Source organism: Kogia breviceps, chromosome 5, assembly GCF_026419965.1.
Source record: "Kogia breviceps isolate mKogBre1 chromosome 5, mKogBre1 haplotype 1, whole genome shotgun sequence".
NCBI classification, from domain to species: Eukaryota; Metazoa; Chordata; class Mammalia; order Artiodactyla; family Physeteridae; genus Kogia; species Kogia breviceps.
In genome coordinates, this window is record NC_081314.1 from 44,223,732 (window position 1) to 44,295,820 (window position 72,089).

The 72,089-nt window shown below is 40.5% G+C and overlaps 1 protein-coding gene across 3 annotated transcripts; it reads left to right on the plus strand.

Moving 5' to 3' along the window:
• The first annotated feature begins 17,590 nt into the window (after window positions 1-17,590).
• On the plus strand, window positions 17,591-47,918 carry MFSD1 (major facilitator superfamily domain containing 1). Of its 3 annotated transcripts, XM_059065520.2 has the most exons (16): window positions 17,591-18,165; window positions 20,323-20,375; window positions 21,561-21,673; window positions 23,445-23,487; window positions 23,800-23,867; window positions 25,350-25,458; window positions 29,363-29,465; window positions 38,430-38,528; window positions 39,044-39,155; window positions 40,079-40,135; window positions 40,494-40,650; window positions 41,938-42,035; window positions 42,645-42,757; window positions 44,665-44,712; window positions 45,981-46,038; window positions 47,197-47,918. In XM_059065520.2, the coding sequence occupies exons 1-16, from the start codon at window positions 17,892-17,894 to the stop codon at window positions 47,198-47,200; spliced, it is 1,509 nt and encodes a 502-aa protein (XP_058921503.2). In that variant the 5' UTR covers window positions 17,591-17,891; the 3' UTR covers window positions 47,201-47,918. The 3 variants fall into 3 exon arrangements, with proteins under 3 accessions (XP_058921503.2, XP_058921504.2, XP_058921505.2); XM_059065521.2 differs by lacking the exon at window positions 42,645-42,757 and having other exon boundaries at window positions 17,880-18,165; XM_059065522.2 differs by lacking the exon at window positions 47,197-47,918 and having other exon boundaries at window positions 17,882-18,165; window positions 45,981-46,042.
• The last annotated feature ends 24,171 nt before the right edge of the window (window positions 47,919-72,089 follow it).

The window sequence follows — 72,089 nt, forward strand, 5'->3', positions numbered from 1 at the left end:
CACGAACCCGTGTCCCTTGCATTGGCAGGCGGATTCTCAACCACTGCACCACCAGGGAAGCCCTAAGAGATGTTTTAAACATCTAAAAGAACTTATGAAAAATGTGGAGAAGATTCCATTTTCATTTGCAGAATGCATATTTTTAGTATGTAAGCATTTATTGAGTTCAGCCTATGTGTATATAGTAAGGCCAAAAGTAAGGGAAAAAGAAAATTTGCATGGGCCAAAGGCACAGATTTGTATTGCTTTCCTTTGACTAGCTTGTGTGTTCCTTGCTATTGTTCTTAAGACACTGTATGTGGCTTATTTTTGCTTTCATAAATAAATTGAAAGTTTGACAAAGGCTTTTTCTTTTCAAATACTTCAACAAAGAGAGGTGTACAATTTCATTTCAGGGAGTGTTAGCAGGACATGTCATGAGGTGCCAGGTTTAATGATTTTCTAGGAGGACTCACAGGATGCAAGATAAGTTGTAGTCGTGATTTATTATAGAGAAAAGACACAAAGCAAAATCAGCAAAAGGAAAAGGTGGATGAGGTGAAGTCTTGCATAAGCTTCTAAGAGTCCCCTCTCCCAGAGGAGTCACAGAGGACACTGAATTCCTCCAGCAGCAAGCTGTGACAATACATATGGAATGTTGCCAACCAGGAAAGTCCATTAGAAATGCAGTGCCTAGAGGTTTCCTTGGAGACTGATCACACAGCACTCTATCTAGCACATATCCCAATTCCAGGCTCCCAGAAGGAAAGCACATGTTTACCATAAACCACACTATTTGTACAAAAGGTTTGGCACAGTTAGCCTCATTTATCAGTTAATGTGTGGGAACCCTCCTGAAATCTAAGTTCCCAGATGCCAGCCAACGGCCAACCTTGCAAGCGTCTTCAAGTTAAGCAGCCTAGGCCTGCTATGTTAACTCTTCTCTGTACATAAGGCCATTTAGTGTAACACCTATCAATTTGATCTCCATCTCTCTGACTACTGTGTCTTGGAACACATATGGGCAACAGATAAGGGTTATTTGTTGACTCTCAGCTAAATAACAAGGCAGGGACAAATGAAGAAGAAAGTGACCAGCAGACATGCCTCTTTCTCCTAGCAGGAGAAAAAAGAAAACAGAGCTACAACAAACTTAACAATAAAAATCAACACACAAAACTTTAAAATTAAAAATACTATAAAAAAATGGATTCACATTCACTATCCTTATTGACAAAGTCTATACTGTGGTTTGAGATAGTGATAATGATATATAGAGCATCCTAGTTAACAAAATATCTAAAATATTATTTCATTTTAAAATCTCATATTTTAAAATTTGTGTGTGTGTTCATAACTATAAGGTACTAGTACTGTGATACATGCATACATTTTGAAACTAAATAAATATGCATATGTGAGGGTTGTACACTCAAACTATTTTACTAACAGGCTGTTAGCAACTACAGTTGTCCCTCAGTATCCACAGAGGATTGGTTCCAGGACCAGCCATGAATACCAAAATCCATGGATGCTCAAGACCTGCAGTTGGCCCTTCATACCTGTGGATATGGAACTCACAGATATGGAGGGCTGACTGTACTGCCTTTGGGTCATAAAATTTTAAAACTGGAAAAAATCACATAGACTCAGCCAAATTTCCTCATTTTATATTGCAGCATTACTCACAGTAGAAAGATATGGAACAAGTGTTGACAGATGAATGGACAACAAAATGTGAGGTATATAAAATGGAATATTATTCAGCCATAAAATGAAGGAAATCCTGCCATTTACAACAACACGGATAAGGCTGGAGGATGTTATGTTAAGTGAAATAGCCAGACACAGAAAGACAAATGTCACATGATCTCACTTATATGTGGAATTTTTTAAAAAGTGGAACTTATAGTAGCAGAGAGTAGAAAGGTGGTCAGGTACCAGAGGCAGGGGTGGGAGTGGAAGAAAATGGGAGCTATTGACCAAAGGGGGTAAACTTTCAGTTACAAGATGAGTAATTTCTGAAGACCTAATGTACAGCATAGTGACTACAGTTAATAACAAAGTACTAATAGAAATTTGCTAAAAAGGTAGATCTCAAGTATTTTAACTACACACAAAAAAAATGATAACTATGTGAGTTGATGGATATAATAATTAGCTTGATTGTAGTAATAATTTCACAGTGGATACATATATCAAAACATCACATTGTATACCTTAAATATAATTTTAATTTGTCAATCATATCACTATTAAGCTAGGGGGGGTGGGAAAAAAATAAGAAAATTGAAGCCCAGGGGGGTGAAGTGGACTTGTCCAAGGTGATAGAGAAGTTAGTGGTAGGGCCAGGCTAGAACCTGGATCATCCTTGAGCCAAGCAGGAATGTTTGACAAGATCCAGAATCTTTTGGAGGAAGGAATGAACAAGCTACCTTTCTCCTTGTCCCTGTTTCCCCTGTGTCATCTTGCCTTGGCATCTTCTTTTCCATATTATTCTTTCTCAGGGGGACTGGGCTGCCATAGCTTGCCTCATCTGGGGAGAGGGGAGGGGGATTTACGCCCAGTTCCTTCTCTGATAGGTGACTTCACCTTAGAGTATACATGAGACATTGCTGGTTAGACGTTGGCCAGGATTACAATTGCTCAGAACTGTGCCATTATTACGTTATTAGACATTATTTTACTCCTTTTCAAGTTAGTTGGCTGGAATTGGTGAGAACTTAAGTTAGCCTGGAGCATCAGTAGTAATAATCCCTTATGTTTTCACAAGGCTTCCCCAGCTATAAAGTATTTTCCTCCATGTAGTATCAATTGGTTATTGCTTAAACCACTAAATTTTGGGTAGTCTATATAACCAGAAAAGAATGGATAGAACTATTCATTCTGTCCAATAATAAGACAATCTAATTAAAAATGGGCAAAGCATCTGAATAGGTATTTCTCTAGAGAAGATCTATGAAGTCTAATCAGCACGAGAAGATTCCCAATATCATTAGCCATCAGGAAATGCAAAGCAAAGAAATATGACTTCACACCCACTAGGATGGCTATAATTAAAAAGACAAGACAATAACAAGTATTGACAAGGATGTGGAGAAGCTGAAACCCCTATACATTACTAGTGAGAACTGAAACATATATCCACAAAACTTGTATAAGAATGTTCATAGCAGCTTCATTCAATATAGCCAAAAAGTGGAAACAATTCAAATGTCTCTCAAGTGATGCACAAAGAAAATGTTGTATATTCACACAATGGACTAATATTTGGCAATTACAAGGAATGAAGTACTGATATATGCTACAACACAGATGAAACTTGAAAACATTTTATAAGATGAAAGGAGCGAATCATGATATACCACACGTATGACTCCATTTGTATGAAATGTTCCAAATAGGAAAACCTATAGAGACAGAAAACATATTAATGGTTCCTGAGGCCTGGGTGGGTAGGGGACAGTAAGGGGAAATGGAGAGTGAATGCTAATGGGTAAAGGGTTTCCTTCTGGAGTGTGGAAATGTTATAAAATTAGATTGTGGTGATGGCTGCACAACTCTGTAGGGATACTAAAATCGATTGAATTGCACACATTAAATGGTTGAATTGTATGGTATGTTAGTGGTATCTCAATAAAGTTATTTTAAAAGACCTCATTAACAAAATAAAAATGCAAGCCACAGACTGGGAAACATTATTTACAAAATATAACCTGATTAGAGAACTTACATCCCAAATATATAAAGAAACTTTTACAACTAAATATTGGGAACACAATTTTTTAAAAATGGGGGAGAGATTTGAATAGACAATTAACCAAAAAAGATATATAAATGCTAAATAAACACATGAAAAGTTGTTCGATCAACATCATTAGTCATCAGGGAAATACAAAGTAAAACTACCAAGGGCTATTACCACATATCCTTTAGAATGGCTAAAATCAAAGAAAAAAACCTTACAATACATAGTGTGCATGAGCATGTGGTGTTACTGGATCTCTCATACATTTCCGCTGGGGATGCTAAAAGGCATACCCAGTTTGCATAGTAGTTTGACAGTTTCTTAAAAACTTAAGTATATGCTTACCATTCAACTGACCAATCCTACTCACAGGTATTCACTCAAGAGAAATAAAAACCTATGTTTTTACAAAGACTTATGCATGATTGTCCTTAACAATTTTATTCATAATAGCTTAAACTGGAAGCAACTCAAGATTTCATCAAAGGTGGTTGGATAGACAAACCATTCTATATCCCTTCAAAGGAATAAAAGGAATAAACTACTGGTACACAACAATATGGATGAATGGCAAATGGCTTATGTTAAGTGAAAGAAGACAGACAGCAACGACTACATGTTCTGATTCTGCTTATATAAAAATCTAGAAAAGGCAAAAACCGTAATGAAGGGAACCAGATCAGTGGATGTATAGGGACAGGAGTAGAGGAAAGGATCAACTGTAATGGGCCGTGAAGGACTTTTGGGGGGTGATGTTTTGATGTGGGTGGTGGTTACATAATGGAATACATTTGTCATGAGTCATTGACTTGCACAGTGACAAGGTATACATTTTACTGAATGTAAATTATACTTTAATAAAAGTGATTAAAATTTTTAGACAAAAATCAAAGAAATGTGGGGTTTATGGAGGTAGTGAATTACTACGGACTGAAGGTTTGTTCTCCCCGTAAAATTCAATGTTAAACCCTAATCCCCAACGTGATGGTATTAGAAGGCAGTGTCTTTGGGAGGTGGGATTAGTGCCCTTTTAACAAAGAAGCCAGAGAGCTTCCTTGCCCCTTCTGCCATGTAAGCATGCAGTGAAAAGAACCAGGAAGCAGGCTCTCACCAGGTACTGTCCCTGCCGGCACCCTGATCCTGGACTTGCCAGCCTCCAGAACTGTGAGAAATAAATTTCTGTCATTCATAAGCTACTCAGTCTATGGCATTCTGTTTTATTCAACAGTAGCCTGAAGGGACTAAAACAGGAATTAACAAGGGATTATTGGTGGTAGCAAACTGCAATTCACCGATTTGAGCCAGTCCTTATGTGAGGTACGTAAGGATGAGAAGTTAAGAGCCCTGACTCCCAGAGCAGGGGTCTGGCCACTATACCGCATGTTCAGTTCTTTTGGGTTTGTATAGTATCACTTTATACAAATCCAAAGCATTGTGAAAACGAGTGAAACATGAAGTTTTAAAAGAAATATGTTGAGTTATGATACAGTTACTGGACAGTACCCTCAGAGGTGGGGCATGCTCCAGGATTAGCCTGGGTTAAGTGAACCCTGAGACAGGGACCTGAGAGGTAGAGAAAAGCATTAACATGCAGGCCTGAGACTGCTATCCTGAGGCCCTTGGTGGTCATCTGAGAACATGGATTTGGGGAGGGATCCCAAAACCCTTATAAGAATGACTCACCGTGCCCAAACTGTGCAAATAATGTGGTTTGTGCTAAACACATGCTTTCCTTTTGGGAGCCTGGGATTTGGGCACAGGCCAGGCAGAGGGTGTCTATGTGACCACCTCTCACGAAAGACACTGGACAGTGAGCTTCTCAAGAGCTTCCCTGGCAGACAGCATTTCACACACAGCATGTTACAACTTGTTGCTGGGGAAATGAAGCACATCCTGTGTGATTTAATGGGAGAGAAGTCTTGGAAGCTTGTTCCTGGTCCTCTGGACTTCACCCCATGCACCTTTTCCCTTTGCTGAGTTTGCTGTGTGTCCTCTAGCTGTAATCTATCAAAACCACGAGTACGAATATATTCTGAGTTGTGTGAGTCCTTCTACAGAATCATTGAACCTAGGGGTGATCTTGGAGACCGCAACACAGCAGGTGATCCCAGGAGACACTAAGAAGGGAAGGGATGATGGCCTTAAAGGGATATATTGTCAAATAAGTTACCAGAGTGGGCAAATGGAACAAAATTCTTCTGGGGAATTTGGAACGACTGCAGAACATGCATTTATGTGGCAAAGGGGGATGTAATATTTATCCACCAACTCCTGAGTTGGTATTAATTATCTGGAACTTCCAGCCTACCCTATGCATGGGCCCAGTGGGCTCTGGTGGCCACAGCCAGCCCTGAAGCCAAGAGTTGCAGCTGGAAGCTGGGCTTGCACGTGTAGAAATGCTATGTACCTGTACAGGATGTGGTGGGGCACTTCTGCTACAGCCCCTAAAAGGCATGAAATGAAACATGAAGTAGGACCATTGCCCAGTCTTTCCCAAGGTGCTCATCACCTGCCTTAGCAACACAGGGAAGATGGATTACTTGTGCTTCAATCCCACCAGAGAGCCCCTTCCTCCCAGGAGAGGACGCTGTAAGCTGCAGCCTCGCCCGGGGCACCATGAGCACAAGGGAGAGGCTGCCTTATCTATTCGAGACAGAGATGTGGTCCTTCTTCTTCCCTCTCTACCCTCAAGTCCTGGGCACAGGAAGCCCTGCTTTGGTTTAGTGTTTCTTGTTTCACCTCTTTACAAGCTCAGTCTAATGAGCAGGTCAATGGGAGGCTTCCTCTCCCACAGAAGGGGCACCTAGATGGACGGAGCCTCCTCCATCAGGCTACACACTGAGGGACAGTCTCCCTGTCTGGGTATTGTGTGGGTCCACTGGGGCTGATCCACCTTGTCTGCTCTTGGTAGAGTTCCCACACTCCCCAGAACTCTCTGGCTTACTTACAGTTTCCTCATTCTGCACTTTCCTACTTACATAGCTAGAAATTCATCATCCATCACATGGGGATATTAAGAGTACCTACCTCAGAGAGCTGCCATGAAGATTATGTCAGATAATACAAGTCAAGTGCCTAAAACAGTTCTTGGTACACAGTAAGCACTCAATAGAGTTAACTATTATTATTAGGTATTTATAACTAGTTGGCAGATGTGTATTTATTAGAAGAAACAGAATGCCCAGATTGCTTCAACTTGCTCCTTGCAATGCATCAGCAGACTAGCATGGCAATGGACTCTTCAAGAACTCTCAGCCAATTTCCAATTTCAGCTTTTTCAAAATTGTCAGAAGTTCTAGGTAAAATACTATTCCTCTCAAACAGCTGTGAGTGATTTACATGTTCAACTCCTAAAATCAAGGTTGCTAGGCAGACTTAGTGAAATTCTTGCTCAAGGAATGGAAGGTAAGAAAGTGGTAACTCACCTAAGTTCACTGTCACCCTCTACTATCCATACAGTTTAATCTTCTCCTTTTTAAAGAAAAGTCCAATATTTACAGAACAGATTTGAAAACTCCTCCCCCTCCATAACCACCTGTGGGGAGAACAGAGAGGCCACCGCCAAAAAATTCAGAATGATCAAATGAGAAACACACAGAAGCCACAGGGCCTCATGGGCACAGTGAGACAGCCAGTCCTGTGGTCACACGTGATGAACAACAAACGCTTAGCAAGCACAGCTGAAGGAACAGGGTGCTCCCGAGAACTCCCTCGTGAAGATTGCACTCAGGTGATCTTGGAACAAGAGCACAAAAGCAAGAAGCTCAGGTGGCCTGGCAACTGGAACAAAGGCCCAACAGGACTGAGCCAGCAGGTGACAATGTGTGGCAGGACTTCCCCAGTGTGGAGGGAGAGATTCAGAATGGAGATGACCTCTCGGCCACACCTGGCTGAGGGCTGTCATCCAGAGGGATTTGCCTGTTGATATCAGAACTCAGTGTGTATCATTGTTGTCAGTTTTACTAATCATGGTTATGTTTACTGAATGTTGAGCTTATACCAGAATGGGGAGTTGGGCTATCCCAACTAATGTTTTGTGGTCTTTAAGATTCTTAGAACCTTTTTTGATGTATCCTAATTTGAATATGCTATCATTTTTCTGCTGGGAGTCTCCTGATAAAATATCTATTTAAAAATAACAACTATATTTAATTAATTTTGATAACAAATATGCCAGATTGATGACAAATAACACAGCTCTAATCCCTGAATTTAAACTTTTCTTTCTCTCGGATTTGAAAATTACCTGCTTTTTGAAGTAAACAATAATGAATCCTAAAGAGCAACAATAATGAATATTTAAATGCCCTAGATTGGCTAAGATTTCTCTTTCCCTTTAATGCACAAAGTAACTAATTCAAGGATTCCCCAGTCCTTAAAATCGACCTTGCCAATTTTAAAAAAATGTATAAATGCTTCAGGAATTCATTTAAAGATCAATTTTACGAAGGTAGTGTTAGGAGAGGGACTGCAAGAGCTAAGCTAAAAGATTTGCATTTCGTGTTTGTATGCTGTCCTAAGTGAAAAAGCCATTGCCCTCGGCTGGAGAGGGGTCTGTAGAAGTGCAGGTAAACCCTCTCCATCTAGTTCCCTGAACCTGTACAGGACATTTCATCAAGAACAAAAATGCCAAGCTCTTAATACTTACATACATCAAAGAGCCACATGATCATGGTTTAGTTCTCACTGCTTATGAAGTTTGTTCTTAATTTAGCTGATTTTAGGTATCAGCTCAAACCTACTACACAGCTTAAATCAGAACATGCTGAATTTAGCCCTTCAAAAAGCTCCCTCCTCAACTAAGCCCGTGAGCCATGGCCGCTAGGCCTGCGTGTCCGGAGCCTGTGCTCCGCAACGGGAGAGGCCACAACAGTGAGAGGCCCGCATACCGCAAAAAAAAAAAAAAAAAAAAAAAAAAAGCTCCCTCCTGTTAAGCATAATAGTCAGAAGTTCTAGGTAAAATACTATTCCTCTCAAACAGCTGTGAGTGATTTACATGTTCAACTCCTAAAATCAAGGTTGCTAGGCAGACTTAGTGAAATTCTTGCTCAAGGAATGGAAGGTAAGAAAGTGGTAACTCTCCTAAATTCACTGTCACCCTCTACTATCCGTACAGTTTAATCTTCTCTTTTTAAAAAAAAAAAGTCCAATATTTACAGAACAGATTTGAAAACCCCTCCCCCTCCATAACCACCTGTGGGGAGAACAGAGAGGCCACGGCCAAAAAAATCAGAATGCTCAAATGAGAAACACACACTGAATATTTTTCAAAAAAAAAAAAAAAAAGAAAGAAACTCTTGCCTAGTTTATCTAATGAACACATGGGGTGGATTTTTAAAGAGTCATTGTCCTAAAATATACGAACTGAGAAGGTTGTACTAGAATCTATCCCTTAAAGTAGCACAAGAGTGACATCCACTGGCCAAACAGCTTTCATGACCATGGGGGAGAGAGCTTACCTCTGAGGAGTGACAAATAAAGAGAACATTCGAAGACAGATGCTCTACATAGATGAATACATCTATCCAAAAGCAAATGATTTCTACCTTTAAAAATTTATATCCACTATTGCATACACTTCTTCACATTATTTTTACAAATCTGTGCGGCATATGCCAATCCATACTGGCAAAAATTCAAAGGCTTGACAATATACTCTCTTGGTCAGGCTGTAGGAAAATAGGTATTTTCACAACACAAAATGTTACAAACCCTCTAAAACGAAATTTTGCGATATTCAACAAAACCACATATGCATTTATTCTTTGACCCAGCAATCGCACTTTAGCCTGAGAAAATTCCAACAATATAAAAATACACATGCACAAAATTATTTATTACAACTTGATTTATAATTGCAAAATACTGAAAACTTAATAAATGCCTCAATATAGGAGAGTGGTTGAATAAACTATGGTACATACATACAATACAGTACTATGCAGGTAAGAAAAAGAAAAGAAAGAGTAAGATCTATATGAACTGATATGGAGGGCTTTTCAGGATAGATCATTAGGCAGAGAGAAACCATTTTTAATGACTGACATTGGTAACAACACTTTTTTTTTTTTTTTTTACCTAATCCAGGAGATAAGTTAAATTTTTAGTGCTAGAAATTTGTGGTGAATCAGGCATGGTAAAGATGGATGTGAAAAGCATTTCAAGCCAGGTGTGATACCTGTGATACTTTTGTGTTTCATGGGCCAGCCCTCTTGATACACTCACTAATGCAATCTATCAGGGGTAGTCATTCTATAGATAGATACATACATACATACATAAATACATAGGTAGATAGATACATACATACCTACATATCTGCTTCAGATAGATATCTGAAGATATCTGAAGCAGATAATAAAAATGTCTGGGTTTCAGTATATGAATTGAATCACACATTGACTCTGCCATTTGCCGTATTTACAGACAAATCACACTTGAACAGATGACAGCAGGTGGACCAGAGTCTAATTAGATTGTTTACTACAAGATTTTACACTGATCTGTTTGACATGGGTGTGTGTTGACTCAAATTTCAAGCTTAGAGTAGGGAAGACATTACTGCTTCCCAGATTGTAAAATCTGCCATGCTTCTGTAGAGGTATGCTCATATTTCCCTTTCTATCACTGTTCTTCCAGCAAGCTGGTCATTTAAATTAAATTATATTTAATTTAATCTAATTTAATGTAATTTCTCCTCATCCTTTTTTCTCACTTAGAATTTCAGAGGTATCTTTATTGTATAGTTTTGTAACAGTACTAATTTTATAGTACTGTATTTCTTTCTTCTATTAAGCTGTGGTTTTCTTAATATTTTTCCTTAAAAAAATAAAATAAAACAAACACCTGTGCTGCAGAAACTGGGTGCTGGTGAGCCTGTGCACTCAGAAGCCCAAGAACGAGCACAGGAGAGCTGGGGGCGAAACCCTTTCCGTCTGAGAGGTCTCTCCTGCGCCATCTACTGACAAAGCTCAACTGGTACCAGTTGGCGAAGGAAGCATATTTAAATTATCACAGAATAGGTGAAAAGGATGAGCTGGAGCTCAGACAGTAAAACCATAACCTGCATAAGGAGTGTCCATATATACTTCCTATGGCTGTTCCTCTAACAGCTTAATTCTTTCTTAAAATATTTGCTCATCTTTTGTCTTTCTCTTCCTCAATATGTAATTCATAAGCATGTGCACATTTTTTATTGCTTGTATTCATATATACACATACATATGTATATGTGTATATATTTTTTTATTTTACCAAGAGGGAGAGTTCCTTTAGATTTTTCCAATTAGAAAGTGTAATATTACCTATTCTTTCCTGACTCCCTTCACCTGTTATGAAGGAGGAAAAATATGGTGAGTTTACTTTTGCAATTAGATTGTAAAACAGACTTCCACAACTATAGCAGACAAATAGGCAGATAAATGTATAGGCATATGAATGAATGCATAGCTGGACACATACAGAAAGAGAAAAACAGAAATAGTTTGAAAGAAGAATGCATACATAGATAACGCTCATAGTAAGAGAGGCATAACTTTATTAAAAATTGAAGTCTGTAGGACATAAATTTACACATTGGTGTTAGAAATCTGGGGCAATTTTGGATGGCATTTTATCATAGGCATTGTACCTATCTTTGTGCCCCATAAGCCAGACTTTTCTCCTCTTCATCCTGACATATTCACCAACTTAGTATTTTTGGGAGCAGGTCCCTTAGTTTTTAATTAGTTTTCAAAACAGATAATAATGTGCCCATCTGTATAAATGGAAACACATGTATGTATTAACTCTTAGACTTCACACTCATGTACTTACAGCTCTAACATTCATGCTGGCATCTGAGGGTCAGAAGCTCTGAGCTCTGAGGTGTAAGCGTTTTCCCCTTCCCAATTTTTATTCTTCCCAGTGGGAAACCTCACATGCTGCTGTCCCAGCACACTCATATTTACCTCCTAAGGCTGCTTTTACAAGGTGCTGGTTTTGGTGTTAATTTTTTCTTATCTTTTCTTCTTCATTTTGTAATTTTGTATTATATATCTCTTTATTATTGTTTGGTCATATTGCTTCACATATTTCCAATACTTCCATAGATTTTTGCATTTTTAATGAATTTTTTCATTCAGTGAACTAGTCATATATATATAAATAAATAATGTAATATCTTTTGCAATCCCTTTCCTTCTTTTAACCAGTGGTTTGAAGTAAGTTATACAGTACTTTACTTTTAATCTTCGTTCACTCACTAATTTGTATTGCAACAAATTCTGCTCCTTCAGGACTCGAGTTTGCCATAAACAAATGAGGAAAACAGAATTATTCCATGGGAAGTGTATAAAATAGATCTAAATGATTCTTATGTATTTTGCTATATAATAAAAAGCATTATTTACTGAGCATGCAAACATTCTTTCAGAACTTTAAAAAAAAAGTTTGGCTGCAGAGGGTGTGATCCATAAAGACAGCTCTTTGGATTTAATTATTTTAGATTCACGACTTTGTACCCAAAAGACATTAAGATTAGTGTTTATTGTTCATATTTTTCCATATGAGGACATGGACATGCTTAAAAATCCTACTGTCACTTTGGCATCTCAGTGAATTATGCAGGTCACAAATATGATTCTTACTGATAGGAAAATTGAAATCTGAAATGAGCCCCAATCATACAGTGAATATCTTTTTTATTGAAAAAAAGCACTTCTATTTCAAGAAACTTTTAAAATTATGCTTTATGAGGACATCATTTCAATTTTATGTTATTGTTCCTTATAAAGACTGAATTTTCTATTCTGGACAAAGGAAGTAGATATTCAGAGTGGACTTCCTTGCAAATGTATTGCTGAGAAAAATGGTAATGAATGAACAGGAACATTACCTGAGTCCCAGAGCTGAGAGGTGAAGGAAGAGCTTTCTCCATACCAGGGACAGTCAAAGGCAAGGTAACAGGCAAAATGTGTGAAAGACACAGGTTCTCAGGTCACGGACGGTAATGCCAAAAAAGAAAAGAAAAGAAAACGAAGGCAGTTAAAGAATGATTAGTAGGTGAATTAGCTAAGGCTCCCCAGACCTCCTAGTGGATGCCTTTTCATGATCTGGTCCACGAGTTTTGCCAATTAAACTCTAAAATATAAAGGCAATCTTATACTACTAAACCACATATTTTTCTTTTAAAAATTGGTACCTCATTCAAATAAGAATCTACAAAATTTTCATTCTGATTGTATAAACTTGACTAGAGACCTATAAAATATTTGTTATGAGTTGAAAAATGGAAAAACCAGACTGAAATTCTAGTTCTCCTCCTCCTCCTCCCTCAGTCTTCTCTGTTCTTTGAGATCAAGCTCACTTATTATTGCTTGTCCCTCGTTAGAAACTCACACTGCTGGTGGAGAGAGGTGGGTTTGGGGCAGACCCAGGAGGGAAAGAAGACACTGACGAGGACTATATGGTTTCCAGTTTGGCTTCCAAATAGGATGGGTTTAGGGGAATGTTTTGACCCACGCAGCCCTCAGGATGAGTGGTAGGAAGCAAAGGCAGGTTAAGGCTGAATCTAGAACTCAGATTTTTGAGAGAACCCTACCCTCTTCTCTGCCTGTGGGGCTAACTTTGCTCCAGAGGCTACAGCCATCCCCACACCAATGAAACCAGCTGGTTTCATTCTAATGGCCTTGTGTCCTGGCCAGATGATAAAATCTACACCTATACCCTCCATCACTCGGTAATTTTAAGTGTGATTTGCTTGACTCATAAAAGGTCGATACAGGTAGAATAAGCATGCTTATTGTATAGGCAGGAATGGGCTTTCCCATGGCAGTATGCTTTCCTTATTACACCGTGAGCTGGTGCAACTCTCCCCGGATTTAAGGGCCTCATCCATCCTTCAGCATTTTTTCAAGCTGGGCCCTGTGCAAGGTGTTTGAGATACAAAGATGCACAAGGCTCTCATGTGGTTAAAGTCTGGTGGACATAATTTCAGACGTACATAAAAGTTGTAAGACTAGTACAAAGAATTCCCATATATCCTGTACCCAGATCCCTTAAATGTTAACATTTTACCACATTTGACTTCTTTCCCTCCCTCTGCACACATATAAATATATACGTACATGTATGCATACACACACACATTTTTTGGAACTGCTTGAAAGTAAGCTTCAGGTAAGTTGGTACTAAATATCTCAGTGTGTGTTTTCTAAAAGGAAGTATTCTCTCTTTCATAACCACAGTGTGATAGTCAAAATAAGGAAATGACATTGATAGAGTATAAATTATCTAATCATAGGCCTTATTCGGATTTTGTCAACTGAATGCTGCTTACAACTAAAGAAATTCTGGATCACATGTTGTAGTCAGTGGTCATGCCCCTTTAGTCTGCTTTAATCAGGAACAGTTCCTTAGTCTTTTATGACATTGACTTTTTTAAGGAGTACGGGGCAGTTATTTTGTAGAATATGCCTCGATTTGGGTTTGTCTGATGTTTCCTCATGATTAGATTTAGGCATGAACTTTTGGTAGGTCTACTACAGAGGGCTGTGTCCATTTCAGTGCATAGTATCAGGAGGCACATGATGTCAGTTTATCTCAGTACTGGTCATACTAACTTTGATCACCTGGTTCAGGTGGCGTGTGCCAGGGTTTTCCATTATTTTTTTCTTTTTATAATTAATAAGTCTCTTGTGAAGAGACACTTTGAGACTATATATGTATCTTACCCCTCCTCAAAATTTCACCCACTAATTTCAGCAAACATTGATGATTCTTGCCTGAATCAGTACTATGATGGTTGCTAAACTGTGATGTTTTACCTCCATTGTGCCTTCTACATTTGTTAGTTGGGTCTCCACTGTAAGGAAGAGCTTTCTCTTCTCCCCCCTTTTATGTTTGTTTAGTATTTACCCAGGTCCAAGGTAAGAATATGCACTATTTCCACTGCTATCTAACGCTGAACTGGAGGTATTAGCCAGTGCAGTTAGACAGATGACGCCCAACCCTTTGCCTCCTAAATATACCTGTCTCTGAACTCCATACTTCCTGTAAGTCCTATACAGGATCCACAGCCTGCTCTGCTTGGTGAGACTGTGCATACCCACACAGCTCTCCCTTACAAGAGTACGCAGTAACTCCAGTTTTGTCTTTTTTAGTTCACATATTGGATGGTTGTCTCATTATCCTTTGACAAACCAAACCGCAAAACTAACCAAAAAGATCATTCTGATTTGCTGTGTGGGCAACATATCATAGAAATGCAACAGGGGAAGTAGGAAACCCAATTAACGCTGCTGAAAATCTTGTGTGGGAAGCAAATACCTGGAGTTCTGGGGAAAAAAAAACATTTACACTAAAAAACTATATGGAAAAATATACCATAAACATAGTCAAAAGAAATTACCTCACATCACTGACAAAGCCTATTTCATCAGTAAGAGAAAGCGAATGACTCATCTGAAAACATAAGCAAAAGATATGAAGAGAATTACTAGAAAATAAAAGTGGCTATTAATCATATAAAGAGGTTCAACCTGCACTCTAACAGAAATGCAAATTGAGACAACACTACGATAGTCATTTTTCACTTATTAGATTTGCAAAGACCAAACATCTGGTAACAAGCTTGATTAGGGATGGTGTGGGAAATAGGCTCTTTCCAGCATTGCTGGTGGGAGTGTAAACTGGTATGACTTTTAATGAGAACAACTTGACACTATGTAACAATTTAAAAGTACACCTATTTGACCTGGCAATTCTACTTTTAAGAATTTATCCTACATGTAAATGTGAAATGAGTATTTTCCAGGCAATTCACTGCAGGACTGTGTACAGTAGTTTGGAAACAACTTCAATGTCCATCAATAGGGGACTTGCTATGTAAAGTATAACACATCCACATAACAGAATCCTTTGCGTCTGTTACAAAAAATGAAGTCAATCTCTGCTATATTGTTGGGTTGAGAGAAAAAAGAAACTGTGTGGGATATCTCTGGAAAGATACAAAGGAATCTAATAAAGGTGACTGCTTCCCAAGAGAACTGGCAGAAAAGACTTGCCTTGAGCTCTGCTCTCTTTGGTACTGTTTGAATGTCATACTAAGTGTATGCATTTCTCCTTAAAAATAAGCAAAATAAAAAAATTTAAATGTCTGTTGCAGTTGTGCAGGTGATATCAGTCTTTTAAGAACAGTAGTGGTGGAGATCATGCACCAATTCAGGATACGTTTTGGAGGAAAGCTAACAACTCCAAAGGTGGAGTGGTTGTGGGTGATGAGGTAAGTAAGCCACCAAGGATGACTACTAGGCTCATGGCTAGCAACTGGTGGAGAGACGTGCCATTTACTTTCCTGGGAAGCAATTAGGGAGAAACAGGTATAACATGTGAGAGAGCTCAAGGATTCTGTTTTGGATGTGTAAGCCTTGAGATGCCTATTAGTCATCCATGCATTGCTGTTAAATAGGCAGTTGGTATAGGAGTGTTACCACTTAAGAAAGGAGTCTGGAATGGAGGTATTTAGGAGGCATCAGCATATAAATCTACACCAATAAACAGAAATATAATGTAAGCCACACACGTAATTTAAAGTTTTCTAGCAGCCACATTAAAAAGTAAAAGCAGGTGAAATTAATTTTAATATATTCTATTTGACCCAATATGTGTAAATATTATTATTTTAACGCTTAATCAATATAAAAATTAATGAGATTTTTTTTTGCGGGTGAGCCGCACCGAGTGGCATGCGAGATCTTAGTTCCCCAATCAGGGATCGAACCCGTGTCCCCTGTAGTGGAAGCTCAGAGTCCTAACGGTTGGACCGCCAGGGAATTCCCAATGAGATATTCTATAAACTTTTTCATACTAACTCTTTGAAATCTGGTGTGTATTTTATACTTACAGCACACCTCAAATAGGACTAGCCACATTTCAAGTGTCAACTTGTCACATGTGGTGATGGCTATCTATTGGACAGTACAGAACAGTGATGATATTTAAAGCTATGGGGCTGGATGAGTGGAAGAGAGCCCAGGACTGGATTTTGGAGCCCTTGAACAATTAGAGTTCAGGTAGAAGAGGAGGAGCTGACAAAGGGGACAGCAAATGAGAGCCCAGTAAACTAGGAATAAAACAAGGCAAGTGTAGTGTCAAGGAGGCCATGAGAAGGGGGCTGTCAACTGCATCAACTGATGCTGAAAAGTGGAGGAAGATGAGGACACAGAAGTGACCACTGATTGGGAAGATGGAGTTGTTAGTCATCTAACAAAAGTCAGCTTTATTACACCGAAGGCTCCTCCTTTGGAGCTGAAGAGACCATGGGAGGTGGAAAGTGGAGTCCTCTTGTGCACACATCTCAAAGGCAACACATTCCAAACTGATCTATCTTCTCTGGCATCCCCCCCCACTCTCTTCTCTTCCTATATTCTGATCTCCATTGGGAAGCCCACGCTAGAAATCTGGGAGACGTTCTCAAATCCTGCCTTTCTCTCAGACCTCATAAGCTATTACTCACAACGTCATCCATTTCACCTGCGAAATACTTAATTGTTTCCACTCCTCACCCACTCCGCCGCCAAGTTACCCCCAAAGCCAGTTAAACTGTACACGTACCCTCCCTTTCTCAAACGCCTTTCCCAGGCATTCTTATAGAATTCAGTGCTCATTGCAGCCGCTGTTCTCACTACATTCATCCATTCACCAAACTGGTCTTTAAAGTATCAGTTTCTGTCGATCTCTCCAACTAAACCGTGAGCTCTTTGAGGTCCAAGAGCTTGTCACACCCCATTTTGTATTCCCAGTACCTGGCACGTAACTTGATACATCATAAGGTGCTCAATCAACTGTGTGTTATTAAGAATAGCCAAACACGCTGAGGAGAGCAATGCTGCGAGAAGGGCGGCGGGCGTTTTCGCTTCCTTCGCACAGGTGGGATCACGCCTGGCGTCGGGATCGAGGGGAGGCCCGTACTTTCTCGGAAGGAGCGGCGCAGGGGCGGCAACGAGAGCAAGGCAAGAAACAAGAGGACAGCGCGGTCGACAGTGGAAGGCCCGGGCTTCGCGCCTAGACAGCTCCTAATGAAAACGAACGTCGCCACTTCCCCTCTTTCCCTGCCGGCCCTGCCCACCACGTGATCACGCCCACTCACGTGAGCGTAACCCTGCTTGACCTGCCGCGGCGTCACATGAGCAACTGCGGTCACGTGAGCACTGTTTTCGCTGGGCTCTGGCAGCCGCTTTTTCCCGGAGTTGTAGTCACTGTCGTCTCTCGGTCTCCCGTCGGCCCGATGGAGGAGGAGGAGGAGGAAGCGAGGGCGCTGCTGCCTGGCGGCCCCAACGAGGCCGGCAGAGGCGTCCCCGTTACACCCCCTGCTCCCGGGGCGCTGCCGGCCCTCTGCGACCCCAGTCGCCTGGCGCACCGGCTTTTGGTGCTGTTGCTGATGTGCTTCCTTGGTTTCGGTGAGCCGGCTGGCCTGGTGGGGTGGGGTTGATAATAAGGAATTCCCGACTTTCTCGGAGCTGCACTGAGCTCCTAGGTGCCACGCGGCCTCAGGGAAGCTTCTTGCTTCAGCTCCTGGGCTTCCCTTCTTTTCCTTTCGCGACCCCATCCAACCCTGTGGACGTTGCTAGCTATTCAGCGTCCCGAAGGTGGGGGTCAGGGGACTGAGCTGGGCGAGTTTTGTCCCACTCCTTTGCTTCCAAGAAGTCCCAAAGTCTAGCAACTTGGGCCCTGGGGCCACAGATACGAAGAAATTCCTAGATCGTCAAGGTTCCTCTCATGACACTTTTTTAAAATCCTTTTTTTAAAAAAAATTTATTGGAGTGGAGTTGCTTTACGATGTTGTATTCGTTTCTGCCATACAGAGAAGTGAATCAGTTATACGTATGCATATATCCACTCTTTTTAAGATTTCCTTCCCATTTAGGTCACGACAGATCATTGAGTAGAGTTCCCTGTGCTATACAGTAGGTTCTCATTAGTTATCTCTTTTATTCATAGTAGTGTATATGTGTCAATCCCAATCTCCCAGTTCGTCCCACTTCCTCCTTCCCCCCTTGGTAACACTCTCATGACACTTTGTTCAGAAGGAATTCAGAAAGATTTAACTGGCCCCCTCCCCCCAAAGAAACTCCACACATACTTTAAAATTTTTGATTGAATAATTCATTGGCAGTTATTTATATGTTTCTTGCCCTCTTTGGTAAAACGTATGAGTGTGTCTTGATAGCTTCAGTTGAGTAGGTGTGTTCTTGTACTCTTCCGCTCTGCCAATGTGAAGCAATCATAACTGGATTGGACTTGTGGTGTTTGGTTTCAGTCATGAAATTTGGTGACTCGGAAAGCAGTTTCTGGAGATAATTTTAAAAATATCTCCTTATTATATTCCAGCAACTAATTTATTCAGCAACATTCTAATGTCAATATCAGTTTGGTGTGAAAGTAGTAATGTGTTTTTCATGAGCTGGCTGGACTTGGTGGAATCAACAGATTTAGGAACATGATGGTGGATTACTTTATGCTATTGCTGGAATATATAAGTAGGCATGGAGGATGCTTTGGGCTTTAGTTTCTTTGCATCTCTTTTTGTTCCCCCTCTTCTCACTTTGTGGAAAGATGGTGCCCATTCATTAGCTTTAAAGCCTGGGATTGGTATCCCTGACAGTGATTAAAGCAGGAATCATAAATTGCTGAGTTGAGGAACAAAAAACAAGAACAACACGAAACACTTAAAATACCACGTACTTAAGCAATTTATTTTTAGTAAATTATGGTTACCTGGGTGGGTTTCAGAAGCCAGAGTCATACCTTTCTAATGACAGTTTTCTTTTTTTTGAACTGGTGGCTTCTAATGTATACTTCTAGACAGAGTTCGTGGAGAAATGGAGGCAGCATTATCCTGTGCTTATAAAAAAAATCTGTCGATTTTGTTACTGTAAAAATAACTCTGAGTGCATGAATGTCCAGCCTCTCTCCATTTCTCTTTCTTACCCTCCAAAAAGACGTTATTATTATGTTTTAATTTAACCCTTTAGAATTCTTGTTTTATTTTTCTTCATTCCTGGCACTGCATTTGCTAAATTATTTGATCTTGGGTATGCTGTTTGTAGAATTAAGAGTTCTTGTTTTAAAAGCAGGTTTAGTCAGAATAGTTAAACTCCATTCCTCTGCTCTCAAGATAAGTGGTGGCTTTAGGTAACATTACTAGGAAACTGCTGAGGATGTTTTTGAAGTTTGTAATATATGTGTTTTGGTAGCTTTAAGGAAAACACAGCTGTTTCATGAAGGTGCTAATAAAACAATAGACATACAAAACATGATGAAAGTAAGGTGGAAGAGCAATTAGTTGTTGATTAACTTCTTAATCCAGGTTCCCAGTATTTGCTGTGTATGCAGACTCATAATTTGTAAATAACTTGGCATGTTTTCTGTGCATTATTTGGCTGCAATTTAGAGAATATTGGTGGACAAGGAAGTGGTCCAAAAAAGGTTCCACTGTCAGTCTTTGAGCCCCTAGTATAGACATTTAAAATCAGCATTAGAGTAGTAATTGCAGCTTGAAACTTTTACATGGAAAGTATTATTACTTAAAAGAAACTTGCTTTTCCTTTTTCTAGGCAGCTATTTTTGCTATGATAATCCTGCTGCCCTTCAGACTCAGGTTAAACGGGTAAGTTGACTTCACCTTTGTTTCTTTTGTTGGCTCTGGAACAGGTATACTGTGGAGGCATCATCAGCTCTCAGGTTGCCCGGTCTGAAACATTGTCGCATGAATCCATTTTAACATCCATTGTCACCAAATTTGTGTGGGCAAGGAGTATTCTTGAGTTGGAATGAATGGCCACAAAACATTCATTCATAGCACTTGTGACTTGATATCGTTTCACATCTTAGATAAGTAATTGCTATTTCTACAGTATTGCCAAAAAGTCTTTTGACAGATTTTTGTTTGCATTTCTCATTGTGTAATCATTGGAATGACAAATGATTTGGTAGGATAGCATTTTGCTTTCTTAAATATGTTTCTGTTGTTATTTCATTTTTAAAATGCGGCTACTGATTCCAGAGGATTGTCCGTGTCAGTATTTTTAGTTTGGCTTTATAAAAATATATGATATTTACAGTTTCTTATGTATTTAGATAGTTTTTTGGTTTTTTTTTTTTTTTTTTTTTTTTTTTTTTGCGGTACGCGGGCCTCTCATTGTTGTGGCCTCTCCCGTTGCGGAGCACAGGCTCCGGACGCGCAGGTTCAGCAGCCATGGCTCATGGGCCCAGCCGCTCTGCGGCATGTGGGATCTTCCCGGACTGGGGCACGAACCCGTGTCCCCTGCATTGGCAGGTGGACTCTCAACCACTGCGCCACCAGGGAAGCCCTAGATTGTTGTTTTTTTTTTTTTTTTTTCCTTTGTAAGTTTTTTCACCTTTGGATAGGAAGAAATACATAGATTGGCCTTTCACATTCTAGAATGAAAGGGAAGGAAGATAGGAATTAGTGGAGGGGAGGGAAGGGATAAGCTAAGATTGCCTTTTTTCATGTGGGTGTAGAACCCCACAGCAGGTTGTACATGGGGAATAAAATGTAGAAGATACAGGCAGATGCAGACAGGAGTGGTCCCAGTAGTGGAAGAGCTGATTGATTCTGAACTCCATGAAGCCTCTGAAATGACTGCACACTCAGGAAGTTCCTCGGTGTCACCATTTTTCTGGGGTAGCAGCCATAGCTGTCATGAGAGTCTCAAAGCACTTAGCAACTGAAAATGATTAAGAAACGCCTGCCCTTCCAGAAAGAATGTTTTGATTTGTTAGTTGCTAAACTTAACTGGAAAAAAAATAGTTTTGTTTTCTTTCCATATAGGATATGCAGGTGAATACCACGAAATTCATGCTGCTGTATGCCTGGTATTCTTGGCCCAATGTAGTTTTGTGTTTCTTTGGTGGCTTTTTGGTAGACCGCGTATTTGGAATACGGTAAGCTTGGGAAAAATCTCACTTATGGGTAAATACGATTATTAAGAAAACACAGAACTAGATTAAGTATTTCTAGAAAGAACTGAATAAACTTGTGTTTTGACTGTGATAATCTGCATTAGTTTTTTTTGTGTGTGATTTTTATATCTATGGGATTTAAAAAAAAATAAATTTATTTATTTTTGGCTGTGTTAGGTCTTTGTTGCTGCGTGGGCTTTCTAGTTGTGGTGAGCAGGGGCTACTCTTCGTTGTGGTACACGGGCTTCTCATTGCGGTGGCTTCTCTTGTTGCTGAGCATGGGCTCTAGGCACGTGGGCTTCAGTAGTTGTGGCGCATGGGCTTAGCTGCTCCGCGGCATGTGGGATCTTCCCCAACCATGGATCAAACCCACGTTCCCTGCATTGGCAGGCAGATTCTTAACCACTGCGCCACCAGGGAAGCCCCGGGAATTGGTTTTCGAAGCTTCAGTTAAGGTAAATGCTGCTCAGGGAATATGGTAGCTCAGTTATCTCAAGGTAAATTATGCCCTCACTTGGAATCAGCAGACCAGGGTCTGAATCCTTTTGCTGCCACTTGCTCAACTTCCTAGCTCTTTTGAACTGTTCCTAGCTTCCTGATCTTCAGTTTCCTCATTGGTAAAATATGGATAGTAATTCCTGCCTTGCAAGGTGGTGATAAGGATTGAGAGAGATGGAAGGACAGTATTTGGCGCGTAGTTAATGTTTACCTCTCCCAGCCCTGATGAGATTTTCTCTTTTGCCTTTCTTTAGGCATCAAACTTTTTGTGACCACTCCTCTTAGCTGAGGAAGGCATCCATTATAAGCTCTGTCAGTTTTCATCCTAATGATTGATTGTTTGTGTGCTGTTAGTGGAGACTTTAGGAGGGATATAGTCTGGGAATATTTTTGGAAGGCAGAGGGCAAAATGACCAGGGATTTTCCAACCATGTTTGGTGGAAAAGAACTGAAGAAACTATAAGTGTTTAAATTTGGGGACTAACTTTTAAACATTTTGAAGAGCGTATAAAGGAGGACTTAAATTTAATTTGCTTGGTCTAAAGGGGTAGAATAAGTTTGAAATTCAGGGAGCCAGATTCCACTTAGTATGATGGAAACTTTGCTTGATCAGGGTGACAGGTGGGGCTGTGAGTTGCCTTGGGACCACAGTGAGTTTTCCAGTGCTAGAGAACATTCAGGAGACTCTGGTATGACCATTTCACAAGGATCTTTGGAGGGATTTGAGTTTCAGAAGAATGGTTTACTCATATGATCTTTAAGAACTCTCCTGATACTGGTATTTTATTACTCTGGGGAAACATTAATGAGCTATTCAGAGTGTGGGATACTAGAGTAGGCAGATTTATAAGTGTATTAGCATGGTTGCTATTTTTCCTTTTAAAGATAGTTTTTAGTTATCAAGAATTATAACCACTTAAAATTACTTAATCTAGAATTCCTTGGAGTCAATCCTAAACTCAATAAAAATTTTATAAAGAATGTCCATTTTTAAATGGGAACCCTGGGAACTTCTTGAAGACTATTTAATAAGTTGTGTTTAAGATATGATAATAGCTTAAACAAGCATATGCCATCACTAAAGCCTCTGGAATCTCCTTGGAAGTCAAGACTTCTGTAGGTCACCATGCAGCCTAGGAAGGATGCTGACTTCAGAGGCTGACCCCTTTCTCTGGAGGGAATGCAGAGGGGTCAGAGAAACCCAAGAAGGACTCGGTGATATACTCTTCCTTCATTCTCTCTCTTTCTCTAACAGATGGGGCACCATTATTTTTAGTTGCTTTGTTTGCGTTGGACAGGTAAGAAAAGACAAAATGTTCATTGATTCATTGTGACAGTGACTCTTGAATTCTTGTCTCATTTCACCAGCAAAGATGTGTTTAGTGAATGCTTGACTTAATTAAGCAGGGCTCACAAATGCTCGTGTGATGTAATGCATAGTCCATTTTAAGCCTTGAGACAGGTGAACCTTGATACTTAAATTTCACAGATTTACTAAGAAGGAATACTAAAATCATTCTAGAGGTTGTGTTTCATCATAAGTCACTTATTTTTTTTAGATTCCTTGAATTTACTTTTTCTTTGATCTTACGTTATATTCTACATTACAGGTTGTTTTTGCTCTGGGTGGAATATTTCGTGCTTTTTGGCTGATGGAATTTGGAAGGTTTGTGTTTGGGTAAGTTATGCATGATTTCACTTATCCCAACATATTAGTATTTTAGTGTTCATCTGTCAATTTATTAAAGATTTACAAAAAAATATATTATTGTGTCTTCTGGAAAATTACTTCAAATCCTTGAAATCTAGCTATATTTGTAAGATTGTTCAATGGTTGTCTTAATTTTCCTTTAAAGTAAGCAACAATTTTGAGGGGTCATAGTTAACTCTGTGTAGGGTTTGAATATTAAATAGTTCTCCAGAAATGATATTTTTCTTAAGTGTTTTACTTTTCTGTAGTATGAAGACTGTGATTTAAACCTCATTTAGAAAAGCATAGACCATCATTTTCTAGGTTGGTGATTAATGGACATTTTGCTGCTTCTTAGTGGGTATGTGTAGGTCCTTTTGAACCTTGTTGAAGAGGCTTGAAGGAGTAAGTTACCAGAAGACTAACTGCTCTTAATGAATTTCAGTGTCTATTCAGTAAGCCCATTCTGAGTTAAGCCTTGGGCTTCCTGCCCAGAGGGATGCAGATGAAATAACTTACTCATGCTTTTTACAGGTACCAGGGACATGTAGACATAGGTGACAAACCCCCAAAAGTGCTCTAAGTGAGAGAGAAGGAAAAAAAAAAGTATATAAACATATGAAAGGGATTCAGAGATGGAAATGTGGTCAGAAATGGCCTTGTGGATGAAGTGGGCCTTGACATCAGTATAGGATTTGGATTAGTAGAAGAGGGGAAATATTTTTGGACAAGGACGGTGATGAGGAGGTCTCGGTGTTAGGATATAGGGGAGAGGAAGCTGCATAAAGGTCAATGTGTAGAACTTACAGAAAGAAAATTAAAATCCGGGAAGTAGGAGAATGTCGAATATGGAAGATACTGGCCTGAAAAGTGTGAATTTTTGTGTTATCACAAGTACGGACCGCTCTCCCCACATGACCATTTTATATAGCATAGATGGTGATGTGGTAGCTCAAACTCCTGTTATTGCTGGTCTTGGTTGTCATTGCAGTATATTAAATTACCCACAGTTAGCAGTATAAAACAACCCTTACATTGTGGACTTTGTGGGTCAGGAATCTGGACAGGGTACAGCGTGCACAGTGTGTCTGTGCACCTGATGTCTGGAGCCTGAGCTGGGATGACTTGAAGGCTGGCACTGCTGGCTGGAGCACCTAAACAGGGCCTCTCTTGGCTTTCTCGTAGTGTGGCGAACTCAGGGTAGTTGGACTTCTTACAAGGTGGCTCAGGGTTCTAGCTGTGAATGTTTGAATGAAAAGGCAGATCTCACCTTTTATAACCCAGCCTTGGGATCACACAACCCTGCCTCCACCACATTCTACTGGTTGAAGCAGTCACAAGCCCACTTAGATTCAGTGGAGGGGACATAGACCCTACCTCTTGATGGGAGGGGTGTCAAAATTTTATACCTGCTGCTTTGCCAACTGGGGTATTTCTTTAAAAACTATGACTTTTCTTTCCTTATTTTAGGATTGGTGGGGAGTCCTTAGCAGTTGCCCAGAATACATATGCTGTGAGTTGGTTTAAAGGCAAAGAATTAAACTTGGTGTTTGGACTCCAGCTTAGCATGGCTAGAATTGTAAGTATGACACAGATAATGAAGCCAAATGGGAAACAAAAGATTGAATGTTGTAGTTATCTCTTAAAGATTACAGGATGAAATATGTTTGTGTATAAGTTAGGTATTGATTTTTAATATATTTTTCTAGACCACAGTATACCATTTACCTGACTTTAATTAAGGCCTTTCTAACCTTATTTCACTTAGGAAACAGTCTAAAATGGCTAACTGAGCATTTGTTAGTTCAGAGAACCTGAGCATTGGGATGGATCATATAGATTTTGGTGTCTGATTTCTTTACCCATTTTTGGCGTTCCTGCAATGAAAGTCTTTACATATGGTCATCCAGGTTCTGCTTGCACATTTCTAGTGATTAGAAGCTCGCTGTGTGATGGGACAGCTCATCTACTACAATGAACTCTGTGAAGCTCAATCTCCCATAGAGATGAGGTCTGCCTGTACAAGTAGCTTTTAGTGATTGTTCTGACTTTTGCCCTCTAGTGAGTGTTTATTTTCTCTGTTGTGCAGCAGCACTTTGCTTATGAAGACAACTCTGAAGGTCTTGGTCAGACATGCTCATTTCCTGTGCTTGTCTGAGCCACGTGGCATGGGTTTCAGCTCCCTGACCGTGGTGCTCCCATCTCTCTGGATTTCATCACAGGTGGTCAGTACTCCTCAGCAGCATTTGGAACCTGGAAGTGATCGTGGTGTTTCATGATAGGGGATCTGGTAGAGGGTACCCAGGGGAACAACATTATGCTATTATAAATGCAACCTGGAAGGTGTTTTGGCCATCCCAAACCCTGTTAGGTTTTTTCCTTCATGAACTCCTGTGAATAGAGGTTTTTAAAAAGATCCTTGCCATTAAAAATCAGGGTTTTAAAGACTGTAAATGGCATGAAAATGCTTGGAACATAGTCTTAAGGGAAGAAATCCAATACAAAAAAAAATCCAGTACAAATGAAATATTTTTAATGTAATATTTCATCTTATGAAATATATGACACATATACATATGTCATATACCATTTCTATATTTTTGTACATGTAGGCTCTTGCTAATTTTCCAGTATTATAAATAGAGCTGTTGTGCAACACTCCAAAACTTGTCTGCATCTCTGATTATTTCCTGAGACTAGGTTGCTAGGAATGGAATTATCACTGAGTCAGGGGGTTTGTTAGGGTTTCTTAGGACTGTTGAGACATATTTCCACTTTTTCCTCTCAGAGATGTTTACATCTCCATCTGTGAGATATGAGAGGATCCTTTTTATTGAAGCTTTCATAGTACTTTAAAAAAGTCATTTTATCAATTTGATAGGAAACACCTAAACATTATTTTAATTTGTACTTCTTTGATAACTAGTGTGGTTTCCCACATTTTCTAAATTTTATCCACAAGGACATTCCTGGTACTTCCTTATGTATCTTGTGCAAGTCAAGACACGTCTGTGGCAGCTGGTGGATCTCATCGTTTAATAACTTCTAAAAGAAGGAAATAGGAGCAGTTGAGCAAGACTCATTCTCAGTGACGCCATTGTGGTTACTAGTGATCTTCACGTTCTTTTCTGTGTGGTCACAAACTAGTTATAATCCATTCACCCGCGTCCCGAGGAGCCCTACATTTCTAGAAAGGAATCTCAGGGGCTTCTAGGATGCGGGGTGGAGGTTATGGGAATGGTGGGGGGACCTGAGGAGGAGGTGGAGGGAGCCAGATCTCAGGCAGCCACCTCTCCGTCAGCCAGGGTGGCTCGGCTCTGATCTGGTTGGTGTATTGAGGGTCCTTGTGAGATGCACGCAGGAGACCAAAGGACTGCATTACAGAGTTGCTGGGGTAGATGGAGGTTCAGTCTTTTTTGTGCTTCTCTTGGCCCTGCACATAACTCAGAATGATCATAGAGGTTTCGGCTTTACCTCACCGTGATTTTTTTGTTGGCTGAGCTGTGAGTTTGTCTGATTTTAGACCCTTGGACTGTTATCATTCAGGCAGTGGACTTTTCACTTTTCTTATTATTCCTGTCTTAGCTGGAGGTTGGAAGTCCAGCACTCTTTTGATTTTCCTTTGTAATTTGTTACTTTTAAAAACTCCTTATTTCAACACATATTTATTGAGTACTTGCTAAGCCAGGTGATGTTAGGCATTTTAGAATTAAAGGGTTATTAAGACAATATGTCTTTGAGGGGCTTGTATTTTTGCTGATATTGAGGAAAGTTTCCAGTAGGTCTCCATTTATACCTTATTTAGATGAGCATCTGAATAATGCCACTGGCTAACATTTTGTGAGAAATAGCCATGTGCGATTTGCTGCTGTGTTTGCCGTGGGAATATGGTTGAGGACATGTTCATTTCTCAGTCTCCTTATCAGTAGCGTTTAGCACAGTTGACACTCCCCTTTCCTTGATTTCTTCTCTTGGGTTCTAGGACTCCACAGTCTCATAGTTTTCTTCTTGCCCTTCTGTGTGTTCCTTCTACCTCTTTTGCTGGTTCTACCTCAGTCTTCTCAACCTGTAAATGTGGGTTTGATCGTTGGACACCCTCTCATTTCTTTTGACACTCACTTCCTTGGTAATCTTATCTAGTTTGGAAGTTTTAAATGGTGTGTCTTTGCTCCTGAGGTTATATTGTCCAGGCCTTTCCCCTGAATTCCACACCCGTACGTGCAGCTTCCTCCTTGACATTTCCACTTGGATGTCTAGTAGGTGTATCAAACTCAACACAGCCAAAGCCCAGCTCTTAATGTTTCACCTGCTGTCCTCCAAACCAGCTCATGCTGAAGTTTTCTCATCTTTAGTTATGAGCAACTCTGTTCTTCCAGGTGCTCAGGCAAAAACTTTGATGTCACCCCGAACCACTCCTTAGCCCCCATTCCAAGGCCTATCGTTTCTGTTCTGCATTATTGCAGCCGCCCCCAGCCGATGGCCTTGCTTCTGCACCGTCCTCACTTACAGTCTGCTTTGGATGTAACAGCCAGAATGAGCCTCTTAAAACGTAAGGAGTTGTGCCACTTCTCTGCTCAGAACCCCAATGGCTTCCCATCTCACGCAGAGTAAAAGCCAGAAGTTCTTATTACTAATAGCTCACCTTTCTCCCAGTTCCTCTCTGGGGACCTCGTCTCATCCTCTCCCTTCTTCATTGACACTGTTCTAGTCTCTACACTCCTTGCCTTGGGGCCTGTGCACTGGCTATTCCTGGAGTGCTGTGCTGTTCTTCCGGGTAGCCTCCCAGCTTCCTTCAGGTTCTTAACCCATAGCCACATTCTCAGCAAGGTCTCTACCCCTTTTTAATTCTCCTTCTATGCTTTATTTTTTTCCTTTATTTTTTAGAAGCACTCATTGCTGTTTCATATACTGTATACTTTACCCTTTCTACCCCACTAAAATGGGGTTGCTCTCTATGAGAGCTGGAAATTTTTCTGTTTTGTTCTTTATTTTATTCCCAGTAACTAGAACAGTGAAGGGCATGTAATCAGGGTTCGATAACTGCTAAATGAAAGAATAAATGAATGAGGGTAGTACTATTACTGTCTTCTAAAGGACTATCAGAGGATGAATTTTTTTTTCAGATGTCAGGATCAGGAAAAGCTGTGTTTTTTCTGAGCCAAAGTTTATTTGTGTCTTGGGTACCCTGTGAATTTTATAACTTGTGTTTCATTTTTGTTTAGGCTCCTAGGAAGATCTAGATGTGCTGTGCTGTTTTGAATGCTAGCATTTTCTATAAATTGGCATTTTTGTGTGGCAATCTATCTGTGGCTTTATCCTAGGTCGTTAGCTCTTTCCTTGTAGTGTTTTTTTAAAAAAATTATCTGTTGTTTAATCTGAACCCTATTATACCTGTTTCTCTAAGCTAACTGACATCCTTTTTTTCTGAGCAAGACAGATAGAAATGAAAATTATGTTAATTTTTTTTTTTCCTTCTCTTTCAGGGAAGTACAGTAAACATGAACCTCATGGGATGGCTGTATTCTAAGGTTGAAGCTTCATTAGGTTCTGCTGGTCACACAACCCTTGGGGTCACACTTATGATCGGTTAGTGAATCCTGAAGTCCCACCGTTTATCTGTCCTGAAAGCTTCTCATAGGAAATGGTATGATGGAGAGGAAAGAACACGGAAATTGGGCTTAGACCACTTGGTTATAGTTTTGCCTGTACAGTTCACTAGTTCTTGGACCTAATTAGAAACAGTGAACATAGTGGCAATCATTCACCCCATTTGTGTTTTTATTTCCACTTTCTTTTTCTTTTCTTTTTTTTTGACATCTTTATTGGAGTATGATTGCTTTACAATGGTGTGTTAGTTTCTGCTTTATAACAAAGTGAATCAGTTATACATATACATATGTTCCCATATCTCTTCCCTCTTGCGTCTCCCTCCCTCCCACCCTCCCTACCCCACCCCTCTAGGTGGTCACAAAGCACCGAGCTGATCTCCCTGTGCTATGCGGCTGCTTCCCATTAGCCATCTATTTTACGTTTGGTAGTGTGTGTATGTTCGTGCCACTCTCTCACTTTGTCACAGCTTACCCTTCCCCCTCCCCATATCCTCAAGGCCATGCTCTAGTAGGTCTGTGTTTTATTCCCATCCTACCACAAGGCTCTTCATGACAATTTTTTTTCTTAGATACCATATATATGTGTTAGCATATGGTATTTGTTTTTATCTTTCTGACTTACTTCACTCTGTATGACAGACTCCAGGTCCATCCACCTCACTACAAATAACTCAATTTCGTTTCTTTTTATGGCTGAGTAATATTCCATTGTATATATGTGCCACATCTTCTTTATCCGTTCATCTGTCGATGGACACTTAGGTTGCTTCCATGTCCTGGCTATTGTAAATAGAGCTGCAATGAACATTTTGGTAAATGACTCCTTTTGAATTATGCTTTTCTCAGGGTATATGCCCAGCAGTGGGATTGCTGGGTCGTATAGTAGTTCTATTTGTAGTTTTTTAAGGAACCTCCATACTGTTCTCCATAGTGGCTGTATCAATGTACATTCCCACCAACAGTGCAAGAGGGTTCCCTTCTCTCCATACCCTCTCCAGCATTTATTGTTTCTAGATTTTTTGATGATGGCCATTCTGACCAGTGTGAGATGATATCTCATTGTAGTTTTGATTTGCATTTCTCTAATGATTAATGATGTTGAGCATTCTTTCATGTGTTTGTTGGCAATCTGTATATCTTCTTTGGAGAAATGTCTATTTAGTTCTTCTGCCCATTTTTGGATTGGGTCGTTTGTTTTTTTGTTATTGAGCTGCATGAGTTGCTTATAAATTTTGGATATTAATCCTTTGTCAGTTGCTTCATTTGCAACCATATTCTCCTATTCTGAAGGTTGTCTTTTGGTCTTGTTTATGGTATCCTTTTCTTTGCAAAAGCTTTTAAGTTTCATTAGGTGCCATTTGTTTATTTTTGTTTGTATTTCCATTTCTCTAGGAGGTGGGTCAAAAAGGATCTTGCTGTGATTTATGTCATAGAGTGTTTTGCCTATGTTTTCCTCTAAAAGTTTTATAGTGTCTGGCCTTACATTTAGGTCTTTAACCCATTTTGAGTTTATTTTTGTGTATGGTATTAGGGAGTGTTCTAATTTCATACTTTTACATGTAGCTTTCCAGTTTTCCCAGCACCACTTATTGAAGAGGCTGTCTTTTCTCCACTATATATTCTTGCCTCCTTTATCAAAGATAAGGTGACCCTATGTGTGTGGGTTTATCTCTGGGCTTTCTATCCTGTTCCATTGATCTATATTTCTGTTTTTGTGCCAGTACCATACTGTCTTGATTACTGTAGCTTTGTAGTGTAGTCTGAAGTCAGGGAGCCTGATTCCTCCAGCTCCATTTTTAGTTCTCAAGATTGCTTTGGCTATTCGGGTCTTTTGTGTTTCCATACAAATTGTGAAATTTTTTGTTCTAGTTCTGTGAAAAATGCCAGTGGCTGTTTGATAGGGATTGCACTGAATCTGTAGATTGCTTTGGGTAGTCTAGTCATTTTCACAATGTTGATTCTTCCAATCCAAGAAAATGGTATATCTCTCAATCTATTTGTATCACCTTTAATTTCTTTCATCAGTGTCTTATAATTTTCTGCATACAGGTCTTTTGTCTCCTTAGGTAGGTTTGGTTTATTCCTAGGTATTTTATTCTTTTTGTTGCAATGGTAAATGGGAGTGTTTTCTTAATTTCACTTTCAGATTTTTCATCATTAGGGTATAGGAATGCCAGAGATTTCTGTGCATTAATTTTGTATGCTGCTGCTTTACCAAATTCATTGATTAGCTCTAGTAGTTTTCTGGTAGCATCTTTAGGATTCTCTATGTATAGTATCATGTCATCTGCAAACAGTGACAGCTTTACTTCTTTTCCGATTTGGATTTGTTTTATTTCTTTTTCTTCTCTGATTGCTGTGGCTAGAACTTCCAAAACTAGGTTGAATAAGAGTCGTGAGAGTGGGCAGTTTGTCTTGTTCCTGATTTTAGTGGAAATGGTTTCAGTTTTTCACCACTGAGGATGATGTTGCCTGTGGGTTTGTCATATATGGCCTTTACTATGTTGAGGAAAGTTCCCTCAATGCCTACTTACTGCAGGGTTTTTATCATAAATGGGTGTTGAATTTTGTCAAAAGCTTTCTCTGCATCTATTGAGATGATCATATCGTTTTTCTCCTTCAGTTTGTTAATATGGTGTATCACGTTGATTGATTTGCATATATTGAAGAATCCTTGCATTCCTGGAATAAACCCCACTTGATCATGATGTATGATCCTTTTAATGTGTTGGCTGGATTCTGTTTGCTAGTATTTTGTTGAGGAATTTTGCATCTATGTTCATCAGTGATATTGGCCTGTAGTTTTCTTTTTTTTTGTCATCTTGGTCTGGTTTTGGTATCAGGGTGATGGTGGCCTTGTAGAATGAGTTTGGGGGTGTTCCCCCCTCTGCTATATTTTGGAAGAGTTTGAGAAGGATAGGTGTTAGCTCTTCTCTAAATGTTTGATAGAATTCACCTGTGAAGCCATCTGGTCTTTGGCTTTTGTTTGTTGGAAGAGTTTTAATCACAGTTTCAATTTCAGTGCTTGTGATGCGTCTGTTCATATATTCTAATTTCTTCCTGGTTCAGTCTTGGCAGGTTGTGCATTTCTAAGAATTTGTGTACTTCTTCCAGGTTATCAATTTTATTGGCATAGAGTTGCTTGTAGTAATCTCTCATGATCTTTTGTATTTCTGCAGTGTCAGTTGTTACTTCTCCTTTTTCATTTCTAATTCTGTTGATTTGAGTCTCCCTTTTTTTCTTGATGAGTCTGGCTAATGGTTTATCAATTTTATTTATCTTCTCAAAGAACCAGCTTTTACTTTTATTGATCTTTGCTATCGTTTCCTTCATTTCTTCGTCATTTATTTCTGATCTGATCTTTATTATTTCTTTCCTTCTGCTAACTTTGGGGTTTTTTTGTTCTTCTTCCTCTAATTGCTTTAGGTGCAAGGTTAGGTTGTTTATTTGAGATGTTTCCTGTTTCTTAAGGTAGGATTGTATTGCTATAAACTTCCTCTTAGAACTGCTTTTGCTGCATCCCATATGTTTTGGGTTGTTGTGTCTCCATTGTCATTTGTTTCTAGGTATTTTTTTATTTCCTCTTTGATTTCTTCAGTGATCACTTAGTGAGTTTCTGCTGAAAGATCAGCTGTTAACCTTATAGGGATTCCCTTGTGTGTTATTTTTCCCTTGTGTTTGTATTTTTTACAGATCTTTTCCTGTAAGTGATATCTAGTCTCATAGCATTGTGGTCAGAAAAGATACTTGATACAATTTCAAGTTTCTTAAATTTACCAAGGCTTGATTTGTTACCCAAGATATGATCTATCCTGGAGAATGTTCCATGAACACTTGAGAAAAATGTGTATTCTGTTGTTTTTGGATGGAATGTCCTATAAATATCAATTAAGTCCATCTTGTTTAATTTATCATTTAAAGCTTGTGTTTCCTTATTTATTTTCATTTTGGATGATCTGTCCATTGGTGAAAGTGGGGTGTTAAAGTCCCCTACTATGAATGTGTTCCTGTCGATTTCCCTTTTTATGGCTGTTAGTATTTGCCTTATGTATTGAGGTGCTCCTATGTTGGGTGCATAAATATTTACAATTGTTATATCTTCTTCATGGATTGATCCCTTGATCATTATGTAGTGTCCTTCTTTTTCTCTGGTAATAGTCTTTGTTTTAAAGTCTATTATGTCTGATGTGAGAATTGCTACTCCAGCTTTCTTCTGATTTCCGTTTGCATGGAATATCTTTTTCCATTCCCTCTCTTTCAGTCTGTATGTGTCCCTAGGTCTGAGTGGGTCTGTTGTAGACAGAATATATATGGGTCTTGTTTTTGTATCCATTCAGCCAGTCTGTGTCTTTTGGTGGGAGCATTTAATCCATTTACATTTAAGGTAATTATTGATATGTATGTTCCCTATTACCATTTTCTTAATTGTTTTGGGTTTAGTATTGTAGGTCTTTTCTTTCTCTTGTGTTTCTTGCCTAGAGAAGTTCCTTTAGTATTTGTTGTAAAGCTGGTTTGGTGGTGCTGAACTCTGTCAGCTTTTGCTTGTCTGTAAAGGTTTTAATTTCTCCATCAAATTTGAATGAGATTCTTGCTGGGTAGAGTAATCTTGGTTGTAGGATTTTCTCCTTCACCACTTTAAATATGTCCTGCCACTCCCTTCTGGCTTGCAGAGGTTCTGCTGAAAGATCAGCTGTTAACCTTATGGGGATTCTCTTGTGTGTTATTTGTTGTTTTTCCCTTGCTGCTTTTTTTTTTTTTTTTTTTTTTTCCGGTACTCGGGCCTCTCACTGTTGTGGCCTCTCCCATTGTGGAGCACAGGCTCCGGACGCACAGGCTCAGCGGCCATGGCTCACGGGCCTAGCTGCTCTGTGGCATGTGAGATCTTCCCGGACCGGGGCACGAACCCGTGTCCCCTGCATCGGCAGGCGGACTCTCAACCACTGCACCACCAGGGAAGCCCATCCCTTGCTGCTTTTAATATGTTTTCTTTGTATTTAATTTTTGACAGTTTGATTAATATGTGTTTTGGTATGTTTCTCCTTGGATTTATCCTGTATGGGACTCTCTGTGCTTCCTGGACTTGATTAACTATTTCCTTTCCCATATTAGGGAAGTTTTCAACTATAATCTCTTCAAATATTTTCTCAGTCCCTTTCTTTTCCTCGTCTTCTTCTGGGACCCCTATAATTCGAATGTTGGTGCGTTTAATGTTGTCCCAGAGGTCTCTGAGAGTGTCCTCACTTCTTTCCATTCTTTTTTATTTATTCTGCTCTGCAGTAGTTATTTCCACTATTTTATCTTCCAGGTCACTTATCCGTTCTTCTGCCTCAGTTATTCTGCTATTGATCCCTTCTAGAGTATTTTTAATTTCATTTATTGTGTTGTTCATCATTGCTTGTTTCTTCTTTAGTTCTTCTAGGTCCTTGTTAAATGTTTCTTGCATTTTCTCTATTCTATTTCCAAGATTTTGGATCATCTTTACTGTCATTATTCTTAATTCTTTTTCAGGTTGACTGCCTATTTCCTCTTCATTTGTTAAGCCTGGTTGGTTTTTGCCTTCCTCCTTCATCTGCTGTGTGTTTTTCTTCTCATTTTGCTTATCTTGCTGTATTTGGGGTCTCCTTTTTGCAGGCTGCAGGTTGGTAGTTCCTGTTGTTTTTGGTGTCTGTCCCCAGTGGCTAAAGTTGGTTTATTGGGTTGTGTAGGCTTCCTGGTAGAGGGGACTAGTGCCTGTGTTCTGGTGGATAAGTGTGGATCTTGTGTTTCTTGTGGGCAGGTCCACGTCTGCTAGTGTGTTTTGGGGTGTCTGTGGCCTTATTATGATTTTAGGCAGCCTCTCTGCTGATTGGTGAGGTTGTATTCCTGTCTTGCTAGTTGTTTGGCATAGGGTGTCCAGCACTGTAGCTTGCTGGTCGTTGAGTGGAGCTGGTCTTGGTGTTGAGATGGAGATCTCTGGGAGATTTTCACCATTTGATATTACGTGGAGCTGGGAGGTCTCTTGTGGACCAGTGACCTGAAGTTGGCTCTCCCACCTCAGAGGCACAGCACTGACTCCTGGCTGGAGCACCAAGAGCCTTTCATCAACATGGCTCAGAATAAAAGGGAGAAAAAGTAGAAAGAAAGAAAGAAAGAGGATAAAATAAAATAAAATAAGATAAAATAAAATAAAAAATAATTATTAAGAAAAAAAATTTTTTTAAGTAAAAACAAAAACAAAAAAAATGGACGGACAGAACCCTAGGACACATGGTGAAAGCAAAGCTATAGGGACAAAATGTCACAGAGAAGCATATACAGACACACTCACAAAAAGAGGAAAAGGGGAAAAAGTAATATATCTTGTTCCCAAAGTCCACCTCCTCAATTTGGGATGATTTGTTGTCTATTCAGGCATTCCAGAGATGCAGGGTACATCAAATTGATTGTGGAGATTTAATCCGCTGCTCCTGAGGCTGCTGGGAGAAATTTCCCTTTCTCTTCTTTGTTTGCACAGCTCCTGGGGTTCAACTTTGGATTTGGTCACACCTCTACGTGTAGGTCGCCTGAGGGCGTCTGTTCTTCGCTCAGACAGGACGGGGTTAAAGGAGTAGCTGATTCGGGGGCTCTGGCTCACTCAGGCCAGGGGGAGGGAGGGGTAAGGATGCGGGGCGAGCCTGTGGCAGCAGAGGCCGGTGTGACGTTGCAGCAGCCTTATGTGTGCCATGCATTCTCCCAGGGAAGTTGTCCCTGAATCACGGGACCCTGGCAGCGGCGGACTGCACACAGGCTCCCGGGAGGGGAGGTGTGGATAGTGACCTGTGCTCGCACACTGGCTTCTTGGTGGCCGCAGCAGCAGCCTTAGTGTCCCATGCCTGTCTCTGGCATCTGCACTGTTAGCTGCAGCTCATGCCCGTCTCTGGAGCTCCTTTAAGCAGAGCTTTTAATCCCTTCTCCTTGCGCACTGTGTCATAGTGTCCCAGGAGGTACTGCTTGCCCCCTACGGTGACGCTGACCTAGCTTGACTCCCTGTGAGGGCTGTCTCCACTTTCTTAAAATAAGGATCTTGTACCACCATGTGTGCTTCAGTTTTTTTTTTTTTCTTTTTAAAATAAGGATAGATTTTTAAAAATATTTATTTATTTTATTTTTGGCTGCATTGGGTCTTGGTTGTGGTTCATGGGCTTCTCTCTGGTTGTGGTGGGCTCCAGAGCGTGCAAGCTCAGTAGTTGCAGCGCATGGGCTCTCTAGTCATGGCACGTGGGTTCCAGAGTTTGTGGGCTCTGTAGTTGTGGCGCGTGGGCTCCAGAGTGTGTGGGCTCTTTAATTGTGGCGCATGGGCTCAGTAGTTGCTGCGCACGTGCTTATTTGCCTCACCAGGGATTGAACCTGCGTCCCTTGCATTGGAAAGTGGATTCTTAACCACTGGACCACCAGGGAAAATGAGAGTGTATGTGAGAACTCTGAAAACAGTCAGGGAGTTTGTACCTGTAAGGTGTTCATTAAGAGTCTGTAGCAGAGGGAGAATTGTTTCCTTTTGATCAAATTTATTTCTTGTGCTTATGGAGCTTAGATTTTATAGAAGTCAGAGGTGGTAGGATGTGATGGGAAATCCACTAAGTTGGGAGCTGGGAGTCTAGGTTCTGGTCCTGGCTCATTTTGGACAGGAAGTTAACCTCTGTGTCTCAGTTTTCTTCTCTGTAAAATTGTGGGTGTTGGACTAAAACTGTATAGCCTCCTTCTGACCCTGAGTTCTGTTGGGTAAAGCTGGGTTCTGCTGGTTGCTGGGTGGATCACTGAGAAACGGATGATTCTCTCTGGATTTACCACCTGTGCTTCATCTCTGAGCAGTGAATTTGTCTAACTGAGCCCCACAGGATGTGGAGAGCTGCTTGCAGAGCCCTAGGGAGACCTGTGGGTGCTGGGTTGAAGGTTCTGTGCCGTCTTTTATTCCTTATATTCCTTGGTACAGGCTGGTAAAGGGAGGACAGTGAGAGGTAATCCTAGATGGGCAACTTGTGTCTAGAGACTCCTTCTTTCTCCCCCTCCCTATCAAATCCTTTGCCACTTATAATCTCTTTCTTACTTTCAAATTCTCTTCAGTATTCCATCTAGTTCTCTCCACAGTGGAGAATTTGAGAATTTTAGAGCTAGAAAAGATCTGTGCCATCAGATCAAAGCCTCTGATTTTACACTTGGGAAAATTGAAGCCCAGAGAGGTTAAATTCCTTGCCCAAGATCAATCAGCTTGTTACTGCCAGAAGTAGAACCCAAGTCTACCGACTCTTTGCAGTTTTTCATATTATGCCAGTCAATTAAAGATTTCATTTACTTTATTAAGCTTTTTATTAAAAATTTTGAGAAGTGTACACTTTATTCACTGTTTATCCTGATTCACTTTAATGATACGAGGTCAGCATTAGTGAGTAGTGCTGAATACCTGAAGGAGAGTGAGCGGGCTGTGCTGTGGGAGGATTGGGGCCCTTGGGGCTGCCACAGGGTAGGAGCAAGAGTTAGATTTGGGAAGGAATCAGAGGGAATCCATGAGGTGATCACAGAATCAGACTTTGCTTTTACAGTTTGTTCCCCCTGGCATCCATCAATAATTGGTGCTTAGACTGAATTAAGAAATTAGGACTGATTTGCTAGCTGGTCATCAGCTTTCTTCAGTCTATATTCTGATTATAAGACTAGACTAGTTTGTTCTAGTTTTTCCCCTCTAATCTCTAACCTTCTATCAGGAAATAATATACAATAGTAATAGCGACTGCTGTTCATTGAGTGCTTCCCAATGCACTTCCTTTCCTTCTGTCCTGATTTAGTAATTGTAGGCTTTTCATATATGTGTCTAGATGCCATCCCATTAAGTTGCTAAGTATTTTGCTGTTAATGTAATGTGCTGCCTTTTAGGAACCTTCATTTTGGTTCTCTTTTAAAAATCTCTCTTCTTTTTTTTTTATTATAGGGGGTATAACATGTATTCTTTCACTAGCCTGTGCCTTGGCCCTTGCTTACTTGGATCAGAGAGCAGAACGAATCCTTCATAAAGAACAAGGAAAAACAGGTTAGTCTAAATGCAAGAAAAAGTTAGGCTTTTAGGAATTATGGCCTTTTTGAGATAATTTACAGTGAGGTAAATTCCTAATGTAGTGTTGTAAACCCAGTGAGGCTTAATACATGTTTATTAAATCTTTTTTTTCCACTTAAAATTTTTTTTAGATTTTATATGGGCATATAGTTTATTTAAATCTTTTATTTCCAAATCTATTCCCACTTTTCTGAATTTTTGGATACTTTTTTTTTCCCCTTAAGCGGTTTTGGCAGAATTTACATTCTTGATTGTACTTTGTATATTTGCAAAGTAATGAGTGTTTCTGGAAGAGAGAAAGAAGGTAGATACTAATTTTAGATTTTGCAATTTTGTTCTTTTTAGGTTATCCGAGAAACTATGTTCTAGTCATTTACTGAGAAAAGTATTTTTTAACTCAATTGCAAAGGTTAATCACATGATAAAAGAAAAATAATCTTGACTTAGAAATGCAAAATTACACTGACAGCATCTTCCCTTTCTTCTGTAAGGTGAAGTTATCAAGTTAACTGATGTGAAGGACTTCTCCTTTCCCCTGTGGCTCATATTTATCATCTGTGTCGGCTATTATGTTGCCGTGTTCCCTTTCATTGGACTTGGGAAGTGAGTATTCTCTAGCATTCCATTTTTGTTGGCTAAATTATAATGAGAATTCAGTCACATAAATGTAATTTTTTTAAGGTATAAATTTTGCTTCTCTGTTATGGTTTATATTTTCACAGGAATTGTTGTACATCCTGGGACACAACTGATTTTCTTAGCTTAAGGTTTAGTGTTGGTTTAATACTTGTATTAGGTTTTTGAAGAAATACCTAAAACAGTTTTTGATACATAACATTGATTTACTTTAATGCTTGATTTTGGATTTGTATTCTTTTTTATTTCCTCTTTATTTCTTTGTTAGGAAGCCTCTTAGTGAGAATGGAGACAGTGCATTAGCTTGTAGTGACAGGGCATATCTCCATTTGTTAGGACTGCATTTCTGCCAAACTCAAATTCAGGGTTTAAATCAAATTCTTCTTTGCTTTATCTTCTACCTTCTCTCCGTTTTCATGGGCAGCCACTTAAACAGAGCAGTGTGTGAGTGTGAGTGTGTTTCTTGAGATGCATCTTTGTAATTATAACCTTTAAATTCAGGCTGTCATTTTACAGTTTGAGACAAGAACCTTATGCATTATTTAGCAAAGAACCCATCCATTATTGCTTTAAAGGAAAAGAAGCCATCTTAATTCCTTGTAGTAATATATTTGGGTTTCTGAAAATTTGTGTGTATTGTTTGCTGTACACGTAAAAGAGGAAAAAATAGGTACCGATATATTTTATTTAGTTGGTGAAGTACTTATGTAAATACTAAACCTTTAGCCAGTTGCTCAAAGATGGATATCAAGTAAGGTGGGAAAACAGTATAAAGAAGGGAAAGTTGACTAAACTTATTTTTATTCAGTTTTATTTTGCCTTTTTAAAAAAAAAAACAGAATAGTTCTTTCTAAAGTGTCTGGTTTTTTTCCTCTCTCTTTTTATTTTAGAGTTTTCTTTACAGAGAAGTTTGGATTTTCCTCCCAGGCAGCAAGTGCTATTAACAGGTATTCCATTAATTCTGTAACTGCTTACTGTGTGCTTAGTGTGGGTCTTTAATTATAACCCAATGTTATAAGAGACAGAAAAGACATATGTGAACTAACATCTACAGTGTGAAACAAAGTCTGTTTGGGGCCTTGATCCTGAATGGCCATCTTTGCATTAAGGGAAAACCAAAGAAGTTTTGGACCACTGTTTATATCTTTATATTTCTATTTACTGCTGACCATTTTAGAAGGATGTTAAATTAAATGAGCTAGGGTTTGCTTTACCTAATCAGTTTAGGATTTAGGACTTTCTGGATTTTTAATTGTTTTTTCCTGTGATATATTTTATTAAATATCTTTTATATTTTCTGGGCAGTATTGTATATGTAATATCAGCTCCCATGTCCCCAATATTTGGGCTTCTGGTGGATAAAACAGGAAAGAACATCATCTGGGTTCTGTGTGCAGTGGTGACCACTCTTGCTTCCCACATGATGCTGGCCTTCACTCTGTGGAACCCTTGGATTGCTATGGTAAAGTCGCTGCGAACACCTGGGGGGCTCAGGGCTTCAGGGAGGACTCTGTACAGCACGTATCAGAAGCCAATGCTCAGCTCTTCTGATAGTAGTGCTTGTGACAATGGGAAAAACAATGACAATTTCAGTTTCTACAGAATAGCTATTTTTAAAGTATATAAATATTAATCATTAATGCATAAGATGTTTTTGATTTCATTTGACCTATATAATAGTACCCTCAATGCTGCTATAGAATTTGAAATAAAATAGTCTTATGAAAGCCAAATGCTTATTAGTTCCATTTATTTTTCGGTACTTCATTAAAAGAAGTCATTCCATCATAGGTGGCAAAAACATCTGTCAACCCAATATCCATGATTTTGCATTCTTTTGTCTTTGACTCTTAGTAGGTCAAAAAGTAATAATGAATTCATCAAGTTTTTGTAATTGTTCTTCAGAATGTCATTTTTAAGACCACAGGCCAAAAGTGCTGGCATCTCTTACCTGTTAATAAAAGAATATCTTGAACATATATATTTGTGCACTTCGTTAGAATTCTCTAGGACAGATTCCTAGAAGTAGAAATGCTAGAGCAGAGGCTTTGCACAGTTAACATTTTGATAGATACTGTGAAACCTCTCCTCTAATAACTTTCTACCCATTTATAGCTTTACCAATAATACATGAATGTGTTTGTTTTTTAGTATCCTTGCCATTGTTAGACATTGGCATTATTTTAATTGTTGCCAATCTGATAAATGATCTTATTTTAACTTGAATCATAAGGTTTCTTCTTTAATTGAAGAAAAAGTTAGCATTAGGTGATGTTTATCAAGCAGTGGTTATTGTTGGTCCTCTGCTTGGCTCTCCAGTTGGGTTGTGATGGCCCAGAAGTAAGATAATGGACTGTTGGCGTGATGTTACCTTGATTGCTTAATTTGTAATTCTTAATGAATACTGGGAAATTAGCTTGCCTGAAACATTGGTAATGACTTTTTGCAAATTAGCTTTATTTTCTTGTTTGGTCTTTGACTGCACCCTGGGCCCAGCCAGTTATGTATTCATATAATATAAAATGGTTAAGACAGTGTTGTGTGTATTTGTCCCTAGAGGGATACTGTTAGAGAGGCCCAAGACCATTTTGTGGTGAATATGAGTTTTTAGCCTAATTATTTTGCAACACAATTTGCATGGATATTCATATATTAGTTATTATGTCCCTCTTGCTAATCTGCATCAGAAGAAAATCACCTTTTAGTAAATATAAGCCTTCTTTACTCTTTTCCGTATTGCTTTCTATAGTGTCTCCTGGGACTCTCCTACTCATTGCTTGCCTGTGCATTGTGGCCAATGGTGGCATTTGTGGTTCCTGAACATCAACTGGGAACCGCATATGGCTTGTAAGTGTTTTCACTGTGGATCATATAATGTCTCTCTCTGCTGTGTCAATTTAATTACCTTATAAAACTACAGGTCTCCTGAATCTAGTTGTCTTCAGGCTTTTGGGACAGCTCTGAACCTGGAAATAACCAGAAAATCAGTTAATCTATTTGTATTATTATTGTGGCAAAAAAAATGCTCCAAGCCTCCAGCAAGAGAGCTGGAGATAAGCTACCCCGTCAGAAGTCATTGCTGACGTGACCATCCCACCGCCCGTTTAGCTGAGGGCTTCTCAGTGAGAAGTTGAGTTCCCATCTCTAGCACAAAAGGCTGAACAGGGAAACCACATCTCTGGTTGGTATTCACTTAGCCCTTGGATTCATTCAGCAGGAAGGTGTTGAGTTCAGACTGTACTTGCTAAGGCAAACTCCCTTGCCTTTGAGCCTAACATTTAGTAGTGGAAACAGTCATGGGATTAAAGAAACAAATCTAATCAGGTCATTCCTGTTTGAAAACCCTCTTAATACTAATAGTATGTGGTTTATAGATACTAATATTTATAGTGAATTGGTACTCTGTGTGTGAAGACTTTAGAATTGAAATTTTTTTTTTAATTTCTTAAATTGTAGCATGCAGTCCATTCAGAATCTTGGGTTGGCAGTCATTTCCATCATTGCTGGCATGATATTGGATACTTGGGGATATCTGTTTTTAGAAGTTTTCTTCATTGCCTGTGTTTCTTGTAAGTGCGCCACCTGGCAACATTTAGTTTTTTTTAATATGCAGCAGAATGTTCTCATTTATACTTTTAGGTTTTTGTTGTTATTGTTATTTTTTCCACTTTTTTAAACCAAATCCCTAAGATGTATCATTCAGATTTGCCTAATTCTTAGCCTGTGCATCAGTTTCTCAGCTGGTGACTTTTTAGTTTTCTGAAGATTCACAGGAATTTTTCAGGAGATTCCTATTCTTAAAGGCAGCAATGGAATCTACTCTATATTCTGTTTTAAATATTTATGTTTTTTTAATGGTAAATGTCATGTTATGTATTTTTAATTATAACGGAAAAAAGAATATAGTATGGATACATGTTACAATATCAGTGAACATTAAAAACATCCTTAGTGAAAAAAGCCATACAGAACAGGCCACCCAGATCTCATACTCATCTTGTCTGTTTCATAAATATTTATGGTTGTTAAAAAACACTTTCCTCTTTAGAGTGGAACCATTTGAAGGGTCCTGAGTATGTCCGTGGTGTGAATGTGTGGACATTAGTGTGGCTTAGGTGTGAGCGCTCATTGTTTATTCATTAGTCTATTTTGAATTGTTTTTATTCTTAGTCCTGTTATTTAATTTTTACCTGTAATGATTCATTGGTTAAAAATAGGAAGCATTAGGAAACTGCTGAAAACTACAAAAATAAATCAGTATTTTTTCACTGTGTTCTCCTTACACGTCAGTTGTGTTCATCTGAAAAAAAATGTTCATATAACATATCAGATGTTTTTTTGTTTGTTTGTTTGTGGTACATGGGCCTCTCACTGTTGTGGCCTCTCCCATTGTGGAGCACAGGCTCCGGACACGCAGGCTCAGTGGCCATGGCTCATAGGCCTAGCCACTCCGCGGCATGTGGGATCCTCCCGGACCGGGGCACGAACCCGTGTCCCCTGCATTGGCAGGTGGACTCTCAACCACTGCGCCACCAGGGAAGCCCTCAGATGTCTTTTATACTTCGATAAATTGTGTTTAAAATGGCAAGCCCGAGTGATGATTTTATCCGACTTCATTTTCATTTACAGGAATAAAGACTGTCTATACTTGAGGTGTGGTATTTGCAAATGATTGCTTATGAATAATAGCCTAAATGCATTTTATTATCTCATAATTTTAGAAATTAGCACATCAAATTTTTAAAATATATTCTTAAATAGTGGGCCATATATGAGTTCATAGTACTAGGTTATGAAAGTGTTCTTGTCTATTTTTGATGCTGCAACGTGTGGTTTAATCTCAGTCAACTGTTCCTTATAAATATGGTTCTCAAACCAAACACCACTCCATTTAAAAAGGTTTTTGTTGACATATTAAAGTAAGTTAAGTGTGCCATACTTGTTAAAGTGAAAAGCCAAGTACCTGACTTTCTGAGGCCTTTACTGGTCTGGGTTTCTGGGAGTTTAATGTCCACATTTTAATATTTGGTTAATTTTTAAAATGAACATGGTGTTTTCAGACCTAAAACCCCCGAAGGATTACTTCTATTTGGCTCTCTGTTAAAACATAAACAGTCTAGCAGCTGGCAGGGTTTTGGGGAAGTGCTGGGAACTACCAGCATTACAAAGGGAGAGGAAAGAGAAAAGATCCGTGGGTGGGTTGGCCCCTTCTCCTGGGGGCAGAGGGGTCTCAATTTCTCTTTTTATGTCCCTGCCACCCCTGGGCTCAGGTTTTAAAAATAAAATATATTTCTAATGGAGAAAATGGTGTGTAACTTAGTGCTTTATTGAAAATAATGTTAAGAGTGTTTTCATTTTTAAATGCTAGTTAATAAAGATTTGATTTTCTAAGCTTTACTTTGTAATTATGATTACATAGGAATCATTGGGGAAAAAGTATGTGTTTTTAAGGACCTTATGTTATTTTCATTTCCAGTCTCACTTTTATCTGTGGTCTTACTCTACTTGGTGAATCGTGCCCAAGGTAAGTAGAAGTTCAGGTATTTTCTTCTTAAACCACAGTGGATCATCTTTTTTTTTTTTAAATTAAATTAAATTAAATTAATTTTATTTTTGGCTGCGTTGGGTCTTTGCTGCTGCACGTAGGCTTTCTCTAGTTGCGGCGAGCAGGCGCTACTCTTTATTGCGGTGTGCGGGCTTCTTATTGTGGTGGCTTCTCTTGTTGTGGAGCATGGACTCTAGGCGTGCGGGCTTCAGTAGTTGCAGCACATGGGCTCAGTAGTTGTGGCTCGTGGGCTCTAGAGTGCAGGCTCAGTAGTTGTGGCACACGGGCTTAGTTGCTCCGTGGCATGTGGGATCTTCCCGGACCAGGGCTCAAACCCATGTCCCCTGCATTGGCAGGCAGATTCTTAACGACTATGCCACCAGGGAAGCCCACAGTGGATCATCTTGTGGGGCTCCTGGATTGTCTCTATCCAGGAGAGGCTTTATTTCATGTAATAACATTCTGTTCATAGTGATGAAACACATTTTACTTTATAGCATATAATTATGTATTTTGGACTGTCCCATTTATTAAAATCATTGTCATGTTCTTTCTGGCCAGTTCGATATAAGTTTTGTAATATAAAATTTTAGATGTTCTTTTTATATTAGCAGAAAGTCATATTAGTTTGACTTCTAAAAAAATAACCTAAAGCCCTTCCTATGTTATTGTCTTATATTTTTAAAAAATGAGAAGTAAACACATTTATAGCTGCAGTTTGCATTTTAAGGTTGAAAGTGTTTAATATAGAATGAGAAATTAGATATTTTCATTTGCTAATATCTACTATATTTATTTTCGCTTTTTTTGTTATTTATAAGATTTTGATATTACCTTTATTAATTTTTCTAAACTGGCTTGCCCCTAAGGGTTGTCATGTATTTAGAAGAATGAATATATATGCTGTTTAAATAATTTTAGGTCATTTACTTTAATGCCTCTTAATTTTCACTATTATTGATTATTGATACAGTGTCCCAAAGAACAAAATCTTGAGCAATACATAAGTCCAAATTTTTTAAAAAAATACTAACATTAAGGAGTGATTATTTGTATCATATAAGGATTCCCAAAAAACATTTTTTCCCCCTTGGGAAGTTTCCAGGAGATAAACTATTTCTTTCTCACCTTCCATAGCCTCTTTTGTTACTTAAAGGCATTTGTATGTGTGTGTGTACGCATGTGCATGTTTGAATTTTACTTATGATAGTTGTGTTGAAAAGATTCTATGCTTATTTGTATTTTAGGTGGGAACCTAAATTATTCTGCAAGACAAAGGGAAGAAATAAAACTTTCTCATGCAGAGTAAGTATTGAAAGAAAGAAAATTTGTCTTTATTATGAAAATCTTAAAACAGTAGCATTTTATTTCAAGATATTGGGTTTAGACATTTAAGAAATTAGTCTTTTTCTTAAGTTTTGAGAGCCAACGATTATCTCTGGGACTACTGTAACATAATTTTTCTTTGTGTTAGAAAAATTTTAAAGGGTGGATATCAAAGGTTAAAATGAAGGGGATAAAGAACAAATTGGGCTTTAACTTGCCTTCTGAGAGGAGAGAGAGAGAGAGACCTGCAGTATTTGTAATTTATTGGAGGAAAGGTCTTTGTCCTGACTTCCTGTGCTGAGCTTACCCTTCCATTCTTTCTCGTATTTCCTTTTTCTTAACTAGTTGAGATAATCTTTTATTTTCTCCTGGTACTAACACGCCATTATGTGTTCTCTGACTCACTTGGAACAGATTAAAGTATATAGTGTAGGGTTTAAGTTAAATTAATTTTTTCCATGAGTGCATGCTAAAGCATAGTAGTGATTCTATTTCTTGTTGTTATTTCTAGTTTTTTAGACATTGTATTTTTTTATGATTTAAAAATTTATTTTTAAATATATACCACCTAAGTTTTATGAATTTTGAGTAGGTTAAAATCCGGTAGAACAAGGCTGTGTTTTCTGGGGCTTGATTCTTGGCCATCTCAAATTCCCTTTTCACATAGTAATTCTACTGTAAACAAATGTTGTTAAAATCACGTTTAAGAAGGATTTTTGAAGTCAGAGATACTCCACATGCCATGTGTTAAGTAAACAAAAGGTAAAAATGCAAATATAACATCCTAATTTTATTCAAGAAAAAAAAGTATGTAGGCATGTGTATTTCTTAACTCCATTACTTATATATAATAGAAAAAATGCTGAAAGAAAAATCCCCTATATTAACAATTCCATTTGAATGGTATGGTTAGGAGAGTTTATTTTTTTCTTGGCGTTTTTATATTTTCCAAATTTTCTACATCGATCCTCTATTACTTTTATGACCAAGAGGAGTGAAAAGATTATCCAGCAAAATGTGTAACTTAATATTTGGCACTGCATGCTTTATAGTGGTTATGGTTTTCATTTTGTAATAATGGGGTTTCATGTTTTTTTTCCTCCCTTTTTTGATAATGTATTGCATTGTGTTTTGCAGGTGAGAAGTTTAAATGACTGTGTCATGAGAATGGGCTGCACACATCATTGGTTTGAAAACCTCCAATTTTTTTTTTCTTTTAATTTAGAGTTTAGTCGTTAGGAAAAATAATGGTCTGGAGAATTATTATATTTATATTTTGAATATATCTAATTTAAAGTATAACTGTGAGGACTATTTTAGCCTGTGTCTTTTGTATTGCTGAAGAATTCTGCTTTGGAATAGGCTCATCAATGATGAAGTTTAGAAAATTGCATCTGGTACATGCAGGTGATTTTGAGTAAAGATAGTAAATAATGGAAATCTTTGGATTTTGTATTGAGATAATTTTCACAAAGTGTATCTTAGGGATATGGCCTTTGTAAAGCAAAAAAAACCTTTTGAGGGATTAGAAAGGATATTTTATATAGAATAAACAGCGGCATTTTAATAGGCATTCCCTTTTGTAATAGGGAATATTTGAAAGATGTTTTTATGAAGTCTCATTTCCACAAATAGCAGATTGTGTTCTGCTCTCTTTGGTTACCAGAGGTTGCTGAGCAGTGACCCTTTTGAGCTTCTTTATTTCTCTGTTACTGAGGACCCTAATCCCTTAGGGACATAATTTTGTGGTACAAACTTTCTGTATGGTTTTTCTTATAGTCCAATTAATTACTAAAAAAGTCCTGTAAATTATGATAATTGAATATCTACAAGGATAAATAAAAACACTGCAAAAGGAATACTTGATGTCTTTTAACTTTTTATTTAAAAAAATATTAAAACACTGATTTTAACTCTTATTTATGTGGAAAATTATCTCTATAAGAAAATCTAAGTTGGAATAAAGAAAATTTGACTAATTACAGTCATTGAAAGATTACGGGAGTAGTTTGTTTTTCCAGACTAGGACCTTGAGTAACATTTATGTTTTTCGCATTAAATAAAATATGGATATGAAATTTTTCTGACAAACTTAAACACTTTTTAGTTGACTTAGTCTTGTCATATTACATATTAAAGTCAAGGAATTTATGTGTTTTGCTTTCTGTGGACATGCAGATATTTTAGACAGCAACTATTTTATGGATTTAGCTGATTATAGTGTTTGAAAGTACATGGCCTAACATTGTAAGTTTAAAAATTCTAGAACAGCTTGAAAGTGCATTCCTTATTCAGGGTAAGTTTATTTACATCCATTTTTCTGGTTTACAGTTTATTGTGTCATTATTCAGTTGTTAGTTCTCTAGGCTTTGACTGCCATGTGTCTGTTCTGGCCCATGGCTATTGAAAGTTGGCCTTACCATCTGGGAAGTTTGCTGCCGTGGAGGACCTGTGTGGTCTGGCCCTGCCTTACTCTCTTCACTATCTCTCTGTGCCTCAGCTACAGTGAGCTGTTTACATTTTTTCAAATTGGTCATGTTCCTTCCCTTCTCAGGGGCTTTGTCCATGCTGCTCCCTTTGCTTAGAATATTTTATCCAGGGTTCTCTACAACCTGGTTTCACAGGATTTACAACAGAAAACTTTAGCTCCAACTCAGAACCATTCTTCCTGTGGAAGCTCTTCCGCACCCTTCAGGCTCTATCAGGTTCTTCTAAAATTCCTCTGATCTTTGAAAAACCCTGAACTTTTCCTTCTAAGCTTACCTCTGCTTATAATGAAGAATTTGTGATGAGGTATGTGGGGTCTCTGTCTCTTCCTTTAGGTTGTCAGCTCCATGAGGGCAGGAACAGTGTCTGTGATGTTGATAATGATTGTGTTGATAGAGCCTAGTGCAAATTAGGCACAAAATAAATATTTTTTGAATGATGGATAAATAAAATGGAGAGTAATTTGGAATAACCTTTTCGGAGGGTAAATTGGCAATATGAATAAAAAGGCCTGAAAAGCAGGATGGTGGTGGCCTGCATGTCTTTTGACTTAGCACTTCCATTTCTAATAATTTAAGGAAACCATCAGACAAATATACACATAAATATATTTTAAGACAGTATCTTCATTGCAAGGTTGTTCATAACAGCCTAAGATAGGAAACGACCATTTGTTAGGTATATTGTATGATTTGCTTAAAGTGGAAGATTGAGCAGTCTTTACATGGTTTCATTGGAGAGCATTTTGATGTGGAATGGTGGCATTATTATGTGGAAGATTCAGAGTGTTGTTGTTTTTGTAAAAACAAACACAAACATGTCTGGAGGATATGTACCTAAATGTCTCTGGGTGCTGACTTTTTTTTTGCTTATTTGTATTTTCTAATTTTTCAATAGTAAATACTTACTGTATAATAAGAGTTTAAAAAATCCCACAAAGAACCAAATTCAACAGAAATTTAAGCGCTACTGTTTGAAGAAAGTGGTAGTTGGTGTTCAGAAGGGACGGAGGTAACAGGTAGTGTTTTCCAAAGAAGTTTCAGGATGTAGGTGAGAGTTAAACAGGCCCTGAGTGAGAAACAGAATTTGTATTGACAGGAAGGAAATTGAATGTGAAGGGAACCACAGGTGAAAAAAAACAATAGAAAATGGGGGATAAAGGCACTTATATTTTGGTCCCAGCGGTAGCAGAGAGCAGCTTCAAGTTGTCTGCAAGCTGGCCATGATTTCTGGAATGACTCAGCCTCAGCCTCAGCCCCTTTGGCTTCTGCCATTTGCAGGTTCTTGGAGCTCTGAGCAGAGATTTGCTGCCTTGAGGGCAATGGGGAAAACTTTGGTGTTTTGTAAGAAATACTGAAAAGTTCTTGACATCATACAGGCAGGACAGACAGCTAAACTTACTACAAAATCATTAATACTTATACCCTTGAGGTGTTCTTATATATGGTCATGCACTCAAGTGGATGTGACCTCTTCTTGGTGGATCTTTATCAGTCTCACTTCTTGGCAGCTACCCTGCCCAACTTACTTTGCTCCCTGGACTGATTCTTGTTCCCGCATAGGTTTGACTGCAAATCAGTTGTGTAATGAAAATCAGGGGACTTATGAGGCATTCCCTTTGGGATTTGCATCTACTTTTTAGGAGTTTGTCTTTTTTGTTTTTTGGAAGAGGATGGCTTTCGGTGCTGTCTCCTAAGATTTAGTAGGGTAGTAGCTTTCTGTGCTTCTATTTCCTGATTAGCAAAATGGAATATCACTAGAGTTCCTTCTATACCACTCATGTTCTTAATTTATGAAACATAAAAGTATGGTTAATTGCCATATGTTAGATATGTATTCATTGAAGGATGACCTAAAATATTGTCTAGAGAAATAGCTATCCATTCCTTGCATTCAGTTGATGACTTGGACAGGATGGGCCCTCTTAGGATCGCGTTCAGATTCCTTTGGGCTTTGGCAAGCAAATGAAGCATGCTTGAACATTTCTAGGATACAGTGGGTTGTTCAGAAACAGCCAAAATTGTGGGCTGGTGAGAGTTTCAAACTTCTTGCCAGGCTCATTCCAACCCCTTCCCCCCTGCTCCTCCCCAAATATTGAGGCTGGTTCAATTTCCCAAGGAAAATCTGATTATTTCCAGGGTCTGTGTCATATCACGTTCAGGTAGTTTTTAACCATTCAAAGCAGACCCTATCTGCCCTGAGTAAATAAAAGTATCAGGACAAAAGGCGAATCCCTCTCCCCCTTCACTACCCCAGTGGAGCCCAGATTTTACGGGCTACAGTGGACAAGAGGTGGTCAAACGGTTGATGGAGTGAGGTGGGAGGAGGATGAGAGGGAGAGGAGAGAGGGTGGGTTTGAGCTGGCAGCCACAGGGCTGGGAGAACTGGGATGGGAGAATCAGCTGCAAGGGGAACAGGGCCTATATGAGCAGCAGGAAGCCTGGCCTGGGACTTGGAGGTGGTGGGGAGATAGGCCTGGAGACGGGCCATCAATGGATCAAAGACAGCCTCTTCAATAAGTGGTGCTGGGAAAACTGGACAGCTACATGGAAAAGAATGAAACTAGAACACTCCCTAACACCATACACAAAAATAAACTCAAAATGGATTAAAGACCTAAATGTAAGGCCAGACACTATCAAACTCTTAGAGGAAAATACAGGCAGAACATTCTATGACATAAATCACAGCAAGATCCTTTTTGACCCAGCTCCAAGAGAAATGGAAATAAAAACAAAAATAAACAAATGGGACCTAATGAAACTTAAAAGCTTTTGCACAACAAAGGAAACCATAAACAAGACGAAAAGACAGCCCTCAGAATGGGAGAAAATATTTACAAATGAAGCAACTGACAAAGGATTAATCTCCAAAATATACAGGCATGCAGCTCAATATCTAAAAAACAACCCACCAAAAATGGGCAGAAGACCTAAATAGACATTTCTCCTAAGAAGATATACAGGTTGCCAACAAACACATGAAAGGATGCTCAACATCATTAATCATTAGAGAAATGCAAATCAAAACTACAATGAGGTTATCACCTCACATGGTCAGAATGGCCATCATCAAAAGATCTACAAACAATAAATGCTGGAGAGGGTGTGGGGAAAAGGGAACCCTCTTGCACTGTTGGTGGGAATGTAAATTGATACAGCCATTGTGGAGAACGGTATGGAGGTTCTGTAAAAAAGTAAAAATAGAACTACCATATGACCCAGCAATCCCACTACTGGGCATATACCCTGAGAAAATGGTAATTTGAAGAGTCATGTACCACAATGTTCATTGCAGCACTATTTACAATAGCCAGGACATGGAAGCAACCTAAGTGTCCATCGACAGATGAATGGATAAACAAGATGTGGCACAAATATACAATGGAATATTACTCAGCCATAAAAAGAAACAAAATTGAGTTATTTGTAGTGAGGTGGATGGACCTAGAGACTGTCATACAGAGTGAAGTAAATCAGAAAGAGAAAAACAAATACCATATGCTAACACATATATATGGAATCTAAAAAAAATAAAGTTCTGAAAAACCTAGGGGCATGACAGGAATAAAGTTGCAGATGTAGAGAATGGACTTGAGGACACGGGGAAGGGGAAGGGGAAGCTGGGACAAAGTGAGAGAGGGGCATGGACATATATACACTACCAAATGTAAAATAGCTAGCTAGTGGGAAGCAGCCGCATAGCACAGGGAGATCAACTTGGTGCTTTGTGACCACCTAGAGGGGTGGGATAGGGAGGGTGGGAGGGAGATGCAAGAGGGAGGGGTTTTGGGGATATATGTGTATGTATAGCTGATTCACTTTGTTATACAGCAGAAACTAACACACCATTGCAAAGCAATTATACTCTAATAGAGATGTTCAAAAAAAAGAAATCAGGTTTGGGAGGAAGGTGATTTCAGTTTTGGCTTTGTGGAACTTTCAGTGCCCAAGGGACTGCTGTATGGACAGAAGCATTGGTTTGAAGTGCAAGAGGATTTCCCTGGAGAGAGGTTTGGGAGTCATCAGTGGGTCCATCAGGGAGTCAGTGAGTTCGCCCAGGAGGAGTGTGAGGTTAGAGTAGAGAGTGCCAAGGACAGAGCTCTGGGCCCACGCAACCACACTTAACGGGGCTGGAGTAGGAAGAGGTGTGAAGAGAAGCAGGAGAGAGTGCATTCTATGGAAGCAAGAGTTTAAGAAGGGAGTGGGGTGACAGTGACAAATGCCATGGAAGCTCAAGCAGGATAGGGCCTGACCATTCAGTTTGTAACTGGAAAGCCATTGGTGTGTTGTCGAGAGCAATTTCAATGGAGTGGGATGGTGGGATGGGCAGCAGCCAGCTCATAATGATTTGACATATGAATTCAAGGTAGAAATTGGAATAAAAAGTGTAGCCTGTTCTCACAAGAAACTAGGCTATAAAAGAGAAAACATAGGAGTGTTCAGCGGCTGTGTCTTTGTTGGGTTAAGGCTTTCTAAAGGTCTTGTGGCTAATGTGTTTTTCTACTTGCAGAATGGAGCATTCTCAGACTCTGATTCTTTAATTTTCGAAGTGGCACTTTTTGCTTTTTGTTCGTGATTTAACTGCTATAAAAACGCCCAGCTACAGTTTGCTGCAGGAACATAAGTTCTGCTTCTTATCATGGAATTGTTTTGAGGCGATTACCTTTGAAGTTGTTTGGTACATTAAAAACAAACATACAAAAAACCTCAACAGGGCTTCCCTGGTGGTGCAGTGGTTGAGGGTCCGCCTGCCGATGCAGGGGACACAGGTTTGTGCCCCGGTCCAGGAAGATCCCACATGCCATGGAGCGGCTGGGCCTGTGAGCCTGCGCGTCCAGAGCCTGTGCTCTGCAACGGGAGAGGCCACAACAGTGAGAGGCCCACCTACTGCAAACAACAACAAAAACATCTCAACAAAACAAAAAGTTGAGAAATTTGGTTTGTTTACAAGAAAGTAAAAGACAATGGGAATACATAACTTTATAAGCTTAGGTTATGTTTAATTGCAAATGACTGTGAAAAATTTCCCATCTTTACTGTCCTTGAAATATGGGCTAAAAAGTGAGAATGCTTACAGGTGTTGTGTGTTCTAGAAGTGCTTTGAATTGCAGTTGGTGAGTGTGAGAACAAATAAATCCCAAATGATTTGTGATTTAGTTTTATAGGCACACATTCATAAACTGGGTTCAGGCAGTAATTCCAGAAAAGCATATGCAGGAGTACAGGAGTACTCCACAAAAATTTAGCGAGTACCTGTGTATTCAAGCCTCTGTTAGATCCTATAGGAGGGGAAATAAGGGGACTTAAATAATGCTGCTCATACTTGGTAGAAGGGAGATGTGCCTTAATAGATGTGGATGAAGGGTCAGAGAAGGGAAAGAGCCTTCTGATGGGTGATCAGGGTGGGCTTCTTGGAGGAGGTGGCATTTGAGCTGTTTGCTGAGAGAAAGCTGTTCATTCTCTTTGACTAGTCTGTTTCATGTGATACCCTTGACTACTCTCTTTCTTAAAACTGTGCCCTCGTTTGATTTTCCAACGCTTTGTTATCTAGCACACCTCCTGTCCCTGTGTTCCCTGGAAGGATTTTTTTTTTTTATGGTTCCTGTATCTCCTAGGTCCTCTGTTCTTTCTCGTCCTTTCTTCCTCAGAGATGTAATTTCCATCTGCAGCTTTGAATAGTTGCCTGGACAGAAAACTCTAAACCCAGAACTTGAGCCTAAGCTGTCTGTGAACCTCCATCCTACATTTCCAACTCGAGGCCTCACTAGCAGCTCATGTTTAACTTGCTTGAACTCTCCCTCATGATACACAGGCTCATCACCTCCCTCCTTCCCTTCCTTCCTTTTTCTTTCCCCAGTAACTGTTGAGTGCCCACCATGTGCTAGGTGCTAGTTGATCATTCTTTTTTTTTTTTTATTTTTTTGTGGTATGCGGGCCTCTCACTGTTGTGGCCTCTCCCGCTGCGGAGCACAGGCTCTGGAAGCGCAGGCTCAGCAGCCATGGATCATGGGCCCAGTTGCTCCACGGCATGTGGGATCTTCCCAGACTGGGGCACGAACCCGTTTCCCCTGCATCGGCAGGTGGACTCTCAACCACTGCGCCACCAGGGGAGCCCTCCTGATCATTCTTTTGATTCCTCAGGCTTGGAGTCTCAGAGTCATTTTTGTTCTGCCTCCCTTACCACCCATGTCTCAATAACTTATTTCATTTCTCTTCATTGTTTGTTTCTATGACCACTTTTTATTTTATTTTTAATTTTAATTGGAGTATAGTTGCTTTACACTTGTGTTAGTTTCTACTGTACAGCAAAGTGAATCAGCTATACGTATACATATATCCCCTCTTTTTTGGATTTCCTTCCCATTTAGGTCAACTTCATTCTTTCCAATATGTTTTAAAATCTTTTTAGTTCTACTCATGCCCATTATCTGTACACTTGGATCACTGCAGTGGTCGTGTAAATGGTGATCACCTTCCTCTTCCTCCTCTTCATTGTCATTATCACCATTGCTTACTGAGTGTCCACCATGTTCAGAATGTTGCTAGGATGCCATAGTCTATAGATTGATAAATGGAGTAGAAGGGGAGATAAAAAAAACCTGAATGATAAAGGAGCCCATTATCAACTCCAAGGTGATAGGCCCAGTGGGTGAGTCAGCAGTGCACTGTGAGATCAGAGAAAGTAGAGCCCAAGATCTGGGAAAGATGAGTCCCTAGGCATGTGGAGAAGGTTTGGGGGAGGGTGTTGAGTGGTAAATGGTGGCCCCATGGTAAACACGTGAGAGGTGGAAATCCACGTGGTATGGTGGGAGACCTGTGAGTTGAAAAGTTTAGCTGGAACTGGACTGTGATGGATCTGGTAGGCCAGCATGAGAAATCTGGGCTTTATCCTATTAGAAGTAAGGATATAGGGAGAGGGAACGGACAGAAATAGGGAAAGTGTGATCTGTGAAAAATGTTCTTTAAAAGAAAATCTGTAGGTGGTGTGTAGGCTGGCTTTGAAGGGAAGGAAGGCCAATTAGGAGATCTCACAGAAGCCTGCTGTGACATTTTGTTTCTCTTTTCTAAACACAATGGCTGCCAGATTAAGTTTCTAGCTTTGATCTATCTATCACCCTCCTGCCCAAATGCCCTTAGTGGGTTCCTGTGCCTTTTTTTTTTTTTTTTTTTTTTTTTTGTGATATGGGGGCCTCTCACCGTTGTGGCCTCTCCCGTTGGGAAGCACAGGCTCCGGACGCGCAGGCTCAGTGGCCATGGCTCACGGGCCCAGCCGCTCCGCGGCATGTGGGATCTTCCCGGACCGGGGCACGAACCTGTGTGCCCTGAATCGGCAGGCGGATTCTCAACCACTGCACCACCAGGGAAGCCCAAGGAGGAGCGGTTCTTTTGCCGGCAGCCCACCTTCCAGCATTGTCTCCACCTCCTACCCATCAGGAACCAACCATTGGTCCCCACACAAATTTTCCATTCTCTCCAGTGCTTGGGAAATTCTAATAATTTCAGTTTCACCCAGCCTTCAGCATACTCATGACGCCGTTCATGGTCCCCACAGCCTCTGCCCCCTGCCGAAACTTCCCTCATACTGACGGTGTGGTTTGTTTTTGATTAATCAACAACTGACATGATTTTTTTCTATAGCTGCTGAAGTTGTTAATTAGCGCTCATACTGTTGTTTGTATGTTTTGGGTTTTTTTTCTCCAACAGTCTGTAACCTCCTCACAGGCTGGCACTGTGTTTGACACTTGTAGGTGGCTACAGCCAATATATTTGCATCCAGTACTGCCCCAGTCATGGTATTTCGAACACGATATTTGCTGACCTTCCATTTTGTTTTAACCTGTCGAAGCAGCCAGGCAGATTATGTGAGATGCTCGGGGCCCAGGGTGACAACACATTTGAGGATGCTGGCTTTCACCAGGGTGGTGGGCATTGAATGGGGAGATTCAGGAAGAACTTTTGTTTCTTAAAGTCTCCTTGTCCCCTTGTGTAGATAGGTTTTTGATAACCACAGGGGAGTCAGGAGTATCCCCTTGACTTTTGTTGGGCAGTGGGTTCCCAGCTCCCCTTTCAATAAGGCCCTTTCTCCAAAGGGAATAGTCTGCTTTGATTCTTGTCTCTTGAGATAGCTATCCCTGAAAACCAGGATACAATGACAACTAAGTTAAACTTTTTTGATACCAACTATCGAGAAATAAGTTAAAAGTGGATGCTTATACTTTGCTGTTAAGTAGGTCAAAAGATTCTGCAGAAGCAAAATGAGCATTATATGGATCAGAGAAATAATTGCAAGCACATAGGTTAACAAGGACTAAAGGCTGGAAAACTTTGGCCAGGGGTATAAAGCGCTTACTTTTCAGTTTTTTTTTTTTTTTTTGCGGTACGCGGGCCTCTCGCTGTCGTGGCCTCTCCCGCTGCGGAGCACGGGCTCCGGACGCGCAGGCCTAGCGGCCATGGCTCACGGGCTCAGCCGCTCCGCGGCATGTGGGATCCTCCCGGACCAGGGCACGAACCCGTGTCTCCTGCATCGGCAGGCGGATTCTCAACCACTGCGCCACCAGGGAAGCCCGAGCGCTTACTTTTTAGATAAAGGTGATGCATCCTGAAGAGTCTAGATTAATTTTCTTTCCATTTCTAGGGTAAGCAGGCTGGTGGGCATTAGAGGTAATGGCTAAGTGGCACGTGGAATGGCTTTCAGCTTTTACTGGGGAGCCTATGTACCAGTTCTCCAGGAATGTTAAACCTTGCTAACTTGTAAGGGGTGATAGGACTGTAGGTCAGCTGAATCTTCCCTGTGTGTTGATGAGAAGAAAGGGACAAAAATTAATAATATAAGCAAGACAATTGAGAGAATATTCAAAAGAGCAAACAGTTTTAAGCTCTCTCAGCTACTATAGAAGCACTTACTTATGTAGAAACAGCTGACCTGCTAATTAGAAAACATCCTTGCCTATTCATTAAACTAATTATCCTAAGGAATTCTGCTAGGCAACACTTAGTCTGCTTCTAATTATTGTGTGCCCTTGAAAGCAATAAACTGCACTTTTAGAATAAAATTTTATAATTTAGATATGTGCGTGGTTTACTCAGACAGTTCCTGGAAATAGAGTGGGGTGGTAATGAGGGGGTTTCCCTTTGGTTTTTACAAAAAAGGCTTATCTACCTCTTCATAGAGAGATTACAATGAATTATTAAATAACGTATGTTTAGATCTGAGAACTACTTGGAGATCATTATTGTTTAAATATGAGAGGCGTTTTTTAAAGGATTTTTTTTTTATTATCTTGGATTTTTTTTTTTAAGAGGATGAACATTACATTATGACTTAAGACAGTGGTAAAACTTTTCTGTCATGAACTGAGACATTATGTTCAAATAAGAATAAGGTGGATCATTATTCACACAGCCACTTTACCCTGTAGAGCTTTTTCTGACCTTAACCAGAATACTGGTTAAGAAGTGTAGGAAAAGAGCACTTACTGCATACCCAGTGGTCTGCTGGTAACAGCAGTTATGTAAACAAGCAAGCTGGTGCTGTCAAGGAAAACTCAGCCAGCTCCTTTTTTTAAATTTTATTTTTTAACATCTTTATTGGAGTATAACTGCTTTACAATGCTGTGTTTCTGCTGTACAACAGAGTGAATCAGCTATACGTATACATATATCCCCATATCTCCTCCCTTTGTGTCTCCCTCCTACTCTCCCTATCCCACCCCTCTAGGTGGTCACAAAGCACCCAGCTGATCTCCCTGTGCTATGCGGCTGCTTCCCACTAGCTATCTGTTTTACATTTGGTAGTGTATATATGTCCATGCCACTCTCTCACTTCGTCCCAGCTTACCCTTCCCCCTCCCCGTGTCCTCAAGTCCATTCTCTACATCTGCGTCTTTATTCCTGTCCTGCTCCTAGGTTCTTCAGAACCATTTTTTTTGGTTTTGTTTAGATTCCATATATATGTGTTAGCATATGGTATTTGTTTTCCTCTTTCTGACTTACTTCACTCTGTATGACAGACTCTAGGTCCATCCACCTCACTACAAATAACTCAATATCATTTCTTTTTATGGCTGAGTAATAGTCCATTGTATATATGTGCCACATCTTCTTTATCCATTCTTCTGTCGATGGACGCTTAGGTTGTTTCCACGTCCTGGCTATTGTAAATAGAGCTGCAGTGAACATTGTGGTACATGACTCTTTTTTCTTTTTAATTCTTTTTTTTTAAAATTTTTATTTATTTATTTATGACTGTGTTGGGTCTTCATTTCTCTGCGGGGGCTTTCTCCATTTGTGGCAAGCGGGGGCCACTCTTCATCGCGGTGCGCAGGCCTCTCACTATCATGGCCTCTCGTTGCTAAGCGCAGGCTCCAGACGCGCAGGCTCAGTAATTGTGGCTCATGGGCCCAGTTGCTCCGTGGCATTTGGGATCCTCCCAGACCAGGGCTCAAACCTGTGTCCCCTGCATTGGCAGGCAGATTCTCAACCACTGCGCCACCAGGGAAGCCCCATGACTCTTTTTGAATTATGGTTTTCTCAGGGTACATGCCCAGTAGTGGGATCGCTGAGTCATATGGTAGTTCTATTTTCAGTTTTTTAAGGAACCTCCATACTGTTTTCTCCATAGTGTCAGCCAGCTCTTGATCAGTGTTTGGATTGGGCCGTCTGCTTCAGTCTTAGGGGTGTGTGCTTCAGAGCCAGTGCCTGGGTTCAAAGCTCCCATCCAACACTATGATCTGAGCATTCTCCAGCTGGGTGACCTTGGACAAGCTACTTAAAGCTTTGTGCTTCAGTTTCCTGATCTGTAAATGGGGCTAACAGTAGCTCCTGTCTCCAAGGGCTGTTGTGAGGACGAAATGAGTCACTTCTCATAAAGTGCTCTTACATATCTAGGGTTCCATCTATGCATCCATCCACCCACTCATTCAGCCCCTATCTGTTGTGCATTCACCATGTGCTGGGCCCTACTGTGGAGGCTGGTGTTAGGGGTACAGCACTCAGAAGAGGTCCCTGTCCTGTTGGAGCCTACATTTTAGGGGGAAGAGACTATAAAAAAATAAACAAATGAACAAGTCTAGGTACTAATAAGTGTTACAAAGACAATAAATAGGGAAATAGAGAGTGACTGGGTTAGGGGGAGAGAGGTCAACATTGGCTAGGGTGGCAGGAGTGAATTTGGAGGAGGTGATGTCTGAGCTGAGATCTGAATGACAAGAGATAAATGTCAGCTCTCATTAAATTAAGAAAGTTTTCCTTTGTGTTGGTGACTCTTTCAAACATTCTTATTTAAAAATCTCTTATCAGTATAAAATCCTTTCTAGCAGGACACCATTAGGAGATCTTGAGCCCCTCTCCCACTAGCACATGACTGTGTTCAAGCAGGTCATTGTCAACATCTTGGAGCTTTTCCCCTGAACTTCATCTTGATGGTACCCAGATGTGCCCACCCCTGGGTCTCTCTCCCTTGGCTCCAGCTGGGTGCTCACCCACCTTGTTATGCCTCAGTTCCTGGAAGAGCCTGACTTTGTTGTTCCCACCTGACAGAAAGTACAGGACTGGGTTGAGGCAGCTGCTCAGGCTTACCAGAGGCCTCCATATCTTGTAGGCCAGGCTGGCCACCATCAAGAGCTGGCAGATCTGTGAAGGTAGGAAGCGGAGCGTGACGTAGAGGGAGTGTGTGATGTGGAAGGGCACAAAACAGAGGGTGAAGAGGCCGCACACCAGCAGGGTTGTCTGGAGGGACTTGGCCCCGGGCAGGGGGAGGCCTAGCACGAAGATGATACTGTAGGTCGGAGGAGGTAGATTTGCTTGTAGTCCTCCGAGAAATAGCAGAATCTTTCTGCCTTTGAGATGTTGGTATACAGCTTCTCCATCTCCTGGGAGGCCCCCCTCTGGGAGCACAGCTGTTCCCGCTTCTTCCCCTGGGGAGAAACAAAGTGGATGGCAGAGCATCATGACCTCAGCTGGGCGTTAGTGTCTGCCTTGATGTGCCATTCAACTCCCAAAGTCTGGTCAGAGTCCTTGTTTGAGAGAGACCAGCTCCAGAAAAAAAAAAGAGTTAACCCCAAGGGCAAAGCAGTCTTCAAAAGCAGGGCTTCTAGACTTACCAGGTCCACAGGGCTGCCCTTACCCTGACTTGTATGCTCTTGGCTCCAGGCTGGGTTGTTAGGAAGCTCAGATATAAATGGTGGTAGGAAGATGCTGCTGTCATTTGAACAGGACACACCACCTCCAACGCTGTGACTTGTTCTCTGGCTAGGCTACTTTGCATAGAGTTAGGAAACCTCCAAGAGGACCTTTTCCCCTGAACCTCATCTTGATGCTGAACTCCCAAGAAGCTGGTACGTTCCTAGGGGGTTAGTATTGCCTACAGCCTGGCCCTAACCCCACGTGCCATGGTGGAGTAGAAAGTGATCCTTGAGGGTTAGGGAGGATTAGGGAAAGCACAGGTTTTGCCTGCAGGCTCTGCGGGAGGATTTTGCTTTGTATCTCTTTCAGGATTTATTAACTGTGTATCTGAATCCTGAGGCTGATTTGCTTATTAACCATCTCAGCATCCCAGACATCCAAGAAAACAGATCTGAGCCATGAAGCCAGGTGCATCTTCTTTCCTACCCCTGTCCCTGCTGACAAAACAGATCCAACAGGCGGACCCACAGAGCTGAGGCAGCTGTGCGTGGAGCCTGCAGTTTCTGGTGCGTTGGGAAACCAGTGGGCCAGTCAGCATGGAGCCTACAGGGGTGGAATGAAGTTGATTTCTAGGGGTTAACCTTCAGAAAGATGAGTTAACACGGGGCAAGAGAGAAAAGTTTAAGTTGGGTAATTTTGGGGTAAATTGAGTGTTGGCTGTAAACTGTACCGTATAGATGTTTACTCACAACAGAAGGAACAGAGACCTCATGCATTCTATCAGTCAGCAAACACTTATGGAGCATCTGTTGGTCAGGCACTAGGGATGAAAAATGAATAAAGCACGGTCCTCGCTCTCCAGGCTCTCACAGTCCGGTGGGGAAGACAAGCAGATACAGATGATTGCCTTGCAATATGGGAAATGGTCAACCAAATGCTGGGAAAACCAGCAGGGTGCTGAGGGAGTCGAGTGAAGGCTTCTTAGACTAGTGCCATGGGAGCTGCTTGGGGCAACAAAGAGGAGCTTGCTGGGAAAGAAGGGTGAGGGGCCTTTGGAGCAGGCTTAGGGGCACCGCACATGCAAGGAGACAGAGCCAAAGGGTCTTGGGATGGCAGGACTGCCAGTGTGGAGGGAGAAAACGGAGGATGCATAAGGAGGATGATGGATGTGCTTAAGCAGGACAGTGACGGGATGAGGCTGTGTGGCAGGAAGCCACCTGGCAGCAGCACGGAACCAAGGCTGGAACAGTCAGACTGTAAGGGGGCCGGAGCAGTGCATGCAGGTGAGAGATGCTTGGGACCCCAAGTGAGGCCATACAGGGTTGACGAGGAGAGAGGACTTGACCCCAGAGGCGCTGCTGAGGCAGGAACAACAGGACAGATTGGTTGTGGGGCATAAGCCAGAGGAGGTGTTGAGGGTGTCCCTGAGACCGGGCAGGTGGTGAGGCCAGTGCCTGAGCTGAAGCCTGAAGCTTGAAGGCTGGGGCCGATGCTCTGAGGCGGTGGGGGCAGTGTCTGTCTGTGCTGCAGCCTGCCAAGGGGCTCGCCACCTCGTCACCTGACTTGAAGATCTGCCTGATTGGGAGGACAAAGCTTTTTGGCTGGGTGAGTAAAAAGAATGTCGTTTTCATTCATTTTGTCCCATCACCTTCCACGTGGAGCGCTGGCAAATGCTCATTTCCAGCGAAGCTGCCTTCCCAGCTCGGTGTGGGCTCTCAGACGGAGGCTGAGGAGGGGAGCCAGCCTGGTTCAATGCAGAGACTCGGGCCTGCCGGTTCACACCGTGGTTTTGTTCAGTCCTCAGAACAACCATGTGGATGAAGCATTAGCTCCATTTTACTGCGGGGAAATCGCAGGTCAGAGAAAACACCCTGGTGGGGCTCGTTAGACCCTCCAGTCTGGTGGGTTTGCTCCTGATGGGGGCTGTGGGCTTCTGCCCCCCTCACAGCTGTGGTGGAAAGCACTCAAATCCCAGCTCTGCCAGGGACCATGAGTACAGTCTGAAGAAGCAAGTCACCTTATCTCTCTGAGCAACAGTCTCCCCACTTGAAACATGGGGCAGTGTTTCTGGTGAGGTTGCAGTGAGAATTAGCTGGAAGAAAGGCACACTCACAAGGGAGTGACCCAACACGTTTTGGTTCTCTTCCCTCCCCTCCTCCCTCTTCTGCTAGAGACCATGGTGCCCTGGAAGCCTGAGCTCTTTGGTTTATGTGGAAGGATGGGAGGACGAGTTTGACTTTACTACCTCATAACTGACAAGGTCACTTTTCTTCCTGACTATGACCTTCTACTGTGGTCTGAATAGTGTCACCTACAAATTCATGTATTGAACCCCTAACCTGTAGTGTGACTACATTTGGAGTAAGGAAGTAATTAAAGTCAAATAACGTCATAAGAATGGGGGCCTACATATACCTGGAGAAAACCATAATTCAAAAAGAGTCATGTACCAAAATGTTCACTGCAGCTCTATTTACAATAGCCAGGACATGGAAGCAACCTAAGTGCCCATCGACAGATGCATGGATAAAGAAGATGTGGCACATATATGCAATGGAACATTACTCAGCCATAAAAAGAAATGAAATTGAGTTATTCGTAGTGAGGTGGATGGACCTAGAGTCTGTCATACAGAGTGAAGTAAGTCAGAAAGAGGAAAACAAATACCATATGCTAACACATATATATGGAATAAAAAAAAGGGTTCTGAAGAGTCTAGGAGCAGGGCAGGAATAAAAACACAGACGTAGAGAATGACTTGAGGACATGGGGAGGGGGAAGGGTAAGCTGGGACGAAGTGAAAGAGTGGCATGGACATATATACACTACCAAACGTAGAATAGATAGCTAGAGGGAAGCAGCTGCATAGCACAGGGAGATCAGCTGGGTGCTTTGTGACCACCTAGAGGGGTGGGATAGGGATGGTGGGAGGGAGACGCAAGAGGGAGGGGTTTTGGGGATATATGTATATGTATAGCTGATTCACTTTGTTATACAGCAGCAACTAACACACCATCGTAAAGCAATTATACTCCAATAAAGATGTTAAAAATAAAAAGAGTGGGACCCTAATCCAGTAGGATTAGTGTCTTAATAATAAAGGACAGCAGAGAGCTTTCTCTCTCTCGTGAGGATGTAGCAAGAAGGTGGACTGTAAGCCAGGATGAGAGCTCTCATCAGGAACCAAACCCTGCAGTTCTTGAGATTTTGGACTTCCCAGTTTCCATAACTGTGAGAAATACATTTCTGTTGTTTTAAACCACCCAGTCTGTGGCATTTTGTTCCAGCAGTTTGAGAAGACTAAGATATCTTCCATGCATTTCCAGGCCTACCCAGTCTGGAGGGACAGCTTTTGGTGAGAGATTGACCATCCTTAGTCGAGACATTGTATAAGAGAACTAACTACACAATGTTTGGACCAGTGCATTATTGAGGCTGCTATTATGGAGAAAGGAAGACGGAGGAAAACTCAGGCCATAAAGGGTTAATTCACTTGCCAAAAGCTGTGATGACATTGACCACCTCCTCCTTGAAGCCTCTTTTCTAGCCTCTGCAATCCCATGACTTTTCTCCTGTCTCCCTAGAACTCCTAGCTTCCTCCATTCATTGGGATGCAGCACTGAGGGGCTATTAGCTATTCACAGAACAAAGGAAAAGACTCAGTGGAAGAGAAGCAGGCTGGGGTTTTACAATAGAGAGAAGGGAAGTTGGGGGACAGTTGCTGTGATGAATGGAATTCTCAGGAGAGAGATGTCCTCCCTTCTAGAAAGTGAGTGTATGTTGTAATGTGTAGTTTCCCCTCTTTGTCACCATTTATTCACAAGCTTTCAAAAAGACTGACATGGTTTAGAGTTGGAATTTGTTTCCCTGTTGGACTCAGTGGGGATTTGGGCCTTGAGAAAATAATGAAGTGAGAATCCTGAATGTGGGTTAAATGGGTACCGTGACTTCCAATCTTCAGCCTAGAGTTCTTCCCACTGTGGGTCTCCAAGAGCCTGGGCCTGTTTCTGGCTCCCTGCTAAACAGGGGTCTCAGCTAGTCATCCCCGGAGCAGCAATGACCTCTGAATACCATGGTGGACATCTTCCCAAGGGGACAGGGAAGTCTTTATCATTTTTATGGTTTGAAATAGTTACTACTACCCAGAGAAATGACTCAGCTAAGATGAAGAAAGAGGTGTTCTCTCTCCTTTAACAAGTATTTGTAAGATACATATTTCAAGAGTTCAGAAAAGGGAAAAATTATGAATAAATTTGAGTAGCAACCAAATGTTAACTGCCTTTCAGTTGAGCAGTGGTTGTTGAGAAAATAGGATCCCCTTTAAAAAAGATTTTGGGTCAAAGGATAGTGGTCATTGCTTATTTTCATTTTTAAAATGCCACTATTGTATCATAAATGTGTTTAAATCTATAAATTGATTTTAATATTTAATATTTTACTTGTATCTAGAGACCTTTCTTAGAGAAATGGAGTCTCATAAATGCCTTCAGACAGTAAATTTGTTTTTACAAGTTATTCCTTAAAACTGTTGATAAATATATGCATTTCTTCAAAATTTTTACTTTTACCTTTAATTTTTAATACAAATTTTAAAGGTTACACTCCATTAACAGTTATTACAGCCTCTCTTACACCTAATAGCTTGTACCTCCCACTTCCCCACCCCTATATGCCTCTCCCACAGTGGTGCGGAAAACGGTATGGAGGTTTCTCAAAAAACCACTGTAATATATGCATTTCTTAATTTCCAAAGATGAATTAGAAATTTATTATTCATATTCACAACATAATTATTCTATTTTTCAATAAGTTTTAAAAAATGGGGCCCCAAGGTACATTTAATTAGGTAGTGGATTACAGTAGTCTGTGGTTTACTTTGAATTACTTTTCCGAAGTGTTTCAAATCCACTAGATAGTTTGGTGTTATTTGGCCAATAGACCACTAGGTGGCGATGAAGACTGACAGACAGGTTACAAGGTTTTCCTCCAGAAAGAAGCAGAAATTGGGACTGGGGGCTTCCCTGGTGGCGCAGTGGTTGAGAGTCCGCCTGCCGCTACAGGAGACGCGGGTTCGTGCCCCGGTCCGGGAAAATCCCACATACCGCAGGGCGGCTAGGCCTCTGAGCCATGGCCGCTGAGCCTGCGCGTCCGGAACCTGTGCTCTGTAACGGGAGATGCCACAACAGTGAGAGGCCTGCGTACCACAAAAAAAAAAAAAAAAAAAAAAAAAAAAAAGAGATTGGGCTCAGGTCCAGCCATAGCAGCTGTGGGTAAGATATAATTCATTGAGGACATACAGAAAATCACACCAACCAAACCACCTCCTGTTGGTCTTTTGTCCAAAGTTACTATGTTAGGTTCACACAATGAAATGGTGTTGCAATCAGCTGAAAGCAGCCTTGCTGGGATTGATTTTTAAAAAGATCTTGTGAGATAGGCATGGCCGGCATTATTTCCCCCATTATACAGCTGAGCAAACTGAGGTTCAGTGGAAGTCTTATCTGCAATGATTTGGGAAAAGCCTGGACTTCTTTCACAAAGCAGAGACTCAGCAAATTTCCAGATTTCCAGGGAATTTTTTTTTTTTTTTTTTTTTTTTTTTTTTTTTTAGCTACCTTCCCCTTTCTCACCCCCCTAATCACATAACAAAGAAAGAAAACAGGGAAATAAAAGAGCAGGTCATCCCAGAAGTCACTAGATGTAGTGCCTTTGTTATAGATAACTGAACCCTAGCTCAAAAAGCATGGTCTAGAGATAATGGTAAAGAGAAAGAGGACAAAACAGTTTTAAAAAACTGTCAAGAATGAGATCTACATAGCAACCCAGTTTGTTAAAAATTAATTAATTTATTTATAGCTGTGTTGGGTCTTCATTGCTGCACGTGGGCTTTCTCTAGTTGTGGTGAGCAGGGGCTACTCTTTGTTGCAGTGGGCAGGCTTCTCATTGCGGTGGCTTCTCTTGTTGTGGAGCACGGGCTCTAGATGCGTGGGCTTTGGTAGTTGCAGTGTGTGGGCTCAGTAGTTGTGGCTCACAGGCTTAGTTGCTCTGCGGCATGTGGGATATACCCGGACGAGGGCTCAAACCCATGTCCCTTGCCTTGGCAGGCGGATTCTTAACCACTGTGCCACCAGGGAAGTCCAGCAACCCAGTTTTAAACTGTACCTTGAATCTTAAGATAAAAGGCACTCACTTGTTAGCCTTTTAATGATTTTGTATTATATTTTTCCAGTGTGGACTTATGCCTGCTGTGTACCTAGATCACTCTTCCATGTGTGAATTGTCCCCAAACCTAAGAGCCCAAGGACTTTTATTTTTCACAAGGAAAAGCAAATTGGATCCTTTAAATAATTTAGAAGACTGTCGAGAGACAGTGAGTACTTAATTTCAATAATTAATTTAGCAGCTTGTACATTTTTATTTTCTGTTGACAAGGATCTGACATAATTGGCAGCTTTGAATTAGTGTAAACACAAGGAGGGATTGGGAAACATCGCTCTGACATTGTATTGTCACAACAGAGAAGGTGGCTGCCCTGAAACTGATGTTACTCTGTCTGGAAAAATAATCACTACTGAAAAAATAATCTTTTTACTTCATCTATACAAATGTGTAATACCACCCCTCCACTGACTTTGAAATCAGAATTTTTAACATTAATGGTGCAGTAAAAAAAATCTTGGCTGCAACATCCTGTGGCTCTGGAAGTCCATCATTGCCTCTGGGCTCACGACCCTGAAAGGAGATCTTTATGAAACTTTTTCCTTTTCCTTTCATTTGGCACCAAAGATATTGAAACGCATCATGACTGAGTCTTTGCCTGTGTGCTCTGTGCAGAAATGTAGAAAGCTGGTTTGGTTTGGGGCAAGAGAGGAGATCAGTGGTAGAGTCTGGGGCTTGAGGACTAATTGTAAAGTTGCCCAAGGCATCTGCAGAGTAGAGGGCTTGTATTTTAGGACCCTATCTTCATCCACTCTTCCCCTTAGGCATCAGGTTCCACCCACAGCTTCCCTAAAATGCCCTTTACAGCAGTAACACGCTGATGGATGTGCGGTCCACTGTCAGAGTCTTTCCTGTTGCTAGGGTGTTGCTAGGGTAGGGAGGAGGAATCCACGATGGCTTTGGACATTCAGCACAGGGGGTGAGAGGGAGTAGGGTGTGCTACCATCGTGTTTGGGAGTGCAATCCCAGGGAGCAGGGTGAGGGGCAAAAAGGGGAGGGACCGGGGAAGGAGGGACCCTGCCTTCATCCACTCTTACCCTCAGGCGTCAGGTTTTCTCACCAAACCCCAGGATTTTTTGCCCTGTGAGGTGTTCCCCCTTCCTCCCCACACACTTCTGTGCTGCTTCTACGTGGGAGAGGAGGGGCTCCTGCTGTATCTGGACCAGGATCATTTTGTATGAAGTGATTCTTCGAGTTTCTTCTTGCTCATTTTTTCTATTGAGTTGTCTGTCTTTTTGTTATTGAGTTTTAGGAGATCTTTACATATTTTCAATAAAAATATTTTGCGTTACTCATGTTACAACTATTTGTTTTCCTACTCTGGCTTTCGCTGACTTAACTGCATATATATATATATATATATATATATATATATATATATATATATAGTTTTATTTTTAAGGAATGAAGTTTTTAATTTTAACATAGTTGAAATGATCAGTATTCCTTTTGTTTGTGCTTTTTGTATCTGGTTTAAGACTCTTTCTCTACCCTGAGGTTATAAGGATATTCTTCTGGATTAGCATATGAAAGCCTTTCCCATTTAGATCTATTTGATTTTTCCTACTAAAGGGTTTAGTGTGTGTGTGTGTGTGTGTGTGTGTATGTGTGTGTGTGTGTGTGTGTGTGTGTGTGTGTGCGCGTATCTAAGAAACACAGAGAAAGATGATTAGATTAAATGCTGTGTGGAGAGCAGAGAGCATTGGAAACAGGTGAGGGAGCATTTGATCTAGTCTAGAAGGGACATCGTGGTAGCTTTGACCTGAGTGGTGAGGGTGGGAACAGAGAGAAATGGGTGTATTCAGTGGACATTTAGGAGGGAAATGAGTGTGACTTGGTGTGAATTACATATGGGGGGGGAGCTGAGGACTACCGCTAGTGAACCCTTTTTCTGCTGCTCTAACCGATACACTCACCCTTTTCTTTTTTTCTCGATTTCATTGCTTCTCCATTCAGTTTGTGCTTCCTCCTTGCTTCTCCTGACTCGGCTTTCCCTCTGGGCTTCCTTCGGCTTCCAGTACTGTTGTAGATGGCTAACTCTGCCCACAGAGCCATAGAAAATTCCCCAAGAGGCTCTGATTGACCCAGGTATTCACCATTATTCCTGTTTGGATAGGACTGCCACAGCCAGGCCTCTGGCATGCTGTGGGTCTGCACACACATGGGCTGTGTGGGTGGCCCCTTCATTATGGCCAGGGGCTGCTGTGATGGGATCACAGAGATAGGAGCAGGGCCACACTTGACAGATGAGCACTAAGGGTTGCTCTTTCTGTGGAGGTTTTGAGAAAGACAGTTCCCCTCAGAGGAGGGCTGTGAGCAGCTAGCACTTGGTGTGTCCTGTGAGTACAGAAGAGCATTAGAAAGAGAAGATACATCTAAGAGAATGGATTTTCTTTTTCACTAAACCCGATTTTTCTTTAATGATGTCTAAATTATGAACTTGCTTTCTAAAACACATATTTACATTAGAAACTTCTCATGACCCTTAAAGCGATTGTAGATAGCAAACGTAATATTTGAAGATGGTCTCCAACACAGTTTCATTTATTAATAGTATACCAGTCAGAGCTTTGACTCTGAGATATTTTGTTCATGCATAAACCATACATTTGAATTGACAGTCCTATTAATGAAGGAATGCAGTTATGTATGTTTATGGTAAAAGAACCAACTGGATATTTTTTGCTGGATATATATCTCATTATATGCAAGACATTAAAAACAGGTGTTGCAGAGACTGAAAACAGGCCTTGATGTCATGTTTCGTAAAACACGTCAGAGGTGAAGTCTCAGAAAGCACTACAGTGAAATACGAGGGGAAGTTGTGGAGTTGCAAGGGGTTTCATTTAAACACAAGCCTCATGTATTAATATCTTCATTGATTTATTTTTATGCCAATATGTTCTGACATAACTATGGTGATCTATAATGTATCGACCATAAAAGTCAACATTATTTTTAAAGCTGACTCAGGGAAATAAAACCTCATTGTTAGTGCTGATATATACGGTATGTTACTCTGTGGAAAAATTAACCTCTCCTGTCCTGTTCCTGACTGAGCTAAGTAAGAGGGATTCATTTTAATAGCCACTGACCTTTGGTGCATGTTTTGCTTCCTGGCCAATGTCCAGTTTGCGATGGGATTGGCCCATGGTGTGAAGTAAAGAGCAGGGCATGTTCAACATTCCAGAAAAGACTCTGCCAAGCACGGAAGCCAGTCAGCAAATATCTTTGCCTTTTAGAAGGTCAGAAGGCCTGTGAAACTCTCCTGGACAGATATTGTGGAGCCATAACTTGTGTCTTCTGTATGAGAGCAACAATGAGAGCAGAAGTGGCATGGAGACCCCAAAGCAGAGAGGACACGTGGGGACAGTGTCAGCCTTGGATGGTCACAGAGAAGAGACTCCGTCTGGAATGCCAGAGGCAGGGAGCACACTCCAGTGCTCTGCTCAAGCCAATCACATAAGTGATGTGGACTTCAGGGAAATGATTCTATGAAATGAAAACCAAGCCAAGGAGAATTTAATTTAGCAGCATAGTAGAGATTGCTAATGGGACTGGGGCCAATTTGGATGACTTCCACTTGCACTAAGTTTCAGAACAGAACAAGTTTGCTGAAAATAACGAAATGCTGAGAATTTTAGAGCTAGAGGGCCCCTGGGTGCAAGGCAGGGGTAATCACTTGATAGATGAGGCAGTTGTTAAACCCCGAGAGATGAAGTGGGCAGTTTGCCCAAGGAGACACAGCTGGTTAGTGGCTGCACTGTATCTGAGGTCCAGATCTCCCAGTTCTCTATGCAGGGCTCTTTCTGCTCCATTTTATCAATTAGGAGCCATGACTGATAATACACATGCTTGGAGGATATTCCACAGCACCACCTGAATCTGGTTGCAAACCTACCGGTGCGCTGAACTGGTCTTTTCAAGGTTCCCTGTGGTCCCCATGCTACCAAATTCTCTGCATCCTTTTCTGACTCAATTTAAACTTCTAATCAGCATACTGCAGTTGAGCACTCCTTGAAGCATCTCTTCTCTTGCTTTCTCCATTAATTAAGATTCGCTGCTGGTGAGAGAAACCCATGCCAAAAGTGACAAAACTAAAAGATAATTGATTCGCTCATGTAATCACTGTCCTGGGGAGGCTGGCTTTAGGCACGGTCTGATGCAGGAGCTTGGATAGGGTTACTAAGACTGCTTTCTTTACATATATTTCTTAGCTCCATTTTCTCCAAATTGGCTCCATTCTCATACATACTCTCCCCTCATAGTGACAAGATGGCTGCCATGAACTCCACTCTTTCATTTAATTATATGCAAATCCAGCAGGAAAAATTATGCCTCAACCAAAAAGTCCTGGGATTAGCAATGATTGGTCCTGTTGTCTTGTCCTAAGCTCAGTGTCCATCCCTGAACCAACCACTATGGCCAGGGGATGGGATGCACTGATTGGCCCAGGCCTTGGTTAAATGTTCCCCCCCTAGGACCTAAGGGAGAATTGGCTTCACCCAAATCGCATGTATTAGAGTGAGGAAAGGGTGGTTCCCCTAAAGCATATTTGGGATCCTGTTATCACAAGAAAGGGACTGAATACTGGACAGCAAAAATAACAAATGCCCAGAGCAATTTCTCTGATACCACACTTTCCTAATATGCCTAATACTTCTCTCTTTTCAGTCTCACTCATTGTGTCACCCACTTCAACTTGATCTCTCAAGTTGGATATCCCCAGGGCCCAGCTTCAGAGCTTCTAACCTTCCATGACTATACTTGTTCTCAAGGAGGTTTCATCCAGTCCATTGTGAAAGGAGAAGATGGACATAGCCCAAGGTGCTTTGAGTCAACCTTGGCTCACATGGTAGTTGAGACTGTAGGCCATGGAATATAATGAGAAACAGTACTTAAATGGGAAATCTTAAGAGGAAGGAAGACTGTTGACACAAGTGTATCTGAGAAAGCAAAGCACTGAGCTACTTCTTATCCTTTCCTCCAAAGATAAGGGATAAGCTTGGAGAATATTTACAAGTAGTTACCATAAAAGCACAAAACATAAAGTGTATTAGCCAGGTGGGTTGAAAGGCTTGTTAAGGTTACATCTGTAAATACTTGCTCTTCTTCTTGTGAAATTGAATTTGTGGCGTGTTTGCTGAGAAGGTAAAGAATTCTCCTGGGATATTTCCCTTCCTTATTATAGAGGTTTAT

What these genes read in the sequence shown, in the direction of transcription:
- MFSD1 (XM_059065520.2), top strand. Translation starts at nt 17,892, where the DNA reads ATGAGCAACTGCGGTCACGTGAGCACTGTTTTCGCTGGGCTCTGGCAG. An exon ending in TGGGGTCACACTTATGATCG is followed by an intron (nt 29,466 to 38,429) that starts GTTAGTGAATCC and finishes TTTTTATTATAG; the next exon opens with GGGGTATAACATGTATTCTT. An exon ending in CCTTTCATTGGACTTGGGAA is followed by an intron (nt 39,156 to 40,078) that starts GTGAGTATTCTC and finishes TTTTTATTTTAG; the next exon opens with AGTTTTCTTTACAGAGAAGT.